Source organism: Staurois parvus, unplaced genomic scaffold (assembly GCF_062004578.1).
Source record: "Staurois parvus isolate SC_StPar_1 unplaced genomic scaffold, SC_StPar_1.0 ptg000204l, whole genome shotgun sequence".
Classification (NCBI taxonomy): Eukaryota; Metazoa; Chordata; class Amphibia; order Anura; family Ranidae; genus Staurois; species Staurois parvus.
This window is the reverse complement of record NW_028318000.1, coordinates 4077135-4149223: the sequence shown is the minus strand read 5'-3', so window position 1 is coordinate 4149223 and position 72089 is coordinate 4077135.

The window sequence follows — 72089 nt, the reverse complement described above, 5'->3', positions numbered from 1 at the left end:
TAGCTTAAGTGAAAATAAATGATTAATAAAAAACTCCATCACTAATATAAGTAGCGTGAGAATCTGACTGATGACTAGATTTGAAGATGTATTGGTTACATGCCTCCCACAGGTGCTTCTCTACACTTTCCCCTTGCTATCTGTTACTGTTCGTCATTCATTGCCTCCATCCAGCTTCGCCCCATTTCCATCTGGTGTATAAACTATTGCTATTTTTTAGGGTGTGCCCATTTGCCTTTTTTTGGAACATACTTCTATGATCCATGGCCAGCTTCTGTGTTTGACATTTCTGCTTTGTCTCCTATTCTCAGAGTATGCAGTGCCATCTTTGTCTAGTTCAATTGTGTTGGAGTAAGCTGTCAGATTGCTTCTATCTTTGCATTGTTGCTCACATCAACCTTTTCAATCTGCTTTCTGTTAACTTCCTCCAATTCAAAAGCAGAACTAGACCCTTCAACTACTTTTGTAGCTGAAGACAGTATCATCTTAGACTAGCTTAGATCTGCAGTTTCCATAGTGCTGCATATGTGATTAGCTATGATACCAGCCATTTGAAGGTTTGAAGTTTTTTTTTTCAGCAGAGGAGGTTTTGAAAGTTCAGTTGAAAGCTGACATAAGCACACAGACAACTGGAACAGTTATCACCAGAGACATGCCTTAAATGCATATGTGCTAGTAGGCAGAATGTAAATGAAAACAAAAGAAAAAAAACATCGCAAAAAATATATTGCTATGTTTGATTAGATATTTATTAACATTTAAAACATTTTTAGCCTAAAGGGTAACAAAAGTCTTAAATAAAAAAGTGAGACTCTTTATTGCAGAATAGACAGACAATAAAATAAACATGATTGCCTGCTCACAGTCTTCTGTAGAATGTAGACTGAGCTGCGCATACATGGGCTTTAAAGGGTGTTGAAGCAGAGGTGAGTATTGCGAGCTGTAGTTCTGCTCAAAGCTTTCTTTTGGGAAATAGCGAAATTCTGCTTTAGGAATCTGTTAAATTTTCTGTTCTAGAATTTGGGTTGCATCTGTGTATCTGTGATTGCTCCCACCATCCTTTCCATCTATTGCCTGTTTGTTCACCTTGAGTCTGTCTCTGTTGGTAGGTTTCTGTCTGTGTCTATTTTGTCATCAGCAAGGACCACAGATTGGGAGCCTCAGACATATAATTCCATTTGCATCCTTAGGAGGTTTGGTTAAAAATAATTATTGCAATGAGTCTTGCAGTGAAGGAAATCTACACAGGTATATCTTAAGTCTATGTATGGCTTACTGAGCAAAAGCAATGTACAATGGATTACAAAGTGTCAATGGCAAAGTGACAAATTCCAAAAACACCTGGTTTTTATATAGTACCTGTTACATTATACTATTCTTTATTTTTGGCACATATCCAGTGGAAAGGAGAAATTCTGATTATTTGAGAATACACTGAAGAAGTCACAAAAATGGTAAGTGATGATAAATCGCATTTACATGTTAATTAAGGTCTCCTGTATCAGCCAAAAAGTCATTAAAATAACATGAAAGAAACCCATATTATAAAAGAAAAAACATAACCAAAAAATACAAGGCTGAATGTCCTTTCCTATCCATCTGCATGTAACCACTATCCCACATATCTAGAGCAATGGTTACAATCATGAGCCTAAATTTACAGACATCCTTAATGTTCTTTCATTCCTACATTGTCTAGATAGAACTAAAAGAAGAACAAACTCAGAACACAACAAGGTGTAGGACATAGTTCACTTGTAGTTCACATTTAATTCATGCTGAGATAGCTTTCTTGGGACTCCATCTTGTTACATGTTAATAACTCCACTCCATGTTATACAGTATCTCCATGTTGTATCTCCTCTTAATAATATCGTGTTGTTATACCTGCTCTTGGCTGACTTCCCTTCTCTGGCATTTGTCCCTCAGCATGTACATGAGAGATGTGTGAAATCTGCTTAACTAATGGTTCACCTAATTTATTTTTGACATGCGTTTTGTGGTCTGAAAACCTGCTGTAATTCATACATTTCCCATTAGAGTCATTTCTTCTCTTTCTGGTTAAAAAGCAGAGAAAAAAGTGTCCTATTGAGTTCCTACACACATTCCCCTCTTTTTGTTGAGAGGTGTCCACAGGGCAATATAGGAGAAAAAAAAGTTTATTTTGCTACAAAAAAATTTGTAGGACTTTTGTGGCTTGACAGCAGGCCTGAACTTGGACAAAAAATAGGCCCGGACATTTTAGACTGAGCAGCCCATTTTATTTTCAAACCAAATTACAAATAATGACAACTACCAGTTTCATGAAATACGTACCTGTTCTATTCAGTGGTTTTGCACAGAGCAGCCCAGATACTTCACTTCTTGGGTTCTCTGCCGGCGCTTCTGGCTTTTCTCCCCTGGCCGGTGCCCCCAATAGCAAGCCGTTTCTATGGGGGCATTTGCATGTGCTTACTTCCGAGCCCCACTCAATGCGTCCGTAAGACATACAAAGCCATAGCTTGGCCCCGCTCCTTGCATCACTGACTGTGTATGACAGCAGTGGGAGCCAATGGCTGCTGCTGTAACTGAGCCAATTAGGAGAGAGAGAGATCCAGGACAAATGAGGCCCCAGTGCAAAGCCCTGGATCGAGTTTGGGCTCAATGTAAGTATTGGGGGCTGTGGAGGGAGCAATACATATACTTATTTTGCCTTCATTCATAGAATGCATGACAGTAAAAAACCTTCAGACTTTACAACCACTTTAACTCTTTTTTTTGGAGGTGGGGGTTGGATGCAGAGGTTATTTAAGTTACAGTATAATGTGTAATATGCAACCTGGAGGGGGTTAATGTACTCATTGGTGCATTAGTGATCAGTGGCAATTAATTAACCCCTTTTTGCAGCTTTAGTGGCACTAGTGTCAGTGTTTATAAACTCCTTCATGCTGCAGAATATAGTGGTAATTAACACTGAAACTGGTGGTGCTACTGCCACTAATGAAGCGCAAAGGGGTAATTAATTGCCACCGGTTACTAATGCATCAGCGAGTACATTACCCCCTCCATGCTGCAAATTACAAATGGCATTGTAAATGAATAACCCCCTCCCCCAAAGAGTTAACCACTTCAACCAGTTCACACAGCTAAAACACTGTGACATAACAGTGCCTTAGGTAAGGTTATTAGTCAGCCTGCTCACTCACTTGAAGTGCACATGGGTTCTGGCTACTTGACGGTCACATTGGCAGCACTTTCTTCTTCTCTTCAGTTTCGCCTCCTGGCTTCTGAATCATGATGTCATGCCAGCCGGGACTAGGAAGCTCCTGTTGGGTCTGACAGAGAAGTAACTGCTTTGAAAGACTTGTGCTGGCTGGGTGCAGGAATGCGGTAGTCACACTTGCACTGCTCCTCTGCAGCTTGGCAAGTAATAAATACGAGAGTACAATAGCAGCCAGTGGCTGTATATAGAGTCAGTGTACTAGGCCTATATTAACGTAGGGGCCTGGATCTGAAGCTCCAATAGCCCCACATTAATCTGGCCCAGGTCCGTCATGTGGCTCGGCACCCCCGGCTTACCGGACAAATGCCTGGTGTGTCCTATGGCCAGTCTGGGCCTGCTTGAAAAGCAGGTACCTGGATTACAATTAGGTCAGTTTAGACCACTGAGAATCTAGAAATGATCTGACCATCTTTTTATGGCACTAGTTATGGCTTTGGTTGCGTGCCCAGGTAAAAGCGTTTGGGGAAAAAACACACAACAAATTTGGTATTTATGAGCCTGCAGCAACAGAAAAATAACATAGGCAGTATCTGTCAGCCAACAGAAACAGTAAATAAAAGGACTTTATTTTTTTCTTGGCACAGCGTGTACAAGTAAAATTGCACAGTGTGGTGCTGATTGTCTGATTGACCAAGGAACTAAAGCTTGCAGCACTATTAAGACAAGAAATGAAAATTTACCTCGAAGTTTTAAACCACATATGTTGAATAAAATATATACAGTACATATAGTTTATATGCTAATAATATGAATTATACTTTTTTGACTGCATCCACAATATATAATTACATCATCACTCCTTTCCCAATTGACTGTAAATATTTTTGTTTTTCTATTGGCTGACAACTCGGCACAATCTGTACCATGGCAGGCTTCATGGATACCAGACTTCTGAAGGTAAAACTAACTTTTGCATAGAGGTGTTATAGCTACCACCCAGGGATGGATTGAGTGCTATAGTGTAAGCAAAGTAACCTAACCCCCAAAAACACTATTGTCTCTCTTTCTGCTACATACTAACCTCATATTCCTTGACATCTGGCATCTAAAATTTTGGCATCAAGATAACATGCTTCAGCAAGACATGTCCTTAAATTTCTTTGTCTTTTTAATTTAGACTTTAACCACTTGCCTACAGGGCACTTATAGCCCCTTCCTGCCCAGGCCAGTTTTCAGCTTTTAGTGCTGTCGCACTTTGAATGACAATTGCGCGGTCATGCAACACTGTACCCATATGACATTTTTATCATTTTTTTTAGACAGATAGAGCTTTATTTTTGTGGTATTTAATCACCTCTGGGTTTTTTATTTTTTGCTAAACAAACCAAAAACAACAGAAAATTTTGAAAAAAAAAAGTTTTTTCTTATTTTTTGTTATAACATCTTATAAATAAATGATTTTTCTCCTTCACTGATGTGTGCTAATGAGACTGCAGTGATGAGCACTGATAGGTGGCACTGATGGGCACTGATGAGGAGGCACTAATAGGTGACACTGATGGGCATTGACAGGCATTACTAATGGGCACTGAATGGCAGCACTCATATATGGCACTGATAGACGGCACTGATAGGTGGCACTGATAGGTGGTACTGACTGGCACTGATAGGCGGTACTGACTGACACTGTTAGGTGGCACTGACAGGCAGCACTGACGGGCACTGATAGGCAGCACTGATGTGCACTGATAGGCGACACTGACTGGCACTGATAGGTGGCACTGATTGACAGTACTGATAGTTGGCACTGACTGGCATTGATAGGTGGCACTGACTGACACTGATAGGTGACAATGAAAGGCAGCTCAGATGGGCACTGATATGTGGCATTGATGAGGCACTGATGGGCACTGGCAGGTGGCATTGATGAGCACTGACAGCTGGCACTGATGGGCACTGACAGGTGGCACTGCTGGGACTACACTGATCATCAGTGCCCTGATGATCAGTGTACATGTCCCCTCTGAGGAATGCTGTTTACCGGCTCTCCTCTCCTCTCGAGCTGACAGCTCATGAGGCGAGAAATGCTGATAACCAGCATTTCCCTATTTACATGCGATCAGCTGTGATTGGACACAGCTGATCACATGACCGAGCCAGCATCTTCAACTCTTTCTGTTGATCGGTGATCTGCTGTGTCCGAGGGACACAGCACACAACCGATCGCCGCGCTGTGTGCTCCCGGAGCCGCGCACACACAGTTACAGTTGGAGAAAGTCATATGACGTCCTCCCAGAATGAGAAAATCACCTTGTGCCCATCATTACCTTATATGGCGGGTGGGAGGAGGTTAAGGAGCGGGTACCTGTCAATTTTGGGTACCCACTCCTCAAAAGGTGCCAATCCATAATGGGGAGTGGAGGACCAGTCTTTAAAGCAGTATTCCCCTTTTGGGTGGAGCTCTGCTTTAAGGGTGAATCCCATTGATCTCTGTGGGAATGGGTACATATCTTGAGAAAAAAGTCATAGGAAGCTGGGCACTGCCAAGAGGGACATGTACCAGTGCATACAAAAAAACTCAAAAAAAATATTATAAAGTGGTAAGAATGTCTTTTCATGCGGCTTTGAGGGCAACATTGATAATACAAAAATAATTTAAATAATGTATTTGGGGGATACCTTGAAGCTACACATAGTGATACAGAACTATACAATTTTAACAGACAGTGACAGCATACACTGGCAGCACATATTTGACTGTTGAATTAATTATTTTTCTTTTATAATTAGTTAAGCTTACATACAGCAATAGCAACACCCAGTCTTATTACTTTCAGTTTGCTTTGAAAAAAAAGGTTTTTTTTTCAGTGGCTTATGGTTTTTCTTAAACAGAAGTTTCCAATGGCTTGCATTAAAAATTAGTAGACGGCAAATGATAAAGCAGTGTAAAATTGGCTTGCAAAAAGGACATTTTAATGAAGGAGATACTAGATGAAAAGATCACAGACTGTTATTTTACAACAAAATAATTAAGAAACAGCAGATGACAAAGCAATGTAAAATTGTCCAGCAGCGGGACAATTTTAAATTGCAAGGCTTGGGCTAAATTCACTAGTGACAAATAGCACAAGCTGTAATTTTACTACAAGATTTAGGATACTGAAGAGGATACAGCAGTGTAAAATTAGCAAGCAGCAGGGCAGATTTAATAATGGGAAATAATAGGCCCAACTGGTGTATGCCGAACTCCAATACTATCTATGGAGATATGAAGGCAAAAAAAAACAAAAATAACATCCCCACAAAATAAATAAAAACCCAAAATGCCACCCTTGAAATAATTTTGTTTTTTTTTTTTAAAGGGAAGCACTGCAGTGAAATTCTATAGACAGTGCAACAGCTGAGCTGAGCTCAAATAAATCACAGAAACCCAGAGAAAAGCCCCAACCATGGTAGGTGAACTTCATCCCTAGCTATCAATTAGCAGCATTGTCAGCCCTTCATAGTTTACCTCCCTTTGTTATGGAGATAAAGGAGGTGATATACAGTCAATATCAGAAGGGAGCAGCCCAGGGCGACAATGCTGCTCCTCCATAGACATAGTATCATGAGTAAGCACTGTCGCTCTAGGACAGAAAATGTGTTACCGGTAGGATCATATGGTGAAAAAAGCCAGAAAATAAATCTAATACAGACTTCACATCTAAGGAATGGTAAGCTGAAATATATAACATTTTCTTCCTGGGTTTAGATAGATATTGCATAGGGAGCCAAGAAAAAAGAATTAAAGCCCAACTTCTGACTCCATGCCTCCTCTTTTAATAAACTGCCCTCCCCTTTGAGGTTCCTTCCCTTCTTTAACCCTCAAAATGCCAAACCAGAATGCTGCAACAGTCGCAGCACAGCCCCATTCACTCAAATGGGTCATGTTCAGCTGTGACATGTCATTTAAAGCAGGAACTACACTGTATCTGAACACCACAAACCAAAAGCACTATATAATTAATATATATTCAAAGCAATATTTGATTAATATTTAATATGCAAAGCAAACTCACCCATCCATTTATGTCTCCATGCTTTCTTTTGCCACGAAATCACTTAGAAAAACACCCCCTATCATTCTAGCCATGGCCATCTTGAGTAAGAGAAAATGATTCATGTAGCAATTACTTCCTGAAATCCATCTGTTCTTAGCTTAGGCATACAGGCAGGATGGTGTGCTTAGCTGAGAAAACCCCTCTTCCCCTCCTGAAGACTCCTGGGATGTGACATAATTTGCTTAGACATGGAAACTAGAAAGTAACCAAAGAAAGGTAAAACACGGTTTAAAACAAGTAAATATAATATACTTTCCTATCTTTTTACTAATGTTTGCAGCATGAGGATTCAAAATAGTGCATGTTGTTTGAAAAAGTGAAGTTCCACGTTAACTTTTGTCAATGCTGTGAAGCAAAGCCAGGCATGGATACAGACTGGAGTGGTTGCATTGCTTTGTTTAGGAGGTTGGTTGAGAAGAGGTCAAACCAGGGCTCAACTGTCTGCTTTTACTGCTCCCCAGCTGCTCTTGTGAGGGATCATTTTTCTGTGGCTTGGCTGACAGGTGGTTGCAGCCTGCAGCTCAGCCTCTACGAAGCGCTGACAGGAGTCGCTACTGTCTGTTGATCCTCACTTGTCTCTACACATGTAGCAGTTTGGGACAGATTAATTATAAAAATAAAACTAATTCATACATAAATATCCATAACACTAAACCGTATACTAAGGAATTTCTGTGTACAAATATCACACTAATAAAGTGCAATTTAAATCTCAATACAATAAAGTGCAAGAACTCATGCAAGAAATATAATAAAATCACTATGCAATAAAGTGCTGTAAAGTAATCAAGAAACACTATCTACTAAAGTGCTATATATATACAGTATATAAATAAAGTCTCTGTACAACAAAACAGTCTCTGTACAAATTAGAAAGTGCTTCAATGAAGTACAGCTTAAAACTCTATGACTTCTCTTGCTTTTTGTGAAAGTGCTTAAATAAAGTGCAGCTTTGATCTCTGTTCTGTTCACTTTCTTTTTTTATGTGATCACCCATGCCCCTCACACACAAGATCCTTGACCACATATTTGTGATAAATGGTTCAAAAGTGCTTTATGATGTCTCTCTCCTCCATCCGCCTTTTTGGCTTGTTCTCTAAGACTATTATCTCCACCAGTTCCAAAGTTCTTCTCCAATGCTCATGTATAGGGAAAAAATCCAGGCGGCAGCCTTCAATAGTGTGAAACCATTTTTATTATAGCTAAGAACAATAAAAATGCACTTTCGCATACGTATGGCTTGCCTGTACACAAGCTAAAACACATAGACACTTCCTGGTTTGCTCCTGCACTCCAAGGACTGGAAATATGAAAGTAGAAGTGACGTAAGAAGCCTTTCCATTTGTTGGAATGATGTCATCAGTGTCTATGTGTTTTAGCTGGTGTATAGGCAAGCCATACTTATATGTAAGTGCATTTTTATTGTTATTAGCTATAACATAATTGGTTTTACGCTATCTGAGGCTGCCCCCTGTTTTTCTTCCCTATTCATGTGTATTGGGGAGAACTTTGGAGTTGGTGTAGATAAAAGTCCTGGACAACAAGCCATGAAATGTGGCTAGAGCAGGGAGATATCCTAAAACGCTTTTTGGCCGACTTACTACAAATAAGGGGTCAAGGAGCTCTGGTGAGTGCGGTGTTTAGGAGGGGAGCATGTGTGGTCACATAAAAAAAGAAAGTTAAGACACAGAGATCTAAGTTGGACTTTATTGAAGCACTTTCACAAAAAGCAAGTGAAGACACAGAGATTTAAGTTGCACTTTATTGAAGCACTTTCTAATTTACTCAGAGACTGTTTATTTCTTCAGAGACTTTTATTTATATACCTATAGCACTTTAGTAAATAGCATTTTCTTGGTTACTTTACAGCCCCTTATTGCATAGTAATTTCATGATATTTTTGAGTTATTGCACTTTATTGTATGGAGATTTAAATTGAACTTTATCATCGCGACGCTTGTACACAAAAATTCCTTAGGATAAGGTTTAATGTTGTGTATATTTATGTATGAATTGGTTTTATTTTTATAATTAATTTGTACACATAATGTTTATTGTGCTGTATATAGAGCCACACCAACATTGTATTGGTTTTTGCTCATTGTACCCTATAATAGTAGGGTATAAAATGGTGTTTTGTTTGCTATCACTTAGCAGTAGGAGTCCATTGTGCAGAGCATCCTGTTAACAGTTAGGGACAGATGACGGACCCTGGATGCAGAAAATTGTGTCCAGTGACAGCCACTTGTCCTTTCCCACAGGTAGCCTCTGGATATGTGAATACATGCTGACAGTAGCAGCTCCTATCAGCATGTTATTGCTTTGTATAGGCTGAGTGACCACACCTGTCCACAATCACCTGTCATTCCAGCCCCAGTAAAACAATGTCTATTGCTGTTGTCCATGCCTGTTCGTCCATGTGAATGAGACCTAAGGCTTTTTTTTTTATTCACCTTGAATGTATCTTTCTGATTTAAACTGAAAGTTTAACTATAACTCAGCAGATATTTGTTTTTTCCTGCTTTATTTATTTATTTATTTCTTGACACTTGTTGTTCAATATGCCCACACAATGAAATGTACCCATGTAAAGTAGCTGCAACGCCAAGGTGCTGTTGTTTACATTTGTCATTAAGTGAGAGCACAAAGCACGGAAATCTCAGAATCAAAGCACCTCGTCTCTATATCCATAGCAACAGTGTAACTCCTCATACTAAGTCATATTGATTAGCTTTCATGATTCTTGAAACATGAAGCTCCCAAATCTCACTAACTTCTTTCCTATGGCTTGGGAATTATTTGTTTATACATTTTCAGTACAAGATATAACCACAAGCATGCCACACACGACAAGCAAATAAAGTCAGTGTGGAGGAATTGTTGCAGGGTCTGATCTACCAGTGAAGCTGGATGAAAGTATTGAATATGACCCACAATTATAAAATGAAATACTGTAGTTTATATAACTTATTCACTCAAGTATATGAGAAAATGTAAATGTGTTAAATCTCCACATCTGCTACATATTTAATAAGAGAAATGAATAAAAGTAGTGGGAAATCATGTTATGTAGTGAAATACAGTATATATCAAATCACATCACTGTTTGTACCATTCCAAGTCCACATCATAAAGGAGACAGTTTATGGTTATGTGACACTGTTAGAAAATCATATACTGTATAATAAATAAAAAGAACAGAAGACTACTGTATTTCTCTCTTTTATTTGCATAAAAATAAATTTTTTAATTAGTGAATATTGTGCAGAAAAAAAGAAAAAATAAATAATGCAGATGCTTACTTAGATTTAAAGGTTCTCCCTATTCACATGTAAAAGGAGTTTGGTTATGAACATTGTAAACTTTCCCACTCTGCAATCTGTCAGTCATTGCTGCAAATACTTCTAAATGTGTGCTCATCTTTATTATTATTACTATTATTATCATCATCATTATACAGGATTTATATAGTGCCAACAGTCTGCATAATACTTATAAATCTGTAGTGTTTACGGTTAATTGGGCATTCACTTTGCATCTTGAACATACTGTTAGTGTAGCTCTCTTTTGGGGGTTAATGATAAATGGCCCTCCCCAAACAGGATATAGTGCTAAATCTATAGGTAAATAAGAGAACTAGGACTTTAGTTTAATAATAAGCTTGGCAGTGCCTGCACCCAGAATTGGGCTTCTGTGAACTGAGGGAATTCCCTTTCAGAAAAAATAATCACTAATCTAATCAAGGTAATTGGGAGAAGAGGAACTACTGGAACCAGTGTATAACATTAACCAGAACCCTAACAATATGGAAATAATACAAGTTTTATATAAGTAAGGATTATTATTATTATTAATAATAATATATACATACAATGTATTAACAGACACATCCAAACAGGTATTAGTAGCAAAGGGGCCCAATAAGAGTCCTGATGGAATCGTGCATACCTACCTGGGCATATATAGCTATTTATAAAGATACCTCCAGATGAATGTTGTAGCAAAATTCAGTTACAGGGGCACCTGAGGATGATTATGATACAGTGTCTATCTTCGTGTCAGAGAGCTGAAGACAAAATCAGTAGTGATGGGGACTTCTTCTAGCTATTTCCCAACAAGCCTGGAACACAGCTTCTCAAAAGCAGAAACTGTGTGGCACTGAAATTTAGAGTAGACTATCTACTCTGCCTCTTAATTCCTGGTAGTTTCTAATCTAATCATGCAGCAGGACCTTTACCTAGCAGAAGTGGCCATTGGATGCCTAACCTGGCTCTAGCCTAAACTAGCTATAGAATCCCAGACCAGCAGAGAAAGGGTTAAATAAAATAACAGGAGCTGCATATAAACTGTATTGCGATAAACAGATTCACTTACTAATATATTGGAAGGAGAGCACTACATACATACAGACCTAGCTATCTGGTACTGTGCATGTGAGATAATAATAATAGAACAGAGTTGCTTCTGTCACCATCCATTCTATAGATATGTACAATATATATATATATATATTGCTCAGCATTAATGAGTACACCCCAGCAGATTTGTCAGAAAACCTTTACTTTCTTTTCAGAAGCAACATTTCCTATGTGACAATATACTACAAAATACTCCCACAAATACGGGTCATTGATTGCAAACAAGATTTGTTAATTTGCACACACAAAAAAGCATTTTTCCTAACAAATTAATTCAAGACCATGTTGCAAAAATGAATATACCCCAATGAAAGTCTTAGGAGCAAAGCTAAATTTTAGACAACAAAATCCTAATTAACAAGAATTCAACTACAGGTGAATCTAATTATTCACAGGTGTCCAGCAGACAGTTGATTATAAAAGGGTGTTACGTAACGAAGAATACCCCTTCCCATTTGATGCTGTCAGCAATGGTACCACATGGAAGAGAAATGTCACAGGGCCTGAGAAAGAAAATTATTTCTTTACACAAGAAAGATTAAGATCAGTAAAGGTTAACTTATCAGTCAGAATACTGTAGTAAAAGCGATACAAAAATTTAACAAAGATGGAACTGCAAACATTTCAGAGAGACATCCAGGCTGTCCATGGCAGTTAACACCTTGACAGGAGCGTCTTCTGAAGAGAAGGGCTAAAGAAAATCGCCATGCAAGTTCACTGCAGTTAACTAAAGAAGTAGAAAGCTAAACTGGGGTGATTTTTTCCCATGACACAATACGGCGTACACTGCAAAGGAAGGTCATGCATGGGTGTCGTCCACGAAGGAAGCCTCTCCTAAAGACCATGCACAAAAAATCCCATCTAGAATTTGCAAGGGCCCATGCTGAAAAAGAATGAGACTACTGGAACTCTGTACTCCTGAGTGATGGAACCAAGATAGAAATTTTTAGAACCGATGGCTTCAAAACTGTATAGCGTTGCAAAGGTGAGGAGTACAAAGAAAAATGTATGGTGCCTACAGTGAAACATGGTGGTGGCAGTGTTCTGCTGTTGGGCTTCATGAGTGCCGCTGGTGTCGGGGAGCTGCATTTCATTGATGGTATCATGAATTCACAGATGTACTGCTCTATATTGAAAGAGAAGATGCTACCATAACTCCGTTCCCTTGGTCATCATACACGTTTCCAACATTACAATGATCCAAAACACACATCTAAGGTCACTGTTGCATTTCTGAAGAACAGGGTGAAAGTGATTCATTCTATTAGAGGACCCCCATATGAAAGACATAATTCTCTATAAACCCACCATCACCTATAGTAAAGCCCCCAGCCTGAAAAATAAAATAGCCCCCAGTATTATTATTATTAGAGATGAGCGAATCGAAGTAGCTGAAGTGGAATTCGAGTCGAATATCTGAAAAATTTTGATTCGCGCCGAATCCGAAAAATAGCCTAATTCGGACGCGCGAATCGAAATTTTTCCGAAAATGGCGGCTGACATGTGCGGCGACGGAGCGGGGATGTCTGGGAAGGCGCGCAGACAAGGCGCGCTGACCCATAATGCATTCCTCAACGACATGTGATCGCATCAGCCAATCAGCAGCCAGCCAGCTAGCACTGTGTAATGGTCGAGCTATAAATAGCGGTCATTTTGGAATTCTTCATTTGCCTGCAGTCATTGAACAGAGGCAGACCGCTCTGCATTAGGGACAGGGACAGAGTTAGGGCCACAGAAACGATACTTGGGGACAGAGAAACGATACTTAGGGACAGAGAACTATTACTCAGGGACACAGAATTGTTAATTAGGGCCACAGAATCGTTACTTAGGGACAAAGAAACGCTAGTTAGGGCCACAGAATTCATACTCAGGGACAGACAGAATTGTTACTGAGTGCCAGAGAATTGTTACTTAGGGCCACAGAAACGTTATTAGGGCCACAGAATTGTTACTCAGGGACAGACAGAATTGTTACTGAGTGCCAGAGAATTGTTACTTAGGGCCACAGAAACGTTATTAGGGCCACAGAATTGTTACTCAGGGACAGACAGAATTGTTACTGAGTGCCAGAGAATTGTTACTTAGGGCCACAGAAACGTTATTAGGGCCACAGAATTGTTACTCAGGGACAGACAGAATTGTTACTGAGTGCCAGAGAATTGTTACTTAGGGCCACAGAAACTTTAGTTAGGGCCACAGAATTGTTACTCAGGGACAGACACAGAATTGTTACTGAGGGCCACAGAACTGTTACTTAGGGCCACAGAATTGTTACTCGCACAGACACAGAATTGTTACTGAGGGCCACAGAACTGTTACTTAGGGCCACAGAATTGTTACTCGCACAGACACAGAATTGTTACACAGAGACACAGAACTGTTACTTAGGGCCACAGAATTGTTACTCGCACAGACACAGAATTGTTACTCGCACAGACACAGAATTGTTACTGAGGGCCACAGAACTGTTACTTAGGGCCACAGAATTGTTACTCGCACAGACACAGAATTGTTACACAGGGACACAGAACTGTTACTTAGGGCCACAGAATTGTTACTCGCACAGACACATAATTGTTACTCAGGGACACAGAATTGTTACTGAGGGCCACAGAACTGTTACTTAGGGCCACAGAATTGTTACTCGCACAGACACAGAATTGTTACTCGCACAGACACAGAATTGTTACTGAGGGCCACAGAACTGTTACTTAGGGCCACAGAATTGTTACTCGAACAGACACAGAATTGTTACACAGGGACACAGAATTGTTACTGAGGGCCACAGAACCGTTACTTAGGGCCACAGAATTGTTACTCGCACAGACACAGAATTGTTACTCGCACAGACACAGAATTGTTACTGAGGGCCACAGAACTGTTACTTAGGGCCACAGAATTGTTACTCGCACAGACACAGAATTGTTACTCGCACAGACACAGAATTGTTACTGAGGGCCACAGAACTGTTACTTAGGGCCACAGAATTGTTACTCGCACAGACACAGAATTGTTACTCAGGGACACAGAATTGTTACTGAGGGCCACAGAACTGTTACTTAGGGCCACAGAATTGTTACTCGCACAGACACAGAATTGTTACTCAGGGACACAGAATTGTTACTGAGGGCCACAGAACTGTTACTTAGGGCCACAGAATTGTTACTCGCACAGACACAGAATTGTTACTCGCACAGACACAGAATTGTTACTGAGGGCCACAGAACTGTTACTTAGGGCCACAGAATTGTTACTCGCACAGACACAGAATTGTTACACAGGGTTACAGAATTGTTACTGAGGGCCACAGAACCGTTACTTAGGGCCACAGAATTGTTACTCGCACAGACACAGAATTGTTACTGAGGGCCACAGAACTGTTACTTAGGGCCACAGAATTGTTACTCGCACAGACACAGAATTGTTACTCAGGGACACAGAATTGTTACTGAGGGCCACAGAACCGTTACTTAGGGCCACATAAACATTAATCAGGGACACATAATTGTTACTGAGGGCCACAGAACCGTTACTTGGGGCCACAGAAACGTTAATCAGGGACACAGAATTGTTACTGAGGGCCACAGAACTGTTACTTAGGGCCACAGAATTGTTACTCGCACAGACACAGAATTGTTACTCAGGGACACAGAACTGTTACTGAGGGCCACAGAACTGTTACTTAGGGCCACAGAATTGTTACTCGCACAGACACAGAATTGTTACTCGCACAGACACAGAATTGTTACTGAGGGCCACAGAACTGTTACTTAGGGCCACAGAATTGTTACTCGCACAGACACAGAATTGTTACTCGCACAGACACAGAATTGTTACTGAGGGCCACAGAACTGTTACTTAGGGCCACAGAATTGTTACTCGCACAGACACAGAATTGTTACACAGGGACACAGAATTGTTACTGAGGGCCACAGAACCGTTACTTAGGGCCACAGAATTGTTACTGAGGGCCACAGAACTGTTACTTAGGGCCACAGAATTGTTACTCGCACAGACACAGAATTGTTACTCAGGGACACAGAACTGTTACTGAGGGCCACAGAACTGTTACTTAGGGCCACAGAATTGTTACTCGCACAGACACAGAATTGTTACTGAGGGACACAGAATTTTTACTGAGGGACACAGAATTGTTACTGAGGGACACAGAATTGTTACTCAGGGACAGACACAGAATTGTTACTCAGGGACAGACAGAATTGTTACTGAGGGCCACAGAAATGTTACTTAGGGCCACAGAAACGTTACTCAGGGACACAGAATTGTTACTCAGGGACACAGAATCGTTTAATTAAAGAGTATGTCAGACAACATGCAGAGGAGTGGCAGAGGAGGCAATGTTTTAGAAGCGAGCAGACATGGCAGCAGAGGAAGGGGTCGAGGCAGCACTATTCGCAGCCAGAGGCTAGTGCTCCTGGTGTCATCCAGTACAGTGAGGAAGAGCTAACAGAGGGCGGTCAGGAACGGGGGGAGACATCCGCCTCTTCAGCAGCCAGGCGAAGAAGTAGTGGCGAGGAGAGTGGCTCGGTAGCCGGTCTAGAGACAGGTCTGTCTCCTGACCCACACGCAGCCGAGGGGGCTAGTAGTGAGGCGGAGACCCTAATTGATGATGATGAGGCTGATCGCACTTGGCAGCCTCGTCGTCATCAGGCTATTGCTTCCGCATCATCAGGAGAAGAGGGTGGCAGCTTGGCAGCAAGCAAAACAGTCGGTGGGTTGTCTCCATCGCCACACTCTGCCATGTGCCACTTTCAGGTCTCCTCACACACTGCTGGTGTGTTGAATTTTTTGACATAGGGTGCTGGCAGATTACGGGCCTCCCATAGCTGCTGCCAGGCCCCTAATCTGCCATGGGCCCCTATATACCGCCTCCTCATGCTGCTGCCAGGTCCAGAGTCTGTCATGGGTCCCTGTACGGCCTCCCATTGCTGCTGTCTCCATCGCCACACTCTGCCATGTGCCACTTTCAGGTCTCCTCACACACTGCTGGTGTGTTGAATTTTTTGACATAGGGTGCTGGCAGATTACGGGCCTCCCATAGATGCTGCCAGGCCCCTAATCTGCCATGGGCCCCTATATACCGCCTCCTCATGCTGCTGCCAGGTCCACAGTGTCTCATGCCATGTGCCACTTTCAGGTCTCCTCACACTGCTGGTGTGTTGAATTTTTTGACATAGGGTGCTGGCAGATTATGGGCCTCCTATAGCTGCTGCCAGGCCCCTAATCTGCCATGGGCCCCTATACCGCCTCCTCATGCTGCTGCCAGGTCCAGGCGAACGTAGTCACACAGGGGAGGAACTTATCAGTGTAATGAACAGAGAAATCGACAGATGGCTGTCTCCGCGCAAACTGAAAATCAGAACCATGTTGACCGACAACGGAAAGAACATGGTGTCTGCTCTGCGTCAAGTAAGGTTGTGCCATGCGCCATGCATGGCTCACGTGTTCAATCTGGTTGTCAAGCGGTTCCTAAAATCCACCATCCCACTGCAAGACATCCTTAAAATGTCACGTAAACTTTGCATGCATTTCAGCCATTCCTACACCGCAAAGCACACCCTCCTTGAGCTGCAGCGGCAGAACGGAATTCCACAGCATCGCCTGATCTGCGACGTTGCAACAAGGTGGAATTCAACCCTACACATGGTAGACCGCCTTTACGAACAGCGAAAGGCCATCACCGATTTCCTGATGTTACAAGCGGATAAAGGTACTCCCCTGTGTAACTTCGATGTCAGCCATTGGCAGCTCATGCGTGACACCTGCCGCTTGCTCAGGCCCTTTGAGGAGGCCACGCTATTCGTGAGTCGGCAGGACTATGGGATGAACGACATCATTCCTCTGTTGCACGTCCTGGAACAAATGCTGTTAACAATGGCTGGTCAGGGTGCGGTAGACGTGGCGCACAGATCTCAACGCCACATGACCCCTGTGGGGGCAGGACAGGAAGAAGAGGAGGAGGTAGAGGAGGACATTTGTGCTCAGGAATTATTGAGTGAAATGGGTGGTTTTTCCACTCAGCGGACAGGAGTGGAGGAGCAGGAGCATCTGGTAGAGGAGGAGCAGGAGGAGACAGAGGACCCAGACGCACCGTGGCAGTATGCTGTGGAGATGGAGGCAGGGAGTCCCTCGCATTCCTTGGCACAAATGGCCCATAGCATGCTCGCTTGCTTGCGTAGCGACAGCCGAATAATAACCATCAGACAGAGGGATGACTTTTGGCTGTCCACCTTGTTGGACCCTCGCTACCGTTCAAAAATGGTGGCCTTTTTCACACCTGCTGAGAGGGAGGCCAAAATAACGTACTATAAAAACCACCTATGTAGTCAGCTGGTCTCTGCCTTTCTGCGCCAACGTCCATCCTCAGACACTGTGGGCCCTGTGCGCTCGCGTTCCGCTGCCATGGCAGCAGGGGAGGGGTGGGGTGGTAGGAGCAGTGGCAGCTCCACCAGCAGCGGCTGCCTCAGTCTGCAGTCGATGATGAGTAGCTTTCTTCACCAGCGCAGTGAGGAAACTACTAACCAGCCGCAGCAGCAGCAGCATCAGGTGGACCTGGAGCAGGACCTCAAACAACAGGCTTAGGCCTACTTGGACAGCACCCTGCCAACCGAGGTAAACAATCCCCTTGACTACTGGGCAACGAAACTTGACCTTTGGCCCCAACTAGCTGAATTTGCCCTTGAAAGGCTGTCATGCCCGGCCAGTAGCGTGGCATCGGAGCGCGTGTTTAGTGCGGCAGGAGGTATTGTAACTCCGCGGAGGACACGACTGTCCACCCAAAGTGTGGAGAGACTCACGTTTGTGAAAATGAATCAGGCGTGGATTAGTCTGGATTTCAAACCACCAGTTCCTGACACAACTGACTAAATCCGCCATGAATCATGCCCCAAACATGTGCCACTTTCAGGTCTCCTCACACTGCTGGTGTGTTACATTTTTTGTCATAGGGTGCTGGCAGATTACAGGCCTCCCATAGCTGCTGCCAGGCCCCTAATCTGCCATGGGCCCCTATACCGCCTCCTCATGCTGCTGCCAGGTCCACAGTCTCTCATGCCATGTGCCACTTTCAGGTCTCCTCACACTGCTGGTGTGTTCAATTTTTTGACATAGGGTGCTGGCAGATTACGGGCCTCCAATAGCTGCTGCCAGGCCCCTAATCTGCCATGGGCCCCTATATACCGCCTCTTCATGCTGCTGCCAGGTCCAGAGTCTCTCATGGGTCCCTGTACGGCCTCCCATTGCTGCTGTCTCCATCGCCACACTCTGCCATGTGCCACTTTCAGGTCTCCTCACACTGCTGGTGTGTAGAATTTTTTGACATAGGGTACTGGCAGATTACGGGCCTCCTATAGCTGCTGCCAGGCCCCTAATCTGCCATAGGCCCCTATATACCGCCTCCTCATGCTGCTGCCAGGTCCAGAGTCTCTCATGGGTCCCTGTACGGCCTCCCATTGCTGCTGTCTCCATCGCCACACTCTGCCATGTGCCACATTCAGGTCTCTTCACACTGCTTGTGTTTTCAATTTTTTGACATAGGGTGCTGGCAGATTACGGGCCTCCCATAGCTGCTGCCAGGCCCCTAATCTGCCATGGGCCCCTATATACCGCCTCCTCATGCTGCTGCCAGGTCCAGAGTCTGTCATGGGTCCCTGTACGGCCTCCCATTGCTGCTGTCTCCATCGCCACACTCTGCCATGTGCCACTTTCAGGTCTCCTCACACTGCTGGTGTGTTACATTTTTTGTCATAGGGTGCTGGCAGATTACGGGCCTCACTTAGCTGCTGCCAGGCCCCTAATCTGCCATGGGCCCCTATACCGCCTCCTCATGCTGCTGCCAAGTCCAGAGTATGTCATGGGTCCCTGTACGGCCTCCCATTGCTGCTGTCTCCATCGCCACACTCTGCCATGTGCCACTTTCAGGTCTCCTCACACTGCTGGTGTGTAGAATTTTTTGACATAGGGTGCTGGCAGATTACGGGCCTCCTATAGCTGCTGCCAGGCCCCTAATCTGCCATAGGCCCCTATATACCGCCTCCTCATGCTGCTGCCAGGTACAGAGTCTCTCATGGGTCCCTGTACGGCCTCCCATTGCTGCTGTCTCCATCGCCACACTCTGCCATGTGCTACTTTCAGGTCTCCTCACACACTGCTGGTGTGTTGAATTTTTTGACATAGGGTGCTGGCAGATTACGGGCCTCCCATAGCTGCTGCCAGACCCCTAATCTGCCATGGGCCCCTATACCGCCTCCTCATGCTGCTGCCAGGTCCACAGTCTCTCATGCCATGTGCCACTTTCAGGTCTCCTCACACTGCTGGTGTGTTCAATTTTTTGACATAGGGTGCTGGCAGATTACGGGCCTCCCATAGCTGCTGCCAGGCCCCTAATCTGCCATGGGCCCCTATACCGCCTCCTCATGCTGCTGCCAAGTCCAGAGTGTGTCATGGGTCCCTGTACGGCCTCCCATTGCTGCTGTCTCCATCGCCACACTCTGCCATGTGCCACTTTCAGGTCTCCTCACACTGCTGGTGTGTTCAATTTTTTGACATAGGGTGCTGGCAGATTACGGGCCTCCCATTGCTGCTGCCAGGCACGTAATCTGCCATGGGCCCCCGTACCGACTCCTCATGCTGTGACGTTGCAACAAGGTGGAATTCAACCCTACATATGTTAGACCGCCTTTACGAATAGCGAAAGGCCATCACAGATTTCCTGATGTTAAAAGCGGATAAAGGTACTCCCTGTGTAACTTAGATGTCAGCCATTGGCAGCTCATGCGTGACACCTGCGCTTGCTCAGGCCCTTTGAGGAGGCCACGCTATTCGTGAGTCGGCAGGACTATGGGATGAACGACGTCATTCCTCTGTTGCACGTCCTGGAACAAATGCTGTTAACAATGGCTGGTCAGGGTGCGGTAGACGTGGCGCACAGATCTCAACGCCACATGACCCCTGTGGGGGCAGGACAGGAAGAAGAGGAGGAGGTAGAGAAGGACATTGGTGCTCAGGAATTATTGAGTGAAATGGGTGGTTTTTCCACTCAGCGGACAGGAGTGGAGGAGCAGGAGCATCTGGTAGAGGAGGAGCAGGAGGAGACAGAGGACCCAGACGCACCGTGGCAGTATGCTGTGGAGATGGAGGCAGGGAGTCCCTCGCATTCCTTGGCACAAATGGCCCATAGCATGCTCGGTTGCTTGCGTAGCGACAGCCGAATAATAACCATCAGACAGAGGGATGACTTTTGGCTGTCCACCTTGTTGGACCCTCGCTACCGTTCAAAAATGGTGGCCTTTTTCACACCTGCTGAGAGGGAGGCCAAAATAACGTACTATAAAAACCACCTATGTAGTCAGCTGGTCTCTGCCTGTCTGCGCCAACGTCCATCCTCAGACACTGTGGGTCCTGTGCGCTCGCGTTCCGCTGCCATGGCAGCAGGGGAGGGGTGGGGTGGTAGGAGCAGTGGCAGCTCCACCAGCAGCGGCTGCCTCAGTCTGCAGTCGATGATGAGTAGCTTTCTTCACCAGCGCAGTGAGGAAACTACTAACCAGCCGCAGCAGCAGCAGCATCAGGTGGACCTGGAGCAGGACCTCAAACAACAGGCTTAGGCCTACTTGGACAGCACCCTGCCAACCGAGGTAGACAATCCCCTTGACTACTGGGCAACGAAACTTGACCTTTGGCCCCAACTAGCTGAATTTGCCCTTGAAAGGCTGTCATGCCCGGCCAGTAGCGTGGCATCGGAGCGCGTGTTTAGTGCGGCAGGAGGTATTGTAACTCCGCGGAGGACACGACTGTCCACCCAAAGTGTGGAGAGACTCACGTTTGTGAAAATGAATCAGGCGTGGATTAGTCTGGATTTCAAACCACCAGTTCCTGACACAACTGACTAAATCCGCCATGAATCATGCCCCAAACATGTGCCACTTTCAGGTCTCCTCACACTGCTGGTGTGTTACATTTTTTGTCATAGGGTGCTGGCAGATTACGGGCCTCCCATAGCTGCTGCCAGGCCCCTAATCTGCCATGGGCCCCTATACCGCCTCCTCATGCTGCTGCCAGGTCCACAGTCTCTCATGCCATGTGCCACTTTCAGGTCTCCTCACACTGCTGGTGTGTTCAATTTTTTGACATAGGGTGCTGGCAGATTACGGGCCTCCCATAGCTGCTGCCAGGCCCCTAATCTGCCATGGGCCCCTATACCGCCTCCTCATGCTGCTGCCAGGTCCAGAGTCTGTCATGGGTCCCTGTACGGCCTCCCATTGCTGCTGTCTCCATCGCCACACTCTGCCATGTGCCACTTTCAGGTCTCCTCACACTGCTGGTGTGTTACATTTTTTGTCATAGGGTGCTGGCAGATTACGGGCCTCCCATAGCTGCTGCCAGGCCCCTAATCTGCCATGGGCCCCTATACCGCCTCCTCATGCTGCTGCCAAGTCCAGAGTGTGTCATGGGTCCCTGTACGGCCTCCCATTGCTGCTGTCTCCATCGCCACACTCTGCCATGTGCCACATTCAGGTCTCTTCACACTGCTTGTGTGTTGAATTTTTTGACATAGGGTGCTGGCAGATTACGGGCCTCCCATAGCTGCTGCCAGGCCCCTAATCTGCCATGGGCCCCTATATACCGCCTCCTCATGCTGCTGCCAGGTCCAGAGTCTCTCATGCCATGTGCCACTTTCAGGTCTCCTCACACACTGCTGGTGTGTTCAATTTTTTGTCATAGGGTGCTGGCAGATTACGGGCCTCCTATAGCTGCTGCCAGGCCCCTAATCTGCCATGGGCCCCTATACCGCCTCCTCATGCTGCTGCCAGGTCCAGAGTCTCTCATGGGTCCCTGTACGGCCTCCCATTGCTGCTGTCTCCATCACCACACTCTGTCATGTGTCACTTTCAGGTCTCCTCACACACTGCTGGTGTGTTCAATTTTTTGTCATAGGGTGCTGGCAGATTACGGGCCTCCTATAGCTGCTGCCAGGCCCCTAATCTGCCATGGGCCCCTATACCGCCTCCTCATGCTGCTGCCAGGTCCAGAGTCTGTCATGGGTCCCTGTACGGCCTCCCATTGCTGCTGTCTCCATCGCCACACTCTGCCATGTGCCACTTTCAGGTCTCCTCACACACTGCTGGTGTGTTACATTTTTTGTCATAGGGTGCTGGCAGATAACGGGCCTCCCATTGCTGCTGCCAGGCCTGTAATCTGCCATGGGCCCCCGTACCGCCTGGTCACGCTGCTGCTGGGTCCACAGTGTGACATGGGTCCTTGTACCGCCTCCCATTGCTCCCACTCTGCCATGTGCCACTTTCAGGTCTCCTCACACTCCTGCTGGTTTCCATTTTGTCATAGGTTGCTGTATGGCCTCCCATTGCTGCTGCCTCCACCGCCACACTGTGGCTCCAAACACTGGTTTTGGCCCCGTGACTGGCCAAATTAGTGAAGTGTGCGGTGATTCTAAGATCGACGGCACTCATCTGCATGTCATACTGAGTGACAGTATTATTTCTCTTCCCCAGCAGACTCCAAGGGCATTTAAATTAAAGGTACAGTGTTCTGCACTAATATTAAGTCTCTCTGAAGCCTAGAAACACCCTTTTTTAAGTTAAATTCACAGCAAATTTATTCGACTCGAATCGAATATTGTCCACGAATTCGCCGAATCAGTCGAATCGAATTTTTCATTTCTTCGCTCATCTCTAATTATTATACAGGATTTATATAGTGCCAACAGTTTGCTCAGTGCTTTATAATATAACGGGAGACAATACAGCAACAATACAGTTCAATACAAGAGGGATAGGAGGGCCCTGCTCCTTGGAGCTTACAATCTAGGAGGGAGGGGCTAGTGGTACAAAAGATAGTAACTGTGGGGGATGGACTGGTTGGAAGAGTAGAAGATTCCATTATTAGCTGAGGGCAGGATAGGCTTCCCTGAAGAGATAGGTTTTCAGAGATCGCCTAAAAGTGAGCAGAGCAGGCGATAGTCTGATAAATTGAGGTAGAGAATTCCAGAGGATGGGGGAAGCTCTGGAGGAGTCCTGGAGATGAGCATGGGAGGAGGAGACAAGGGAGCTAGAGAGTAGGAGGTCTTGCGAGGAGAGGAGAATACGGTTTGGGTGATCTTTAGAGACACGATCTGTGATGTAATTTGGGGCAGAGTTATAAATGGCTTTATACGTTAATGTTTTGAATTTTATCCGTTGGGCAATGGGAAGCCAGTGGAGGGATTGGCAGAGAGAGGTGGCAGATATGGACCGGTTAGTAAGGTGGATGAATCTGGCAGCAGCATTCATGATAGACTGAAGAGGGGATAGCCTGCGATTAGGTAGGCCAATGAGGAGGGAGTTGCAATAGTCAAGGCGAGATATAACAAGGGAGTGAATAAGTTGCTTAGTGGTTTCCGAGGTTAGGAACGGCCGTATCTTGGAGATATTGCGGAGGTGAAGTCTACAAGATTTGGAAAATGATTGGATTTGGGACTGAAAGGACAGATGGGAGTCTAGGATTACTCCTAGTACCCTGGCATGAGGGGTGGGACTGATGATTGTGTTATTGATCTTGATGGAGAAGTCAGGGGCAGGGGCAGGGGCTGGGGGGAATACTAAGAGCTCAGTTTTGGAAAGATTGAGTTTGAGGAAGTGGAGTGACATCCATGCCAATATGTCACTTAGTAGATTAGTAATGCGCGAGGAGACTGAATGGGTGAGGTGAGGGGTAGAAAGATAGAATTGTGTGTCATCAGCATAGAGATGGTACTTAAAGCCATGGGAGTTTATCAAGTGACCAAGGGAGGAGGTGTAGATGGAGAAGAGAAGTGGCCAGGTCAGGGCAGGACAGGGGAGAGATTCTGTCATAGAGTTGGTCAGTTGCAGAGTGGAAAGGAGCAGGGTTCAAGTTGTGAAGGTTTCTGCGGGTAATTGTTTGCTGCTTGGAGGGATAGGTGTTTGAAGACGAGGAGACTGTGATGGTGATGAGATTGTGATCAGAAAGAGGAAAGGGGGTGTTTGTGAGGTTGTAGGGAGTGCAAAGATGGGAGAAAACAAGGTCTAATGTATTGGAGTGAGTGAGTGGAGGACTGTATACATTGTGCTAATGCAAAAGATGAGGTTAGGTTGAAAAGTTGGGATGCAGCTGGGTTGTTGACATTAATAGGGATGTTAAAATCTCCGAGAATGATAGTGGGTAGTTCAGAGGAGAGAAAGTAGGGTAGCCAGGTGGAGAAATCATCAAGAAAGCGGGACACGGGTCCAGGAGGCCCATAGATCACTGCAATCCTCAGAGAAATGGGAGAAAACAGCCGGATGCAGTGAGTCTCGAAAGAAGAGAACGATAGAGAGGGAGGGTTAGGGAGGACTTGAAAGGTGCTCAGTAGAGATAGAAGCAAACCAACTCCACCACCTTTCCGACCACTGGGTCTGGGTAAGCTAAAATCTGCGATCTGCTCCAGCACCTTCTTTGTTTTCTAAACCTATCATTGGTATGTACCAGTGTCGTAAATCTCTATGTAAAACTTGTACTTTTGTCCAGCATGGTCAAAAAGAATTTCGTACCAAAGGCAGAAACTTCAAGCTGGATGACATTTTCAACTGTTCATCCAGTTTTGTGGTTTACTGCCTTATGTGCCCATGTGGTCTTCTTTATGTGGGCGGCACTATCCAGACCCTCCGCTCTAGATTTGGTAAACATCGTCACCTAATGAAGGGCGAAAAAGATGAACATAGTGTTCCCAGACACTTTCTAGAGATCCATAATAAGTGCACAACTGGACTTTGGGTCTGTGTGATCGAGTCCATGCCCACTGATCTTCCAGAGGCAGAGCGCTTCCACAAGCTCTGCCATAGAGAAACGTTTTGAATTCATACTCTCGATACACTGTCCCCTGCTATCCTCAATGAGGAACTAGAGATAGCTACCATTTTATAATATAATATATACAGCCTTCCTCTGTTAATGACTAATATCATTGTTTAGTACTACTCTACGTCATAAACATTATTCTTTTTATATATATTTTTTTTGCTCTCTACATGAAAGCAAAAACATGACCATCTACATGAAATTAATTTTTTCATGTAGATGGTCCACCCTCATGGGTGGTCTCTCTTCTTTTTCCTGAAGTTATTGTTGGTTTATAATTCATATACAAAGAATTAATTCATTTTTACTTATTATAATACAATACACAGAGTTTCGATATGAGTGAGCTGAAATGAAAGTTTTTTACTTATCAGTATTTGCTGGGCTATATATGGACATACTATACATCTTTTTTGCAAATGCTTTTACATACCTGTCTCCAGTATTCACTCCTCAGACAGAAAGGTTTTCATTTGTCATAACTTTTCACAACTCTTATACCACTCAAATGTTCATTTATATATTTTATTATATAATATATATTTATATATATTATTTGGATAGCGTTATATCATGTATCCATGGTCCATATAGTATTAACTATTTTATCCATATCTCTACTATAGAAAGATGGTACATCATTCATTTCATGGTCATATTTTTGTAACCATTATTCCTTTACTTTTTATCCATTTTGTGTATGTTATGATTTCTCATATTGTACCATTCTCTCGCCCTCCCCTTTTTTAAGGTTTTTTTTTTTTTTGTATTATTATTTTTTATGTATCTTTCCTTCCCTTTTTTTTATTAGCTTAGTTTTCTTGGTCCATTCATTGTTTCCTCTCCTTTGCATTCCCATTTTTATTCATGTATTATAGACTCCTTTTGGTCTCTCCTTTTTCCTTTAAGTTTTTTACTATGTGTTTCCCGTTCTGTTCTGTGTGTCAGTGTTTCCCCTATGCTTGAGAAAGAAGCGCACCGGTCCTCAGATCCTGTGTATGCTCAGAAACGCATTGCATGCTTAAGACGTCACACACCATCGCAGCTGCTCCGGAGTTCACAGAGACTTGCCAGGCTTCTACATCAGACTTTCCATCTACACCTCTCCAGCGCTTCCTGCAGTCCAGCCAGCACCCTTGCACACTGTCTCCTGAACCCAACCAGGAGTGCTGTGCACTTTTAACCCTTTATGAGCCTACTTATTACCATTCACATGTGAGTTGTTAAACTTATGTTTTACCATTAAAACATCTTACTGTCTACACTTTCTCTTCTTGTTTCACTTCAGAGCCATTGCTTCCTCTATCACAGCTCGCCGGGTGTTTTTAGACTGCATACTCCCCCGTCAGTTTCTGACTCCACATTCATCCAACAGATTATGTGGACTGCTCATTCCATGCGCCTGTTACCCCTTTGTTGAAAGTAATTCAGTGGCCAAGTATGTCTTCTGATCTGAACCCAATCGAACACTTATGGAGATTTCTGAAGAGACAAGTTGAACATCACTGTCCAGCATGAAGGCTCTGAAAGAAGTCATTCTTGAAGAATGGAAAAAGAAAGATGTTGCAATATGTCGCCAGCTTGTTTATTCCATGCCTAGAAGACTTGGTGCTGTCCTTACAAATCATGAAGGTCATACAAAATACTAGATGTAGTAGTTTTTGTTGTGGGGTGTATTCATTTTTGCATCAACTAATTTGAGTAAAATTGAAGATTTTGTAATCTAAGCTATATTATTAACCTTAATTTCATGTAATAAGCTAAACAAATGTTCTATGAAACTAAATTTTATCAAAATTTTGGAAATTGCTATTGTGTTCATTGAGATGATTAAAATCTTACTTTTCAAATGGGGTGTACTCATTTATGCTGAGCACTGTATATACAGTGCTCAAGAAAATTAAAGGAACACTTTGAAAGCACATCAGATCTCAGTGGGGAAAAATATCATGCTGGATATCTATACTGATATGGAGTGGGTAATGCTTTAGGAATGTAAGGATGCCCCATTGTTTCATGGATAATGAAATTTATCAACATACAGAAGACTGAATTCAAAGACACCACGAAAATCAAAGTGAAAAAATTATGCAGCAGACTAGTCCATTTTGCTGAAATTTCATTGCAGCAACTCAAAATGGTACTCAGTAGTTTGTTTGCCCCCACATGCTTGTATGCATGCCTGACAACATCAGGGAATGCTCCTAATGAGACAACAGATTGTGTCCTGGGGTATTCTCTTCCAGATCTGGACCAGGGCATCACTAAGCTCCTGGACAGTCTGAGGTGCAATCGTGCGGGGTCAGATGGACCTAAACATGATCTCAGAGGTGTTCCATTGGATTTAGGTCAGGCGTACGTGGGGGCCATTCAATGGTATCAATTTCTTCATCCTCCAGGAACTGCCTGCATACTCTTGCCACATGAGGCTGGGCATTGTTGTGCACCAGGAGGAACCCAGGACCCGCTGCACCAGTGTAGGGACTGACAATGGGTCCAAGGACTTCATCCTGATACCCAATGACAGTCAGGGAGCTATTGTCTAGCCTGTAGAGGTCTGTGCGTCCCTCCATGGATTATGCCTCCCCAGACCATCACTAACCCACCACCAAAACAGTCAAGCTGAAAGATGTTGCAGGCAGCATAATGTTCTCCACGGCTTCTCCAGACCCTTTCATGTATGTCACATGTGCTCAGTGTGAACCTCCTCTCATCTGTGAAAAGTACAGAGTGTCAGTGCCAGACCTGCCAATTCTGGTTTTCAATGGCAAATGCCAATTGAGCTCTATGGTGCCAGGCAGTGAGCACAGGGCCCACTAGAGGATGTTGAGCCCTCAGGCCACCCTCATGAAGTCTGTTTCTGATTGTTTGGTCAGAGACATTCACACCAGTGGCCTATTGGAGGTCATTTTGTAGGGTTCTGGCAGTTCTCATCTTGTTCCTCCTTGCACAAAGGAGCAGATACCAGTCATGCTGATGGGTTAAGGGCCTTCTATGGTCCTGTCCAGCTCTCCTAGAGTAACTGCCTGTCTTCTGGAATCTCCTGCATGCTCTTGAGACTGTGCTGGGAGACACAGCAAACTTTCTGGCAATGGCACGTATCGATGTGCCATCCTGGAGGAGTTGGACTGCCTATGCAACCTCAGTAGATAAATATCCCAGGAGTTTAATTGACTTGATGCTATACTCTGATTAAAAAGTGTCCCTTTAATTTTTTGAGCAGTATATATATATATATATATATATATATATATATATATATATCCAGAAGCTACAAGCAACAATAGTAAGCTGTTACAATAGTAAGCTGTTACATAGGAGCACTCACCTAGTGATTTCTGTATTCTGGTCTGGGTTTGTAACAACTCCTCCATAGCAAGACATGTGGTATTAGACTCTCTATGTCGCTCCACTTCCTCCTTCAAGGGTTCCAATGCCAGCCTCCCAGGGACAAGAAGTGCTAGTACATAATTATACATAACATTTTGATATTAGCAGCGAACAGAAGAGAGCAACAGATGCCTACATTAGTAACTCTAATTTACAGTAGATAGTTGGATATACAATGGACCACCATTCAGTGATTAGGTATTGTCACTGATGAATGGAGAGGGGGAGAGGGAATGATTTAGTGCTGCCAGATGCTGCTCAAGCCATTTACTGTATCTCAATGTAGAACAATACCAGTCATACCAGGTTTGCTATTGTGACTGTACAGAAGGGTTGAGGCCTCCTTTTGACAAGAAATGTTACTCTATGCAACATATTGTGTGACTGTAATTTTGGCTTGGTAATGGCTTGGTAATTTTAATCAATTGATTGGAGAAACCTGACCATCACACTATATGGCCAATGTATGTTAAAATCTACCCAAATTATTCAGTTGGAATGCTTGCAGTTAAGAGAACTGTTTATGCTACACATTTTCCAGCATGACTGTCCATTAAGCTATGTTTCAGTCAGTTTGTTGTGAAGAAACTAGGGCAGCCTTTTTCAACCAGGGTGCCCAGGCACCCTGGGGTGCCTTCAAGTTTCTTTAGGGGTGCCTTGGCAAAATGTCTAAAAATTGCAGGTGGATCAAGCCTGCCTTTTATTTGCACAAAGCCACAGTTATTCATTGTGCACCATTACAGCTTTCTAGCTGATGACAACATAAAAAAAATGATGTCATCAGTTGATAAGAAGGACATCAGACACCTGCTCAGCATCCTTGCGTGGCCCTCCCCTGCCCCTCTCTGTTAGCACTGGGGTCACATTAACTGAGTGAGAGAGAGAAACTGAAGGAGAAGAGAAACAATGGAATACTATTTATTACGAATGGGCAAAGGTGTATTTGTTTTGGAAGAATAAATCACCTTTTGACGTTGGGTGTCCCACATGTGCAGATGTTGCTGCATTCTGTAAAACTATTAGTTCAGTTTTTTACATTATGTAATAAGTGCCTCAAGATTGTGCAGAATTTTAAAGGGTGCCTGAGATTGTGCAGAATTTTAAAGGGTGCCTTGACTGAAAAAAGGTTGAAAGACATTGAACTAGAGTGACCTTCACAAAGCCCTAACCTCACCCCTATTGAATGTCTTTGAGATTAAATGGAACCCCAATTGCAATCCAGATTTTCTCATCCAGTCTCATTACCTGACTGCATAAAAACATTTTTGGCTGATGTGGCACAAATTCCCACAGACACACTCCACAATTTTGAGGAACGTTTTCCCCATAGATTATGTTATAGCTGCAAAGGTGGATGAAGGAGACAACTACATATTAACGCCCATGGTTTTTGAACGAGCATACAGTATGGAACATATAGGAGTGACTATCTGGTGTCCACAGACTGTATAACTGTACAATATGGGATGATCATGCAAAGAACTCAAAGTTGGAAAGAGTTCATGAAGCTGTCTGTTTTCATTGTAATATCAATACAGTTAAAAAGGAAGTTCAAAGCCAGATGCCTCATTACCATTTACACAATTCTCAAGCCTGGAAAACTTTGATCAAAGGCACTGTTATTAATTAAATGGTTCATGCACACCTGTTTATTTTAAAGTCTTTTAGTGCATTTGATAAACTTTAGCATGGCAGTTCATTGTTTTTATTTTAATGAACTACTCATTATTTTTTTTTGCATACTCAAACAATCACTGTGCTTAAAATATATTTTCCCCTAAACCTCCCTCATCCTCTGTATAGAAGTCCCCATTAAGAATGTTACATTTTAATTGCTCCTGTTTTGAGAAATCTTTTTTTCCCTGTGATGTCATTATCTACCTCAGTGAAAATCTATTATTTGTTGAAACTTGGGAGGAGGGGTCTTCAGGGTACCCCTAAGTCACATACTAATGAGGTGTGACACCCCACAGAACAACATATTCCTAGATCCTCCAGACTACACATGTGGGAAGGTGCTTTGAAATGTAGGCAGCCAACTTATACATGTATAAAGTAATCAAAATGGCACCTGCACTATACCACACTGCAGTGCACTGATGTAATAACTGTGTAGGGCCTATTTATCAGTGGTTTTACCCAAGATTCACACAACTTTTGCCAAGACTTACATGTTTTTCTAAATTAATTTTCTGTGAAAAAAATGTGTAAATCTTGGGTGAAAGTTGTGTGGATCTTGAATGAAAACATAAGTGGACCCCTGTGTATTGTGGTACTCTGTGTTTCCAAAAATAGTGTGGGTGAGGTTTTTATGTGTTGAAGCATGTTAATAGGCTTCCTTAATGTGCATGAGTCTCGATGCTTGAAAACACACGTGTATTATCGCAATCTATATGTGTGAATAGGAATCCATGCAGATCAGAGGGCTGCTCTAACACATTATGCTTTAATGTTTCTGCAGCACATGTGTAAATGGGCCCAAAAGACAAAACCAACATTTTTCCCTTAATTACTGTCAGTTTTATAGCAGTGTAGATAAAAAAAATGCATTCATTTTGAATTATGCATAGAATATATCTTCTTAAATTGGCACACCTCAGGAGGGATTTCATAAAAAAGGAAAATAACTTGTGATAATAAACACACAGATCAGGAAAGCAACTAACATTCCCAGAACCAGTCTTTTACATTATAAACATTCAGAAAAAGAAAATTGGGTCCTTCTGGTTGCCATCTACAACCTATGCCCAGTGGTTTTAAGAAAGAGTGCAAAATAGTTCCAGCCTCTACTGCACAAAGATGAGAGACTTTGAGAAATATTGTTATGCCTCCACTACTGGCATATTGCAATATGTGTGAACTAAATATCCCTATTTATTGCATAGTCTGCTTGAAAGGGTATATACCAGTGTGCAAGGGGTCCTTCAGAATTTCTAGTGTTAATATGTGGTTACACCCCTTTAGCACCTGATGGATAAATGCATGCACTAGCTGTTGGGATTTGAGCACAGGTATCTCTTGTTGTATTATTGGGTCAGTAGCCAGACCTGAACCTTGTAGCTCTCCCCCATTGTGTCTTTTCCTCTATGTTAGCATTGTGTCCACAGTAGCATTTGCGTAGGCAGAGCAAAGTAGGACTGGCCATAGAGGGATTACTTTGAGGCAGTTGGCCAGCTTAAGCATGTATTGCAATATGTGTGAACTAAATATCCCTATTTATTGCATAGTCTGCTTGAAAGGGTATATACCAGTGTGCAGAGGGTCCTTCAGAATTTCTAGTGTTAATTTGTGGTTACACCCCTTTAGCACCTGATGGATAAATGCATGCACTAACTTTTGGGATTTGAGCACAGGTATCTCTTGTTTGTTTTTTGCACTACTGGCATATTGACACCTAACCACCCAATCTAAGGCAACTTACCATGAGAAGTTCACTAAACAGACCAATACCAAATGGAACATCTCCCTGCATGAAGAAGACTTGGGAGGCTTTCACACATATCCACAACACTGATAGAGCACCAATACCAGGATCACAGCAGGATTAAAGAATACTGGGTAACTTCTGCTGCAGATCGCCAAATGTGGTATACCTGATATTGTGAGCAAAATGGCCTACATTACCATATGTATGAGGGATGGGTTAAAGACTTCACTGACCAGTGAACTTGTAAGGATTCACAATTAACAACAACAAAACTCATGTTCCTGTAGCAGCCCATTTATGGAGCAGAGGCCGAAGCATAAATAATCTAAAAATTAAGGTACTGATGGGGAACTTCAAATCATGAAGAGACTAGAATGAGAATGCAAATTCGTACATAAATTCACTTTATGAAACACTGGACAATTGGCTAAACTAAATTTTATGTGCCACCATGATTATATTTAATCTGATTTCTAATAAAAAAAACATTTTTTTTCCTCAAGGCTTTGACCAAAAGGATGGACAATTCAACAAGACTGAATGAGGTGACAAGACTGAGGTGACAATAGTTTGAGGTAAGACTTGTGCCTTATATTTGAGTTAATTACCTCAGTAACACTTATAAACTCTGACACTAACACTTCATATGGAATTGCAAAACTGCATTAAAAATTGTGAATACTAAGTGCAATCTTGAATATATTCACATGTATTTGCTGGTGAAAGTGCCTGTCACAGCTTGTTGAGTCACTCTAGCAGCCATTTGTAGCCAGCAGTCCAGCTGCTCAATCTATTCTGTCTTCCTTCCCCAGTGTTGCAGGATGATTCTGCCAGAAGGTGTCACATACTTGACAGTGGAGCCTGAGATGGTGAGAGTGGCCGCTTGCACAATTCCCATCCAAGCACCCCTGGTAGTGGAGACAGGGACTGCTAGTGCAGTGGAAGGGCACAGGTGCCAGAAAGCTGTTGTAGTGGAACAAAGCTTGGCAGCACAGGAATCCTTCCAATAGTAGTATGGAGGCTGGTCACAAGCCTTGTTCAGCAACAGCCAGACAGACAGGTGCAGGGTCTGGATCAAGTTCAAGGTCAGGAACAGGCAGAAGTTCATAACGTGCTGGCAGTGAAGTACAAAGTCAGGATGTAGAGACGTAGTCAGGAATACAAACTGAAGTCCTAAACACAAGGACTGCTAGGCAATGCATTTTGGGCCACAGTCCTCAAGCCTCTACCTATCCTTAAAGTGTTACTAAACCCAGGACCCTACATTCACTATGGCTGGTCTCCCACAGTGCACAAAACATGGATGTGCAATTATTTTAGCAAATATAAACAGCTAAATACCTTTTCTCATCAGCAGTATATAGCTGTTTTGTGGCTTCTATCAGTGTCCAGCGGAGCACATGTTAAAGCTTGTAGGATGAGTTTTCATTTTACTCTAGGAGGATGCAGGACCCCTAACCTTTGACTGGACAGTGCTGATTGGTCCTGTGCTGATCACATACACTTTCCCAAGAAAAAAAAAAACCTTTAGTAATACACACCAAACTGAGCATGTGCAGAGTGACTCCACAAAATAGAATATGTTTTAGCAGGAGATAAGAGGGAGACACTGGAAGAAAGGGAGGATCAGAGAAGTCAGAATCAAACAGCGTTTATACACAATGTAGAAGATTAACCCCCCAGGTTCCACAGTGAGTACAACAAGCATGCTTTAGTAACACTTTATGTTCCTTGTGTGCATACATAAACATAAACAAAAACTAAACAAGTTGCATCCATTCTCTACTCTATCTCTTTTGCCTTTAGATAATTTGATAAAATAACTAGCTGTGTCTGGAAACCTATTTAGAAGGAAAATGATTCAGAGTTATCTAGTGCTATGGACAAAAAATATCTTGAAAAACTGAGCCAGCAGATAAAAATCAGGGACCTATTCTTTGGAAGATCACATGCATATTGCACGATGGAAAGGCCTTTGCACTGCAAAACCACATGTTGTAAACCATCGTTAAATCTGCTTTTCTATGTACATTTAGAGCAGCTGCCCTCAATTGACCAAAACCTGCTACAAGATAGAAATTGGAGTTTGGTTATTATTATAGGTTAAAGAACAAGTAGAACATTTGACAAAAAAGTGATGGAAGTATAGAAGCAGCAGCTTTCTGTTGTTGTATATTTTATTTTGTAGAAAAAGATGTGTGATACTGTGAAGGGAAAGAGCTGCCACAGGTCAGTTCTAATCAAGAAAAGGTAAAACTCGTGTGTGCAGTACAAAATGACACTGACTCATTTTTAAACGATATTACGTGAAAAAAATACAATGAGCAATTTTTTTCTAGTTTTGATTTGCAGGTCGGAAAGATCTTTTTTAATGAACAGAGACAATTCTATCAAATTTTTCATTTTTATAATATGTCATAGAGCTAGAAAAAAGACAAAGTTAGCTAAATTATTTGAAACCAAATGCTGGGCTCATTATTATCCTTTTACCCAGTGAAGACCCCCTGCAACTCTAAAAAAAAAAAAAAAAAACCTTTGCGCATACATTTTTTCCATGTGTTGTTATCCTCTTCGCCCTCTTCTGTACAAGTGCTGCAGACAGATGCAGTGATAGAGCATTAATATTATAATTCTGTATTATAATTCAATTTTTTTCTATTAGTATAAACACCCTTCAGCAACTACTGAGATTTTTTTGCAGTATACCAGTGGGTGATGATATACTATGACTCAAGAATTTTAGTTTGTGTTACTGTATCCATCTGTTTTCTCCAGTTCCTTTAAGAATTGCAGTGATCTACTGACCCCCTGGACTGGTATCAACCCTACTTGATGACTTCTCTGCCTGGCTACCCTATTTTCTCCTGAAATCTCCACAATCATTCACTGTGACTTCAACAGTCCTGTTAATACTAACACTCCTGCTACGTCTAAACTCCTAAGTCTAACGTCATCTTTTGACCTGAAGCAATGGATACATGCTTCTACTCTCCCTGACGGCAACACCCTTGACCCTTTTTTCTCCTGCCTATGCACTCCATGAAACCTCTTTAAAAATCCTTTTCCTCTCTCTGATCTATACCTTATTAGTTTCACACTCTCCCCTGTCTTCCAATCACCTAACAGTTGCCTGTGCAAACATTTGCCACCTTAACCCTTCTCTTATCTACTCTGCTACCGACCACAAAATTTCATCCCTGTCCTACCACAACCTAGGCATTTCTATCTACAACAGTTCACTCTCATCTTCCCCAGACACATTCGCCCCCCTCACTACACATAGAGTCAGGACCCAACCCCTATAACCTTGGCAAACAGATGACCCCAGAAGTCGCAAAAAATGTAGCCACACTCTTGAGCATCTGGGGCTTAAGGCTAAGTCTCAGAAAGATTTCAGCCAATATTAATCTATCCTCCAAAAATTAAAATTTTTGCCTCCACACTGTCAAACAGACCTATTTTATCACTCTTATTAACAACTTCTCATCCGGGCCCTATTAACTCTTCTCTACCTTCAACTCTCTACTTCATTCTCCACTGCCTCCACCCACTAACTCAGTCACTGCCCTGTAGATTGCTAATCACTTAAAAAATAAGACTGAATTAATTTGAGGTGAGATCTCCTCTGTACAGATACTATCCCCACTTAACACTTCATGACCACAGGTACAATTATTACTTTCCTCATTCAACTCCACTACTATAGATGAGATTGCAAAACCTTTTTCTAAAGCTCACCTGACCACCTGCCCCCTGGATCCTGTTTCCTTCCAAATACTATGGTAACCCTCTGGCTCTGTTCTACAATCTCTAACTCACATCCTCACTCTTTTCCTCTCTTCTGGCATCTTCCCTAATCCTAAAACATGCATTATTCACCCCCATACTTAAAGCCCTCATTGGACCCCTACCAGTCTTAACAACCTACACTCCATTTCCTTGTTCCACTTTTCCTCCAAACTCCTTGAACAACTGGTCTAAAATTGACTGAGCGACCATCTCACTGAGAATAACCTTCTTGATCCCCTTCAGTCTGGAGTTTGCCCTCAACACTCCACAGAAACTGATCTCCTAAAACGTATAAGTGACCTGCAAATGGCTAAAACTAATGGACACTATTCTGTACTTTTACTCCTGGACCTCTCCACTGCCTTGGACACAATGGACAACCCCCGTTCTCCTAAAAAAAATCCACTCCTTTGGTCTCCATGACTTTACTCTGTATGGGTTCTCATTCTATCTATTCTACAGCATCTTCAGGCTCACTTACAATTTTACTTCCTCCTCTCCTCTTCCTTTCTCTGTCTGGGTCCCCCAAGGTTCTGTTCTTGGATCTCTTCTATTCTTGATCTACACATCCTCCCTAGGAATCATACAGCAAATTGTCAGGAATGGGCTAGCCAGCAATGGTGGGACTCACCTGCCTTTTGATCTGCAGTACCAGGGCTGGCCAGCGGATGCTCCCAGCAATCAGAGACTCAACTTTGCAGCCAGCTAACACCTGGAACTGATTATGCTGGGGTATTTAAGGGATGGCCAGACTTGCAGACTCTGCCTTGGTGTTGTGTTTCTCTTGGGCCCTGTATCCTGTTCCTGCTCTCTGTTCCTGTCTGATTCTCTGCTACCTGTTCTGATCCCTGGCTTGTCTGACCATCCCTCTGCCTGACCCTCTGTACTACGCTGCTAGCTACCTGCTGAACCTGGCCTGTGACCCCGACCAATCTCCGCTTGCTCCCCCTGTACCTACCTGCCCTATTGATATTGACCCGGCCTGCCTGATGACGCTTGCTTGTATGTACTGTTATCTGTGGGTGGTTGGTTTGGTTTGTTTGCACTGTATTATGTTTAGTATTGCACTGCGTTTATGTTTGTATTGTTAGTGTTAATAAATTATATTGTTTATAACATATCTGAGGTCTGCGTTTCCCTGCGTCAGCCACACACCTCTGGTCACACCTGGGAGCCCTGACATTACACCAAGGCCAATCCTGACCAGAAGTGGCTGCACAGGGAAGCCATCTTGGCTTGTTGCTGGGAAGGATGGATCTGGATGAGGTTGTGTATTTATATCTGCTAGTGTTTGATGACAGGGAGTATGCTTATCAAACTCTGAAGGAGTATCCCAGGGATCAACTACTAGAATGTATACGGCTCGCTCATGTTCTAGTAGATCAGGGCACAGAGTTCTCTGAGGTGCAGCCATTGATTGAGGTTTGTGCTGAGTTGGTTTCATCTGGTTCCCCCGAATGCAGGGATGAATTTTTGCCACCATTTAGTGCAGACCAGGTAGAGTCCCTGGTGTGGTTATTAGAGGATGATGTGGGTTACTTTCTGGAGCGTTATTCCACATGTTCACCACAGACACTAAGAGATTGTATAAACGCAGTGCAGTCATTGACCAGACAGGCTTTGTGTAAGCTCAGCTTTGTTCAACCCATACTGCAGACATGGACAGACTTGTTGCACCCAGCCTCAGTCAGCTTACAAAAACCCAGTCCTGCTTCTAACTCTACTCCTGTATTCCCACCAGCTCCTCCAGTTACAGCCCAGTATACTTGGCTATCTACCACATGTCAGTACCCTGTTCCCACTCGCTGCACCTATCCTGCCTTTAACCCTGTAAAAAAGCCCTCTGTAGCAACTGCTCCCCCTCCTGTTCCATCCTCCAGTTTTTCTCTGTCTCCAGCTGCTCCATTCGTTTGCAGACCTGCGTTTACTTGCAGTGCTCCAGTAGTTAAAACCAGAAAAAAGCGAAAATTCTTTCCAACCAATACCATCCTGCCAGTATCCAAACTGGTGAACCTGCCTTCCGTGACTCAGCCTGAAGCCTCTACTCAGCCTGAAGCCTCTACTCAGCCTGAAGCCTCTACTCAGCCTGAAGCCTCTACTCAGCCTGAAGCCTCTACTCAGCCTGAAGCCTCTACTCAGCCGGATGCCTCTACTCAGCCTGAAGCCTCTCTTCAGCCGGATGCCTCTCTTCAGCCGGATGCCTCTCTTCAGCCGGATGCCTCTCTTCAGCCGGATGCCTCTCTTCAGCCGGATGCCTCTCTTCAGCCGGATGCCTCTCTTCAGCCGGATGCCTCTCTTCAGCCGGATGCCTCTCTTCAGCCGGATGCCTCTCTTCAGCCGGATGCCTCTCTTCAGCCGGATGCCTCTCTTCAGCCGGATGCCTCTCTTCAGCCGGATGCCTCTCTTCAGCCGGATGCCTCTCTTCAGCCGGATGCCTCTACTCGGCCTGATGCCTGCATTCAGCCTGATGCCACTACTCAGCATGATGAACTGATCCAGCCCGACGATCCTATTAGGCCAGTTGACTCGATGCCCGCTGTTGATCCAGATGATCCGGTACCTGATCCAGTGCCCGCTGTCGTGCCAATTGACTCAGAGCCCGCTGTCATACCTGGTGACCCAGTGCCCACTGCCTTGCCAGATGACGCGGTGCCCGCTGGCAAGCCAAATGACCTGATGCCTGGTGACCCAGTGCCCGCTGTCATACCTGGTGACCCGATGCCCGCTGTCGAGCCAGACAATCCGATACCTGATGACCCGGTGCCCACTGTCGTGCCTGTTGACTCAGAGCCCACTGTCTTGCCAGACGACTCGGTGCCCGCTGTTCCGCCAGACGACTCGGTGCCCGCTGTTCCGCCAGACGACTCGGTGCCCGCAGTCTTGCCAGACGACTCGGTGCCCGCAGTCTTGCCAGACGACTCGGTGCCCGCAGTCTTGCCAGACGACTCGGTGCCCGCAGTCTTGCCAGACGACTCGGTGCCCGCAGTCTTGCCAGACGACTCGGTGCCCGCCGCTCCGCCTGAGGGCCCGAGACCTGTCGCTCCACCTGGGGGTCCGGCGCCCGCCGCTTTGCCTGAGGGCCCGAGACCTGTCGCTCCATCTGGGGGTCCGGCGCCCGCCGCTCCGCCTGAGGGCCCGAGACCTGTCGCTCCACTTGGGGGTCCGGCGCCCGCCGCTCCGCCTGGGGGCCCGAGACCTGTCGCTCCATCTGGGGGTCCGGCACCCGCCGCTCCGCCTGAGGGCCCGAGACCCGTCGCTCCGCCTGGGGGCCCGAGACCTGTCACTCCATCTGGGGGTCCGGCGCCCGCCGCTCCGCCTGAGGGCCCGATGCCCGTCGCCCCTCCTGGGGGCCCGACGCCCGTCGCCCCGCCCGGGGGCCCGACGCCCGTCGCCCCGCCCGGGGGCCCGACGCCCGTCGCCCCGCCCGGGGGCCCGACGCCCGTCGCCCCGCCCGGGGGCCCGACGCCCGTCGCCCCGCCCGGGGGCCCGACGCCCGTCGCCCCGCCCGGGGGCCCGACGCCCGTCGCCCCGCCCGGGGGCCCGACGCCCGCCGCTCCGCCCGGGGGCCCGACGCCCGCCGCTCCGCCCGGGGGCCCGGCGCCCGCCGCCCCGCCCGGGGGCCCGGCGCCTGCCGCTCCGCCTGGTGGCCCGCTGCCTGCTGCTTCGCCTGGTAATCCGATGTGCCTCTGCCCGGAGTCCAGCCCGGTGTGCCTCTGCCCGGAGTCCAGCCCGGTGTGCCTCTGCCCGGAGTCCAGCCCGGTGTGCCTCTGCCCGGAGTCCAGCCCGGTGTGCCTCTGCCCGGAGTCCAGCCCGGTGTGCCTCTGCCCGGAGTCCTGCCCGGTGTGCCCCTGCCCGGTGTGCCGCTGCCCGGAGTCCTGCCCGGTGTGCCAGTCTTTGATATCCCGCCAGTTACCAGACCCGGGCGGTGGAACATTTTGCCCAGCTAGGACTGTTTGGAGCGTCCTAAGGCCGCTCCTTGAGGGGGGGGTACTGTCAGGAATGGGCTAGCCAGCAATGGTGGGACTCACCTGCCTTTTGATCTGCAGTACCAGGGCTGGCCAGCGGATGCTCCCAGCAATCAGAGACTCAACTTTGCAGCCAGCTAACACCTGGAACTGATTATGCTGGGGTATTTAAGGGATGGCCAGACTTGCAGACTCTGCCTTGGTGTTGTGTTTCTCTTGGGCCCTGTATCCTGTTCTTGCTCTCTGTTCCTGTCTGATTCTCTGCTACCTGTTCTGATCCCTGGCTTGTCTGACCATCCCTCTGCCTGACCCTCTGTACTACGCTGCCTGCTACCTGTTCTGATCCCTGGCTTGTGACCCTGACCATCCCTCTGCCTGACCCTCTGTACTACGCTGCTAGCTACCTGCTGAACCTGGCCTGTGACCCCGACCAATCTCCGCTTGCTCCCCCTGTACCTACCTGCCCTATTGATATTGACCCGGCCTGCCTGATGACGCTTGCTTGTATGTACTGTTATCTGTGGGTGGTTGGTTTGGTTTGTTTGCACTGTATTATGTTTAGTATTGCACTGCGTTTATGTTTGTATTGTTAGTGTTAATAAATTATATAGTTTATAACATATCTGAAGTCTGCGTTTCCCTGCGTCAGTCACACACCTCTGGTCACACCTGGGAGCCCTGACACAAATAGTGAGGAGGTTAAACGGTAATCACATGCTGGAAATCCAAGATGAGAATCATCCACTTAAAAAAGAGAAGGTGAACTTCCACAAAAACAATTCAAGATTGGGCTGGCTGCCCAAGTCCACCACCATAAGCTGAAACACTAGTTGGTGTACTTGTTCCCAAAACTTACAAATTTTTCATCAGTTCAAAAAGATAAGCAAGTAAGACCTTTCCTCTTGGCCACAATGGTAACAGAAGAGAGATACTTGTGGAAAGATTTTATAGAGAGTTATCAGGACATGATACCAGTGGCATAGAATCTTGCAGCGTTGCTTCTAATATTTGTTCGCAATGGAAGACGTGTGGGTGAACCATATGGCCATTCCACTTGGGCTGGAGAAAAAGTCAGCTGCAGATTTTGTTCTCCCTTTTTTATATCGGAAAAGATGAATCCTGCTGGAGATGAAAGACTCGCCTAAACATACATTTTTCAAACGCAGTAGGATCCCACAATGTTTGGTGGCGGCAAATTTCAGAAAGTGGTAAATCTGGTATTCCGGCCAGTTATCCATAGATGAGTCTAATGAAAAACGAATATCCTCTAGGAAGGGCCAGCTGGAAGATGAAAGAAAATGTAGAAGACAAATTAAATTTGCCCTCAAACTGAAGATTATCCAGATGCTTATTGGTGAAACCTGAGATGAACTCTAGATCTCTCAATACAGGGATAATGGGGATGGATGAGAGGAGGTGTCTGGAAGGTGAAACTTAGAGGAGATCACTTTAATTGTAGCCCCAGTTCTTGGTTGTGCCCAGAGGAACTGCAAATGTAATGGCAGAAAATGTGCCCTGAAAATGTGATAGATCCAGGTTATGGTTAGATTAAATCCCTAAATATTTGAGATTATGAAAGGCCCAGAAAATAGCAAAAAATTGTTTCAGCCTGGTGACCCTGTCTTTGGCTAGAGGGATGTTGAGAGCTTCCAATTTGAAGTCATTATTCTGGTAGTTGTATAGAGCCCTAAACTGCTGGAATACATACATTTAATTGAGAAGAGTTACTTCTGGATTAGAATTGATAAAGAGAAGGTCATTCACATACCTCATGACCTTAAGATAGCCTAATTTACTGGATAGCCTCTGAATATTGTAATTGACCTGAATAGTACACAGTAAATGTCAACACAAACATTAGGGGTAACAATGGACACCCCTGCCTGGCGCCCTTCAACAATTGGAAGTAATCCGAATGTGTCTCATTAACCCACACCATGGCCTGTGGAGAGGAGTAGAGGGCTGACACTTAGGAGAGCATATGAGATCTAAGGCCAATATATGAAAGGATCAATATGAAAGAATTGCCAGTTGACATGACTGAAAACCTTCTCCTCATTAATGGACAAGAGAATAAGTATAGAATCTTAATCTAACCAAATGCATATGAAAATAATCCTTTTAGTATCGTCCCGTGCTTCCCATTGGGGAATGAACTCAACTTGATCGGGATGGACGATCGAAGCCAAATCAGGGAGCAGTCTATTGACAAGAATTTTGTAAAACAGTTTAAGGTCCACGTTGAGAAGGAAGAATGGTCTGTAACTGCCACACTGGGAAAAGTCCTTACCTTGTTTAGGTAGCTCCATGATATGGGCCTTAAGGGACTCTGTGGGAAGAGAATAGAATTAACAGTTTGAAGAAAATAATGTTTGAGGCTATCACAGAAGGTTTTATAATATGAATATCAGGCCCAGGGGATTTACCAGGTTTGGTCGACAAAATAGCTGCAGGAAATTCTGAAGTGGGATCCTCTAAAGATACCCTATCCTCCAGCAACAAATGTGGAAGACCTGAGGCCTGCAAGAACGCATCTATAGCTAACTGTTTAGACCCTGTATCAAGAGTAGAGAAGGAGGGTCTTTTGCATGAAGCCCAATAGGATTGAAATTATGGATCTAGACCAGGGCTTAAAATTTCAAGTCTTGAGCTACTAGCTAGGCCTTAGAGTTACTCCCCACCAACAAACACACACAAACAGAGACACAAGTACACACACACAGACATGTACATACACACACACACAGAAACATGTACACACACGCACAGAGATACATGTACACACACGCACATACAGACACATGTATAAACACGCAGGCACGTACAGACACGCATACACACAGACACATGTACATACACAGAAATACACACAGACAGACACATGTACATACATACACAGACACATGTACATACATACACACAAACACAAACACATGTACACACACACATACATGTACATACATGCAGACACAGGTACAGATACACACATGTACATACACACAGACACCTGTACAATTGTACATACATGCATACACACACATGTACACGTACACACACACACCACCCCCCCCCCCATAAAAAGTTGCAGTACTTCATTGTTCACTCACAGATCCGGGTACTGCACTCTTGGGGGAGGAAGAGAGCACAGCATTCACTCCTTGCTTTGCTTTCACTGCGCTCAGCTATTGAGCAGTCTTACAGCTCCCAGTGCCAATGACAGATCCAGCCTGAGCTCTGAGCCTGCTCAGCAAGATGGCCCCCGGGGACACACTCGCCCCCACCATAATTTCCACTCACCATTGGCGAGCAGGCGATTGGAAATTTCAAGCCCTGTTCTAGACGTTATACAGTCAGGTCCATAAATATTGGGACATTGACACAATTCTAACTTTTTTGGCTCTATACACCACCACAATGGATTTGAAATGAAACGAACAAGATGTGCTTTAACTGCAGACTGTCAGCTTTAGTTTGAGGGTATTTACATCCAAATCAGGTGAATGGTGTAGGAATTACAACAGTTTGCATATGTGCCTCCCACTTGTTAAGGGACCAAAAGTAATGGGACAATTGGCTTCTCAGCTGTTCCATGTCCAGGTGTGTGTTATTCCCTCATTATCCCAATTACGATGAGCAGATATAAGGTCCAGAGTTCATTTCAAGTGTGCTATTTGCATTTGGAATCTGTTGCTGTCAACTCTCAAGATGAGATCCAAAGAGCTGTCACTATCAGTAAAGCAAGCCATCATTAGGCTAAAAAACACAAAACAAACCTATCAGAGAGCAAAAATATTAGGCGTGGCCAAAACAACTGTTTGGAACATTCTTAAAAAGAAGGAACGCACCGGTGAGCTCAGCAACACCAAAAGACCCGGAAGACCACGGAAAACAACTATGGATGATGACCGAAGAATTCTTTCCTGGTGAAGAAAACACCCTTCACAACAGTTGGCCAGATCAAGAACACTCTCCAGGAGGTAGGTTCACCACAAGATGTAAACCATTGGTGAGCCTCAAAAACAGGAAGGCCAGATTAGAGTTTGCCAAACGACATCTAAAAAAGCCTTCACAGTTCTGGAACAATATCCTATGGACAGATGAGCCCAAGATCAACTTGTAACAGAGTGATGGGTAGAGAAGAGTATGGAGAAGGAAAGGAACTGCTCATGATTGTAAGCATACCACCTCATCAGTGAAGCATGGTGGTGGTAGTGTCATGGCGTGGGCATGTATGGCTGCCGATGGAACTGGTTCTCTTGTATTTATTGATGATGTGACTGCTGACAAAAGCAGCAGGATGAATTGTGAAGTGTTTCGGGCAATATTATCTGCTCATATTCAGCCAAATGCTTCAGAACTCATTGGACGCCGCTTCACAGTGCAGATGGACAATGACCCAAAGCATACTGCAAAAGCAACCAAAGAGTTTTTTAAGGGAAAGAAGTGGAATGTTATGCAATGGCCAAGTCAATCACCTGGCCTGAATCCGATTGAGCATGCATTTCACTTGCTGAAGACAAAACTGAAGGGAAAATGCCCCAAGAACAAGCAGGAACTGAAGACAGTTGCAGTAGAGGCCTGGCAGAGCATCACCAGGGATGAAACCCAGCGTCTGGTGATGTCTATGTTTTCCAGACTTCAGGCTGTAATTGACTACAAAGGATTTGCAACCAAGTATTAAAAAGTGAAAGTTTGATTTATGATTATTATTCTGTCCCATTACTTTTGATCCCTTAACAAGTGGGAGGCACATATGCAAACTGTTGTAATTAATACACCGTTTACCTGATTTGGATGTAAATACCCTCAAATTAAAGCTGACAGTCTGCAGTTAAAGCACATCTTGTTCGTTGCATTTCAAATCCATTGTGGTGGTGTATAGAGCCAAAAATGTTAGCATTGTGTCGATGTCCCAATATTTATGGACCTGACTGTATGTTTGGCCCCTGATGGGGTCAAGATAGATGGGATACAGGTCTTTTGTTGTGGGCCCTGGAGAGCTCTCCCCAACATATGGCTGGACTTGTCCACAAATTTATAAAAAGACTGCTGTAACTTTACTAACTTCTGTTTGAGATCATCAAATAGGAGCAAATTTAAATTTCCCAGAAGGGCTAACAGTTCACGGTGCATCACAGAGGCAAGAATTTTTTTTCTTCAAATTCCAAATTTGGGTGTTGAGAGTCTGATGTTGGAGATATTGGGCTCCATTCACAAAAGTATCGTGCATGTGGTATTTAGGTGTCCAGACACATTTTGCCAAAATATAGTATGCAATCATAAAACTGTCTATTCACTATACGGTTTGGCGGTATTTACCACAAAACACTGAAAATGTTCAGTAAATATCGCATGCGTGGCAGTCCAAAATGGAGGAGACTGAGCTCCGCTGACCCTCAGCCTTCATGGCCCTCCTGCTCTGCTTCTACAGCATCCAGGAGAGCCCTCTCCTAGGTCAAGAAATAGGAGTTCATATCCTTGGGAGCAGACATTATATTTATTCAGGAAACTCATTTCAAACAGGATGGCTCTTTTCGCTTTGCCTCTAAGAACTTTCCACAATCCTATTCAGCTTTTGACCCCTCCGTGAAAGCCGGAGTGGCTATTTTTATTCAAAACCATTGCTCCCTGTGGGTCTCCTCCTCCCGTGTTGACCCACTTGGTCTTATGTTTTACTGGAATGTATGTACAAGAGTTCCCGATTTGTACTTTTGAACTTGTATGCACCTAACTCTGGTCAGCTGCTATTTCTCTCTCAGACTTTAGATAAATTATGTTCCCTATCTACTTCATGCATGATTATTGAGGGGGATTTTAACCTGGTTATGTCTCCTCACAAGGATAGGAAGGTCCTCTTTGCATCTACTCCATCAAAAAGGCTATGCTCCTCCTCGACAGCCTTCCGTAAACTGATCCGGGAGCATCGCCTATTTGATGCCTGGTGGGTCAAACATTCTCTCCATAGGCAATTCACATTTTACTCTACACCACATCATGTATTTTCTCGATTAGATCATATTTTAGTCACCGCCCCCCTGCTCCCCTTTTGGTCTCCTCTGAGATCAACCCGATGACTTGGTCAAATCATGCCTCTCTGTCGCTTAATCTCCTTCTCCATAACTCCTCCCCTAGGGTCTGTTACTGGTGTCTCAATGAGAATTTCATGTGGGCAGACCACCTTTAGGAGGAAATCTCTCGGGGCCTGGACGCCTATTTTCTATACAACATTGGCTCAGTAGCTTCATATTCAACCCTCCGGGAGGCTCACAAAGCTGTCCTCAGAGGCCTTTGTATTTTCATGGGCACTCGTTTAAAGAAGGCCTCTGTTTGTACCAAACAATCTCTTTTAAGCCAACTATCCTTAGACGAAAGACGATTCGTCTATACCTCGGCTTTAGAAAGTGTCAAAATACGTGACCAAATTAGGAGCTGCACAGGTCTGCCCAGTCCCTTGCTTGGGCTAGGCAAAAATTCTATGAGTTTTCTAACAAACCGCATCTCATGTTTGGAAATAGACTCAAATCTCTAATATCCCCCTTGCTGCCGAGTCACCTATTTCAGTCAGATGGCAATCCCACATATAATGGCTACTGTATTTGGAGAATATTTATGAGAAACTTTATAATTGCCTATCTCCTGATACCCACCCTCCACTTCAGATGGCTGCTTTTGATGCTTTTTTTGACTCCTTGGGGTTTATTTACTACAGCTGGAGAGTCCAAAATCAGACTCCCTTCTGCATAGAAACCAATCAGCTTCTAACCTCAGCTTGTTCAATGAAGCTTTGGCAATGAAACCTGGAATAATAAATCTCACCGGATTGCCCGTACTGTCCTTCTCTCTCCTCGATCTAGGGGGGGTCTGGGGGCCCCAGACATTGTCATACTATTTAGCTACTCACCTTCATGCTCTTGTCTCATGGTCCTCCCAGCGCCCTGCTAATACATGGGCCAAGATGGAATAGCTACAATTAAGTCCAATGCACCCTTGTTCTCTCCTCTGGTCTATGACCAACATTGAAACCTCGTCTCACAAACATCTCTTGCTTCTACTCATGCAGTTCACATTATCTATATGGAGGCGGTGTAGGGTTAAATTCTCCCTGTCTTCTCTGTGTTCCCCCTTGACCAATGTCATATTTAATCCCTGTCTACCAGATGGCCCGGCCTTGACCTGCGTGCACCCCTGAACTGAGGCCAATCTACTTCAGTTGCAACAATTGGTTCATCCAGCGACTCATTAGCTTAAATCCTTCTCTGAGATTCAAAAAGCCACCCCACCAATATAATGTTTATCTACTGATACGTCATTTCTTTTCCTCCAAAGCCCCTTCTTTGACTCTTGAGAAGCCTACCCCCTTTGAACGTATCTGCATCCAAGGCCCATACCAACGAGGCATAATTTCCTCTACATATAAGCTGCTTCTAGATGCCTGCCCCCTTTCTATTGATAACCGCCTTTATATGTGTAAATGGCCCCGAATCCTCCAGTGTTACATTGCCTTGGATCAATGGAGCAGGATTTGGGAGGCTGCCTCCACATCTTCTATATGTGTAGTATATAAAGAAAATGCTTATAAAATTCTGATGTTTTGGTTTAGGACTCCTGAGGTTCTCCATGCTCGTAATCCAAATGTTTCTTCTGTCTGCTGGTGCTGTGGCGAGGAAACTGGCACTCTTCCACATTTTTTGGACATGCCAGTACATTTTACCCTTTTGGAGAGAGGTCTTTAACCTTCCACAGCTACTTTTGCAGACTCCTATTTCATTTGATCCCTTCCACTTTTTGTTGGGCCTACCCTTTTCAGGCCTCTCCAAATTTGCAAAGAAACGTTCTTTCCATGTTTTAACGGTGGCCAGGAGAACCATTCCCATGCATTGGCTTTCTACTGCGCCTCCTACGCTATCGGAATTGGTGAAGGTTATAGCAGAGATTAGAAAAATGGAGTACCTCACTGCTTTGAATGCTAACTTAGTTCCCACTTTTGAAGCAGTTTGAGAACCATGGGATACTTCCAATTCCGATTTGTCTACACAGTTGTCTGAAAATGATAGCTAATTCACTGTTATGTATTGACATTGTATGTATCTATGTAGCTCTCATCGATGAGCTTATTTCTCTGTTCTTTTGCTGCTCTGTGTTTTTTATATCGTGTTTCTATGCAACTCAGTTTGTTGGAAACATTTGAGAATCAATAAAAAGAAAATTATAAAAAAAATACAGCATGAACAAGTGTTAAACTCAATTCACAGAAGGAAATAAATAATTAAATGCATGCAGTAGTTAAGTAGTGGTCCAGGCATTAAATAACATGAAAAAAACAGCATGGGGTCCCCACTTTCCAATCTATACCAGGCTCCATCAGAGTATGCAGTAAGATACCGTACACTTTTTTTTTTTTCATTTCACAAAAAAATGCTATTAAAATGCCTCATGAGTTGTTTTATAAAGTAATGTGGTATTTTAGTAGTGAAAACATGCAGTAATTTACAGTCAGTTGTAGCCGCAGTATTTAACAACAACAATAAATACTGGGTTGTTAAGGAGAGGATGGTTGCCAGTGTCCTTAGCAACCAGTAACTTTCATGGTTGTTAAGGAGCGGGAGGCCGTTGCATCCTTAACAACTGTTGAGTCATCAGCTGTCAGCGGGGTTCCCCACTGACAGCAGAATGTTAGCAAAACAATTGCTGGCATTTAAAAACTGCTGAAAAAAATGTCGTCACGTCCCCCCCAATCCCTATCAGGCCCTTCAGCCCCCATGAGAAAATTTTAAAAATATACAACGTGGGGTCCCCCTAAATTCCATACCAAACACATATCTGATCATGCAGTCCGGCAGGTCAGGAAAGGGTGGGAGGAAGCAAGAGCCCCCCTAAACTATACCAGGCCGCATGCCCTCAATATGCGGGGTGGCTCAGGAGGGCTCCCCCCAAAGCACCTTGTCCCCATGTTGATAAGGACAAGGGCCTCTTCCCCACAACCACCAGCCAAGGTTGTGGGAAAGAGTTGTCCTCATCAAAACAGGGACAAAGTGCTTTTGGGCAGGGGGAGCCCCTGCCCCAAAGTACCCTCCCCCCATGTTGAGGGCATGTGGCCTGGTATGGTACATTGGGGGGTGTAGGGGCAGAAGGGTCTGGTATGGATTGGGGGAGAACCCCATGCCATTTTTTTTCAGTGCTTTTTAAATGCGGCTGTGGTAGACCAAAGAGGCACAGGGTCTTTTGGAGGAAACTGCAGGCTAGCCTCTTGCCTACTGACTATGGGCACTGGCATCTGAGGAGGCTGTATTCATTGGGAGGTGTTTGTCTGGGGGACCATTTGAAGCAGTGACTTTGGATTCAAGTCCATGTCCTCCTAAAATACACAAACTCTAAGAACTGAAGGACCAGGATACAGATGTGGGGTCACTGTGCCCAAACCAGCATTGACTGCTTCAACCTCCCTCCTAGACTCAGAGCAGATGTTAATATAATCAGCTCAAAACAACCTGATGCTGAGGTCTCTTGCTGTAATCTGTTTAGTAAGGTGTGATGTGTTTACCATTGTGTATTTGTACCATTGTTAACTGAGTCAAAAAGTCACCTATTGTTTCCATCTGGTGGCTTGTTCTCCTTAAGGTTCCCACATGATGGGATTAGTCTTGTGTCAACTTGACCTCGTTACCTAATCAGTGTGCGATGTTTATCCCAATGTGTAATATTTGTTCATGTGGGGACTGCTCCTATTTCTGAAGAATATAAAAACTTGTATTTCTGTTAAATAAACAGTTCCAGTTTTGCACCTAAGCTAGTGTCGCCTAGTCTTGGGTGCAATGCCTGGCTATAATACCTTGGACCCGTGTCCCAGTAGCGAGGAAGAAGCTCTCTTGTTAAGGACTTGCCACCACCTGCTCCTTAACAAAAATTACACTTACTGGTTGTTAAGGATACCGTTGGCTGCCCTCTGCTTAACAATGCAGTGTTTATTATTGTTGTTAAATACACCAGCTACCACCGACGTTAAATTACCGCATGTTTTCACTACTAAAATACTGCATCACTTCATAAAATAACTCGTTCTGTATTTTAGTAGTGTTTTTTTGTGAATTGAAAAAAAAGATTGAAAAACAGAGTGTGGAATCTTATGGTAAGATACCGTTTTGAGAATGGAGCCCATTGCAGTATCTTTAGGCAAACACCATGTTTAATGAAAAGGCCCCTGATCTTACATTTATGGGCCTCCCATAAAATCAGTAGGAAGATATCAGAGGTAAGAGAGCATTTTATATATATATGTTTGGATAAAGTAGGTGTTGTAAAAATTTCAGTCAGGTTTCATTGTGTCTGTAACCCTCCTTCCCCCCACTCCCTATCGGAGAGATTTTTTTACACACTTCCAGTGATATATATACAAGAATTGGGTGGTACAGTTGTCATTGGAATAAGAAGGTACAGACAGCAATAAAATATTATCAAGTTCTAATGCTTCCCTCTTCCTCACTCTTTTTGTTTCTTTTTGGGTTACTTTGTCTGTGCCCTCATTGGAGAGATTTGCCTTGGTGGTCAGTAGAAATAATATATGATGGGCTGGTAAAGATACTCTCCCGTTCAGTCTTCAATCAGAACAGGTATTGCCTTCTCCCTGTTTGGAATTCAGCAAGCTTCCTTGGCAGCTCTGAGAAGTTATAGGGCCAAATTTGAGAGATGCAATGAACGTCGATGCTGGAACACCTGTGAAATGTGTTTTGCTCATTTGTTAAGCACTTGCTAAAGGGTTATTGTTATGGTTTTTTATTTGGTATTTTATTTACAAAAGTTAATATCATTTTCACAGAGCAACTGTCATATAATTCAGTTTGTGCAGAACTTAATTGTTTACAATTCAGCCCTTACAATTTTTTGCATAAATGCTGTATGTAAAGAGGTGTGTCACTATAAATTAGACATTTGCAGGCCAGAAATTTTCACTTAGTTTTGGATGCTTAGGTTCATTGAAGAATTTTTTGTCACGTTTGTTATGTTTAACTGATTTTTTTTCCAAATTCAATTTGTATTTTCAGCATTCGTTTCGTATATTCCTTGGTTCGAGCGGATTAGAAAAATGTTGCCGTTTTTTCAGATGACTTCTAAATATTAGTTTTCAGTTTCAATATTTCAGGTGGATTTTTATTTCATATTGAAACAATATTTTCAGAAGTGGCAGAATAAATATAATGCAAAATTTGGTGGCCCCACATTTTTCAAACCTAAAAATTGCATTAGACTGTGGACATGAACTGACAATTACAAATTCAATATAATTAACAAATTTTCTCAAATTCAAATGATCTGATTCATTTGAAATTTGAACTCATTTCCACATGGGTCCAAACTACTATTGCATCATGTGACGTCAACTGAATTAAACAAATTCATTCATTATTTCATTGTAACTTTTTTTTATAATTGTTGACATTTGTTACTATGTTCATTTCAAGCTTCGTATACTTTTCATCTGGAAAAATCAAATGTGTGTTCAAAAATCATTTTGTAATAAAACGCACATGTCTACTATAAATCCTATTCTTTATTAACCACCCTTTTATCATGCCCAACAGTCCCTGGAGGCACCATGGCACACTATTCATAGAGCACTTTGGAAACTGTCCTTATCCTGAAATGGCCAATTGGTTGTGATTGTTTCCAAAGTCAGATGTCTATTTTAACCACTTCAAGTCTGGACACTTTCACCACCTTCCTGTCCAGGTCAATTTTCAGCTTTCAGCACTATCACACTTTGAATGACAATTGCGCGGTCATGCAACACTGTACCCATATGAATTTTTTAGCATTTTTTTGAGACAGATAAAACTTTATTTTGGTGGTATTTATTCACCACTGGGGTTTTTTTTTTTTTTTTTTTTGCTATATAAATGAAAAAGTCCAAAAATTTAGAAAAAAGTGTTTATCTTATAAAATTTTGCAAATAAATAATCTTTCTTCGTAAATCTTGGCCAAATTTTATTAAGTTATCTTTTTAATAAAAATAATAACCCAAATTAGTTTATAACCAAAAATTATAATTAAAAAAAAAAAGTTTTTACATTTTTTTTTTTTTTATATTATTTGTTTTTTTTTTACATACTGTCACCCTAGCAGTACAGTGTCACCATAGTGACACTGTACTACTTGTGGTGGGTTATGAAGATTTTTTTTTCTTTTTTACACTGATTGCTTTTACACTCATAAAGGCTGTAAAAACAATAATTCTCCTTCTCTCTAGCTGCATTCTTGCAGCCATTAAGAATTACTGTGTGAGCTGTGATTGGTCACAGCTTGTCACATGGTACAAGACTGTTGTGAATAGCCTAGTACCATGTGACCTCTGTGATCATTCGCAGATTTCAAATGTAGTAAGCAATGATGTCAGAAGTGACATCTTGCTTACTACTCTTCATGTGATCACTGATTGGCCAATCAGTGATCACATGATCGGGACCTCACACAGAGGTCCTGTACAACGATCGGTGTTCCACTGTGTCTGGAGGACACAGCAGGCACTGGACTGCGGTGCTGAGTGCTCCCAGGGAGAACGCACAAGCAGGGGGCGGGGAGGCCATTTATAAACAGCCACCCGCCCTTGCACTGCTCCCGTCCAGCCATTTATATACATGGGCCGGACAGGAAGTGGTTAAGTATACACAATTTCAAAATAAAATATTAAAAATATACATTTTTTAATTTAACACATATAAATTAATTTAAAACCACAATAATGCTTAATAACTACAATAATATATAACCAGGGTCTAATAAAATTCATCTGTGCTCTCTTTCTCTAAAAGGTTACATTTTCCAAATTATATTGTTAAATAGTTTGGTATCATTCTTAAGGAAATGAGGAACTAGGGGAACCATGAAAATACTCTGCATATTATTTAAATATACGCAGGGTAAATACCTAACTTTGACCTGGTATCAATTTCCTACCACAAGGCTGAAGTGTGAGAGGAGGAAGTCAAACAGTTCATGTTCTGACAACAAGCATGCTGAAAGAAATCAATAGCAGAGTGACAGACAGATGAGCTTGTGACTGTGCTTGTTCTACTTTGACTGTCCTGAAACAGGCAGGGGCAGGTCCAGAACAGCTGGGGCTCAGAGGAAATTGATTGAATGATGCTGGCCATTAGACTGAATTTATTTATTTATTTCAGGTATTTTTCCAGTTGGACAAAAAAGTAATGTCATGGAAATCTGTAGATTGAAGGTAAATATTGTAGCAAAAGGTGCTTTGTTTAACTTTTAGGTTGTTTTAAAATTTTTTATCTTTTTATTTTTGGCTGAAGTTCTGCTTTAAAGATCGCAAAATATCTCTAATTCTGTATTTCTTAATCTGATGTTTTTCAATGTTTTATGAAGTAACACTCTGTTTTATTATGAAGTAACACAGCTGATAGCTTTAATAAAATTCTTTGCATCATTGCGAAGCATCAGTTCTGACTTTAGCATGGAAAATGGATAATTTGGCTTTCTATAAAATTGTTAGCCTTATGCTGTTTTACCCGAGGATACCAGAAGACACTCAACCTTGTAATTAAGTATTTTACCATTACACATTTACACCCTAAGGAAACTTGGAGGTTGGCAAAACAAATAAATAATAACCATCTCTTCAAATAAAATAAAACAGATATATGCTATATGGAAAACACACACTTTTCCAATTTTTATTTGTCAATATAGCCAACGCAAGATGTGTCACTACTGTTTTCAAAAGAATGTCATTATTTATTGATGAATGGTAGCAGTTTCATGAGTAAAATCAGCTGGAGATGTGAAGGAGACAAGAGTGGTCTACAACACAGAAGGAAGGTATTCTGCATTCTCTGAGATTGCTTTACAGGCAGGCTTACCTCTTCGATCTTGTGTTATAATGATTAAAGTCACCCATCAAAACATCACAGTGAAGCAAATATGAAAATTGTAAAACATACCAACAGACTTTAAATCAGAATGTTAAAGGATAAGTTCACATTTGGAAACATGTTACATGTTCCACCTGTTTTTAGGGTGGAACATGTAACGCATTCCCAATACTGCCGTCCGATCCCCCTCCCTGTGACAGCAGTACAGGGAGAAGTTCCCCATGCTGCTGTCTAAAATTTTCGACAGTCTTAGCGGCTGTTGGCTTGTAGTTCTCGATGAAATACCAAGGCGCTTTGGAGCTCCATGGTAGTTCATTGATTTTTGCGGTCTGTATATCTGCTTGCATGTACATCATGTAGGGACAACAGATATACTGACAGATCTGCAGGAGACCAGCATGGCACCAGTGATCTGCTGACTGGTGCATCGGTTTACAGGCTCCTGCAACCAAAAATATTAAATGCACATTTTTTTACCTGCAAAAAAATGTGCATTTATTATTTTTGTTTAGAAGGTGAACTTATCCTTTAAGACATCATCCACATAATGTTTCAACAAATAATGCATGTAGCCCAAATCTTGGCTTTAAAAACACTTAAAGGAACAGGTTTACATAAGGAGTCAATTTTATTTTGTCTATTGAGGGAAAAGTAACAGTGTGTGTGTAAACCCCAACCTGATACTTATGTCTCTAGTGCTCCCCTGCTACTTCATCTTCTATGGTCAGCATTGAACAATGCCCAGCTTTTTTAGGTATGGGGGATCATGTGGCCTCCTCTATGATGCAGCACTTGATACTAGCTGCCAACTGCTGGGTCCAAGTACTGTTGTGTGATAGAGAGGTTAATGTAATTGATCCTTCTAGGTTCTAGCCAATACTGGATATTTTAATATTGGCTCTGATAATGGAAGGAGCAGCAGGGGAAAGCTGGAGAGGTTAGTATTAGTTATGAAAAAAGATGAGCCAGAACTCCTTGCTTGCTCTTAAAAATCTTCAAAATGTATTGACTCTCCATAAAAGACACAATATCCAGACAGCAGATGTTGACGCGTTTCAGCCTTGTGGGCCTTGTTCCGAAGGCTAAAACATGTTAACATCTGCTGTCTGGATATTGTGTCTTTTATGGAGAATCAATACATTTTTAAGTTTTTTAGGAGCAAGCAAGGAGTTGTGGATCATCTTTCTTCATTGTTTTTTTGCAGCTGTGTGACTGCCATTCAGTACTTGAAAGCTCTGGAAGATTTGCTCATCCTATTGGATAGTAGCACTTTTACTTTTACTTTTTTTCTATAGTATTAACTGATCAAGGAGGGAGGAGAGGCTTTACACACTGTCACTTTTTTCTCTGAAAGACAGATTAACATTTGACATACCCCCCTTCCCCCCATTTTTACCAGCCAAACCCATTTATGTAATCCACCAAACCTCCAAGACGCTGTGAATTTCCAAGACTCAAGATCTTGTTTAGCTATAACAAGCATACTGGGCACTTTCACCCCCTTCCTGCCCAGGTCAATTTTCAGCTTTCAGCGCTCTCAAACTTTGAATGACAATTGCGCGGTCGTGCAACGCTGTACCCAAACAAAATTTTTATCTTTTTTTCACACAATTAGAGCTTTATTTTGGTGTTATTTAATCACCACTGGGGTTTTTATTTTTTAATAAATGAATGAAAAAAGACTGACAATTTGGAAAAAAACACCACAATTTTCTTTGTTTCTGTTATAGAAATGTATTTGGTAAAAATAACCCAAATCAGTATTTATTTTTTCTGTAGAAAAATTATTGAGTTCACAAACTGTGGTATATACTTTATATCTGAAAATTGATCAATCCTGATGTACTGATGGCCAATCTAATTTCTTGAAACCCAAAAATGTCAGAACAGTAAGATATCCTCCAAGTGACCCCTTTTTGCAAAGTAGACAGTCTGAAGTATTTAGTAAGAGGCATGGTGAGTTTTTTTGAAGTTGTAATTTTTTGTCACAATTTTTTGAAAATTAATTTTAAAAAAATCACAATTTTTTTTAAAATATTTCTTTTTTTAAGATTTTTTTTCATAATATACTGTGACCAGAGTAATATAATGTTACCTTTATACCATATGATGCGCACCCGGATTGACGAGTCCTGATAAGCCATCGTTCTGCGGAAACGGGAACAGGTTAAAGTAAGACAACCCTAGTTTCTCTTGCTTGTTCTCACATAACAAACTATAGCTGGCCATAAGTGAGTCGAAAACCAAATGTTCTGTTGATTGAAAAAGAAGAATATATGATTGTGCCATTATTTGTTTTGTTTTTCTAAAAAAAGATCCAGTATGTTGGATGAGGCACTTTTGATTGCAGCACAGCACACTAATGATGCAAAAAACAAATGATTCAACAACCGACAAGAATTTTTGTTCAGTTTTCAACTCATCTATGGCTAGCTTATACCTTTCAAATGTCCACATATTTTTGTTACCACTCTACAAGGTTAAAGGAGCTAAAGTAAATAAGACCATAACCCTCACGTCTGTAGCCTGACTGAAACCATATTCAGAATTTCCCAACAGGAAAAAAAAACTAAAAAGAAAATGTTTGCAGCCACCTCATCTGAGATTTCATAAATTGCAATATTGTACATTTTATTTTGTGGTTTTAATGCTTTAACCTATCCATATGTGTTAGGACCAATGAAATGAATTGATGCTAAGATTTTACTTAGTATCAATGATGGAACTCTTGCACAAAATAATTTGTAAAAAGTAAGAAGATATAATCCAGAGCTGACATGGGCTGTTGGGAGTGCAGAGGCTCTGATAATGAATTCCAATTCTGAAGACATGGTGGAAGCATATTCAATGCAACTAAGAAGCCAAAAGAGCACTGGGCTAATTTAATAGGACCAATTGCATGTATAAACTGCATTGACCTATAGCAACCAATAGCCAGTACCTTTTCATTATTCTAACTGCTCTAGATTGATAAAAGGTACAATTTCTTTGTCTGTTACCAGCAATTGTGTGTGTGCTGTAATTGCTTATAAAATGTGAGCTGGTGTTTGGCTTCAATTTGTTAGTGTATTTAAATATGCTACTATATCTAACACCCCAGACTGACAATGCTGCTGTATGCTGTGCCCCTGTGCTCTTTCATCCAGAGTGGGGGCACTCTAATACAGAAGGTGTCTTACTGGCCAGATCACCAGGTGAAAATGAAGGGAAAAAGCCTAAAAAAAAAAACGCTAATGCATCCACATTTGGTTTGTGGTTTAATGCTGCTTTAATGTTCACAGGTGGCTTAGGGGTTAGTACTTCTGCCTGTCAGCAATGGAGTCGTCAATTCAATTCCCAACCCCAACACTACCTGCATGGAGTGTGCATGTTATCTCTGTGCCTGCAAGGTTTTCTTCCAGGTACTTTTGTTTCCTCCCACACTCCAAAAACATGCTAGTAGGTTAATTGGTCCCTGTATAAATTTATTTCAGGCACTTATTGGCCTTAATATGCATATGTATAAATATCATTCATTATATAATGTGAGTTAGGGAGCTTAGATTGTAAGTTTCCTGAGGGCAGTGGATCTACAATATACACTGCTCAAAAAAATTTCTAAAATACATCAGATCTCAAAAAGGAAAAATATGATGCTGAATATCTATACTGATAAGGAATGGGTAATGTGTTAAGAACATAAGGATGCCCCATTGTTTGATGGAAATAAAAATTATAAAAATACAGAGGATTAAATTCAAGGACATTTGGTACTCAGTAGTTTGTATGGACCCCATGCTTGTATACATGCCTGACAATGTTGGGGCATGCTCCTAATGAGACTACAGATGATGCCATTTCCTCCCAGATCTGGACCAGGGTATCACTGAGCTCCTGGATAATCTGAGGTGCAACCTGGCAGCATCGGCACCGAAACATGATATCTCAGAGGTGTTCTATTGGATTTAGGTCAGGCAAGCATGGGTGCCATTCAATGGTATGAATTCCTTCATCCTCCAGGAACTGCCTGCATACTCTCACCAAATGAGGCCAGGCATTGTCGTGCACCAGGAGGAACCCAGGACACACTGCACCAACATAGGGTCTGACAATGGGACCAAGTATTTCATCCTGATACTTAATGGCAGTCAGGGTGCCATTGTCTAGCCTGTAGAGGTCTGTCCGTCCCTCCATGAATATGCCTCCCCAGACCATCACTGACCCACCACCAAAATGATCTTGCTGAACGATGTTACAGGCAGCATAACATTCTCAACGGCTTCTCCAGACCCTTTCACGTCTGTCACATGTGCTCAGGGTGAACCGTCAGTGGCAGACCTGTCAATTCTGGTGTCCAATGGCAAATGCCAATTGAGCTCTATGGTGCCAGGCAGTGAGCACAGGTCCCACTAGAGGACATTGGGCCCTCAGGCCACCCTCATGAAGTCTGTTTCTGATTGTTTGGTCAGAGACATTCACACCAGTGGCCTGCTGGAGGTCATTTTGTAGCAGATACCGGTCCTGCTGATGGGTTAAGGATCTTCTACTGCCCTGTCCAGCTCTCCTAGAGTAACTGCCTGTCTCCTGGAAACTCCTTCATGCTCTTGAGACTGTGCTGGGAGACACAGTAAATTGGATACAAATGGAGAAACAGAAAAAGGGCGCACCGACCTAGTGCATTATCGTTTAAAATAATTTATTGAAGAAACAAAATAGGTATCATACTCACAATGGACATATTAACACAGGCATGTCAAACTGAACAAGATGTATGATCCAAACAACATCTGAGTCCATACAATGGAACCCTGGATGACCAACTGTCTAACGCGTTTTGAGGACATAACCTCTTCCTCAGGTTGGCTCTGAGGAAAAGGTTGTGTCCTCGAAACGCGTTAGCCAGTTGGTCATCCAGGGTTCCATCGTATGGACTCAGATGTTGTTTGGATCATACATCTTGTTCAGTTTGATATGCCTGTGTTAATATGTCCATTGTGAGTATGATACCTATTTTGTTTCTTCAATAAATTATTTTAAACGATAATGCACTAGGTCGGTGCGCCCTTTTTCTGTTTCTCCATTTGTATCCAGTGTATTTGGACCACCCTGGTCTGTTGAGGGCAGCAAGCAGTGCATATTCCAGAAAATTCCAGAACATTCCTATTGGGTCTACTGAGTCCTTTCCTAGCGCAGGAGTAAAGTGTTTGTTGTGTTGGAGACACAGTAAACCTCTGGCAATGGCACGTATTCATGTGCCATCCTGGAGGAATTAGACTGCCTGTGCAACCTCTGTAGAGTCCAGGTATCGCCTCATGCTACCAGTAGTGACACTGACCCTAACCACATTCAAAACTAGTGAGTAGGGAAAAAATGGCATCCACTTGTAAAACCATTCCTGTTTTGGGGGGTTGTCTCATTGTTGGCCATAGAGTGCACATGTTGGTAATTGCATTAACACCAAAGCAGCTGAAACTTATTAACAACCCCCTCTGCTACTTAACTGAACAGATCAATATCCCAGGAGTTTAATTGACTTGATGCTATACTCTGATTAAAAAGTGTTCCTTTAATTTTTTTGAGCAGTGTATACTGTATATATGTAAAGCATTGTGTAAATTGTTGGTGTTATATAAGTACCTCAAATAACTAAAATATTAATTTAAAAAAAAAAATAATGTCATACCCAAACTACTGAATGTCCAACAGTATCATATCGGGGATAGATCGATGTTTAGGTCTACAACCATTATAGAACAATTTTCAAAGTAATGATGCTGTCAAGAAAGATGGTGGCACCCCATAGTTGTGCTTTTGAGAGTGAGATGGCCTAATAGGTCACCAAGACGATGAAAAATAAACATTGGAGAACCACAAACATAACCTGTCTCTTGGGCTGATAAACTACTTAAATCAATCAAATGACTTTTCTGCCATCTCTGTATAAATTCTGTCAAAGGTTTCAGAGTTCCAGCTGTAATCCATCTCCCTTCAGATCTGCTTGGTTAGTGTCCAGGTAGGTAGTAGAACTCATAAGTGTTTCAGTTTATTTAGCACTGCAGGAGCAGTCACTTCAGATCAATACTTTAATTTGTCTGGTGAAACGCCTGAACATAAAATTTGAGATGGAATATTATATTTGTTTGTGTAACAAAATACAAAAACATCATATATGATGTGAACCTACTACATTCACATTATACTTATTTTTTATGTTTATACATCAAATGCATTTTACATTTATATTGGGATTTGTTTGTGTATTAATGATTTTTTTTCTTTACACTTTTATCTATTGATGCATAATGATCATTTTCAACTAACAATTTTGCAGCTGTGACTATATAAAAAGTTGTGGTTTGCAAAAGAAATAGAGAAATAAAAATATGATAGTGTAGACATGCAATGGCCTTGAATTACTGAGTCAACAGGGAATCTTCATTTAAAATGGTTGTAAAGCCTTAAGCCTTAAAACCTTCTGTGTGCAACGGCTCCCCCAAGCTCTCCAATACTGAGCCTGATTGCAATCCAGCAATGTGCACAAAAGCAGATGCTCTCACGGGACTCTCCCTCCTCATTGGCTGAGACTGCAGTGGGAGCCATTGGCTCCCGCTACTGTCAATCACAGCCAGTGAGCCATTGAGGAGACAGCGGGGCATAGCTGAACCATGCTCTGACATGCAGAGCAGTAGCTCAGGAGTAAGCCTGCTTCAGTGCCCGTACAGCAAGCTGCTTGCTATGTGGCAACTTGGCAGGAAGGAGGGTCCAGGACTGTCAGCGGGGGACCCGAGAAGAGGAGGATCAGGGCTGCTACCAATGCACAGAGCAAGTAACTATGGTATGTTTTTTTTTCTCTTTAAATAGCCTTTAATATTACTTTAACAAAGTTAAGGTCAATTTTACAAAGCAAATATTTACTTAGCATAAAGAAAAATCTTGTGGGTTTTTTTTTCCCTTTACACAAAATTGGGTATTCAGTGAATGTATCCTTGTCTTAAGCTAATTTCCCATAATCCTTTATTAAATCAACTTCAATAACCACATGGTATATGAGTAGTTGATACATAGTTAATACATACTACCTGAACCTACATCTAACTATTTAAAGTGGATATGAAGGCTTAAGTTTTTTTACTATCATGAAGGTAAAAAAACTCACAAAGCCCCCTTTTAAACTTACCTGAACCAATCTGGATCCAGTGCTGTGCATGGGTACTTCACCTCTCCTCATTGACTGAGACACAGCAGTGGGAGCCAAAGGCTCCCGCTGCTGTCAATCACAGCCAGTAAGGGGGGAGCAGAGGGTGGGGCTGAGTCCTGCTTTCTGTGACTATGGACGCAGCTTCCTATGGAGGCACTCACTAAAGAGGAGGAGCCAGAAGCACTGGCAGGGGAACTGAGAAGAGGAGGATCATCAAAACCATTGCACAGAGCAGGTAAGTATAATATGTTTGTTATTTAAAAAAAACTTTAGAATCACTTTAAATTGATTTCTAAAGCATGAAGGTTTTTTTTACCTTTATGCATTCACCTTTAGTGTGCAGACTCCCCCTCAACCCTCCCCCTATACTCACCTGAGCCAAATCCCAATTCAGCAATGTGCACAAGAGCAGAAGCTCTCCTGGGTCTCTGCCTCCTCATTGGCTGAAACACAGCAGTGGGAGCCATTGTCAATCACAGCCAGTGAGGAGGGAGCGGGGATGGGCCTGAGCCCACGTGAGTTCTCCCAGATCAAGCAGCTTGCACTCAGGGCACTCAGCAAGCGGGGGGGGGGGGGGTCTGGAGCTTTTGTGGGGGACCCAAGAAGAGGAAGATCAGAGCAGGTAAGTATAACATGTTTGTTATATAAAAAAAACAAACTGTGCAATCACTTTATTTAAGAATTTTTGTGGAAGTGGAGTAGGCTATAGTCTTGCTTTACTATAGAATAGACTGTTAGTTTAGGAAATGTTATGCTCATTTATCTTGCTGAATAGGGTGAATCTATGTTCACATTGAATACTCAATCATGCAGAAGATACACTTAAAAAAAAAAAACAGGATTGGATGATTGACGTTAACACAACTTTACCTCATTCACTAAATGAACATTCAGTGTGCAAAGTGAGCAGTCTTTATTCCTTTTGTAAATCATCCAAATCATCCCCTTCAAAAAGCATTTGCTCTTATTAAAGGGCCCTTTACTATAATGTCAATGTTAAATATACTGTATATTTTTTGACTTATCTCTGCAGGTTTACAGAGGAAAGAAACATGAAAATAATTTCTTTACTAAAACTATTTCTGAAGCTACCCTGTGTAATTCAACTTGGTGACCTTCACTGTGTGCTTCAGATTTACTGAAGATTATGCCAGAAAAGGAATTTACAAATATATTATTTGATAATATTTTTGATCAAAACTCGTTTTTGAAAATTAAGACGACATAAGAGTGCTGAGAAGGAGAGCTGTGTTTTAGTAGCTGTGCATTCCATTTTGGCAATGTTATTTTTTTATAAAGATGCATCAGAGGTGGTAGCACTCAAGTCACATTAGTTTTTGTTGGCCTTGTCCTACAGATTAGAGTTATTATTATTGAATTTTCAAGCAGAAATTTAAGTAAGTGTATTTTCTGTTTTCTGGTTATTTCACTTTGAATGTATTCTGTAGTGTAAAGTCAGAATGAATGTCTTTACAAATGTTATTTTTTATTTTATCAGTTATATAGACCCTCAGAAAACAAACTGTCATGTGAATAAAATTGGTGATATGAAAGCTGCACACAAACACATAGCAATTGCCATGCATAGAAGATACACGTTAGCAATTACTAAATTGCAGTTCCAGCCAACAACCAGTCAGTGAACTGCTAAAGCTATCCATCTTAAAATTCAATTGTGCTAAAATCAGAAATACATATAATGCTGGTGAAAGCCAGAAATAATATGTTCAAGTCTTCCTAGGCTTTAGGAAGCTATGTGGGAGCATAAGAACTGCAGTCTTTTAAGTGTGGCACATTTATACTCAAAATGAAAAAGGTGATTTTTTTTTATTAAGGGTTTTTCTAAAAAAAAAAACAAAAAAAAAAAACCAGAAAAGCCCTTATTCTTTACATGATAAAACAACAACTGCAAATCAATATGTGCACTTATATAGGAACATCATCTTTTGAATGTAATGCATCAGATTTTATCTCCCTGTAGTCCTAAAGGTGAATTTGTGATATCAAGGTTTCCTTATTTCTTTTACAGGCTGTGTGGTCCTAGAGAAATTCAACCAATTCAATCTGGGGGTGTTTAAACCTCTAAACCGCATTGCAGCTTGTATTTAAAAATATGAAAGAAATAGTGGTATGTATAATGTAATATACAGTATACACACAACAAATATTTTTGTTCACAATAAATTTATTATAACCTAATTTTATGTCAAATAACAGGCACAAGAGTAATCATGCACCTATCCTGAAACTTCCATAATTAGAACCAATTCCACTAATACCAAATAATACACTAAAATGTACATATTATATTAAAATACTCCACTTCATTGTAAACATTATAATTAGTGGGAATGTAACCAATACTGTTTGGAGCATTGTAATCCTTTTTACTAGTTAGATAGTTTGACTAATTTAAAACCATGTTACTCCACTGATCAACAAATCACCTTTCTTTTAATTCTTTCTAATGATTTATGATCAAGATACTGTACACAGCGACCATCCCCACAACCCATGAAAGCATGTGAGGGTCTCCCAGTTGCAGGGTGGGCTGACATTTACTCCAGCTCTGAATCCATAACTAGGAGTGGGGGATTGAGAAACTTTGGCCACCATTCACTTTAATTGTATTTTTAAAGATTTTATTGTTCAACATACAGAGAGAAAGGGATAAGGGGTGCAGATACCCAAAAACAGCACTTACAGAATCCAGATCTGCATCCAGATTGCACAGTGTAAAGGACCTACAAGCTGAGCAGGCTTCTTCAGAGGAATGAGGGGTTTTTTTTTGCTCTATGGGATGAGAATAAATACAATATAAATTATACCAGAACAAAAAAACAAAACAAAGGGGAAAACACAAATCATAAAAATACGAAAATCTGCAATACAACATTAAAATGTGAAAATAATAAGATGTGCATACATAGCACTTCCCCCTTTAGGGTTGCTTAGTAATTTTCGGGTTCCCTGTCAATCTGGACCTCTTTTTGAAAGCCCAATCTCTGCTGACGCCACTGCACTCTTGTTACCCGAATAAGTCACCACTGTAAAAGGGACTCACACACAAGTTAGTGTAAATCGTTATGAAGTTTAGACTGAGTTTGAACGTAGCTTAATCACAAAAAATACAAAATAACATTGACATATGCAACAATATAATCACTCTTGTCAACTTTAAGTAAAAGTAACAGCATCCACAGAAAAGTACCAGTAACTGTTAGCAGGCCTGCTTTCAGAAATAATCCACTGCCTCCAATCTGATATGACTGTTGAATCCCCAGCGAGGGAGAACAATTATCAATAAACAGGTAAGTTCACTGCAGGTCCTCAGAACCTGATGGCAAGGATTATATTTGAAAATGGAGAGATCTCTCATCAATAATGTCCCTTTAAGAACAATCTGGAGTCTTCTGCATGCTAGTTGGGGCCCAATTAGTATGAAGATGATCTAAGGTGTAGATGATAGGTGCTTCTTCTTTTAATGGTAGTGAACTGATGTAAGGTCCCTTTACGGCACTAAACAAGGACAAGATTTGAAGTAGCAAAGTGTAACAGTTGGCATAAGTGTCTGTAAGCAAGAACAACTCTCTCTCTGGGTGACAAGGGCCACAGGCAACAGTAGTAGAAATCCCATTCAAATGGGAAAGGTAAATTGCTGTTTCAGTTGGCACTGCTGTATTCTGGCCTGCAGCTGTGAGTCCTGCAGTCAGCATGGATGATGAGACTGTAATGCACAAGTGTTCCAAAGGTGGCGGCTGGGAGGATAGGCTGCAAACTAGGGTAGCTAAGTGTAATGTCCACAACTATGTGCAGGTAGATAGCAGATGTGATGAATTGTCAATGTTCTCTAAATTAGTGGGTGTATAGGACGCTCTCACCCTATTAATGGTGTCAAGTAGGTTTTAGCGGTCCATCTTTCCCTGCAGATGGGAGCCCCCCACAGACTCTCTGATCCTGATTTGGCATCCCAGTACTAGAAATGCATTACAGAGTACAGAGTTCCAGGGTGCTCTATATGCATAAATCGGGGGTGTGCTATGTACATAGTGCACAGATCATGGGTGTGATACACACAGAATGCAGAGTTTAGGGGTGTGCTACACACAGAGCGCAGAGTTCAGGGATGCGTTACACACAGAGCACAGATTTCAGTGCTCTTCCACAGCTGATTACCTCTACATCCTCCATCCACATGTCCCTTTCATCCCTCTTCAGCTCTGACCTCTGCATACAACACTCACTCCACTGATGCATCTTTTCCTCCCCCCCCTTTACCACTTCCCGCCCGGTCTTGTCAATCTGGGAGGGCACCATATGACGTCCTTCCCGGATCACGGCTTGCGAGATTTGTCACTGGCTGTGTACCTCGGACACGGCCAATGACAGATCGTGTACCGGCCCTGCTGTCAGTACCATGTGACCTGTTGTGACCAATCACAGCAGGTCACATCACAGTTGTAAACAATGGATGGCTTCCTTTCATGCCATCCATTGTATACAAGTGTGTCTAGCTGTGAATGGTCACAGCGATCACACGCATAGGCTGGGCTATTCACAGCCCATCTGTGTCATGTGATTAGCTGTGGCCAATCACAGCTAATCACAACAAAAAAAACCCTGAATGAATAGATTTCATTCAGTTAAATGCTTGCTTATAGCAAAGAAATTATTTGCTATAAGCAATCAAATTGTGTAAAAAAAAAAATAATGATCACTTCACCAAAGTAGTACAATGTTACTATGGTAACATTATACTACTTTGGTCATAGTGTAATATGCAAAGAAAATCTTAAAAAAGGAGAAAAAAATTAATAAAAAATAATAATAACATAATAAAAAAAAGTATATATATATTTTTTTCGTACTATCACCAGTCAGTGTCCCTGATTACTGCCACACCAGTTATATGATGACGCTGTACTGCACTGGTGACAGTGTGCAAAAAAAAAAATTGTGAAAATGTTTTTAATTTCTTAATTTTCAAAAAAATATGACAAAAAAATTACAACTTCAAAAAACTCACTATGCCTCTTATGAAAGACGCTAGACTGTCTACTTTGCAAAAAGGGGTCATTTGGGGGATATCAGTACTGTATTTGGGCCGCTAGAAATTATATTGGCTGTCAGTACTTCAGGACTGATCAATTTTCAGATATATCCCATAGTTTGTGAACTCTATAACTTTCCTAAAAACTAAATAATAAATACTGATTTGGGTTATTTTCACCAAAGAAATGTAGCAGAATACCTCTTGGCCTAAATTTATGAAGAACAATTATTTATTTGCAAACTTTTATAACAGAAACAAAGAAAAACTTTTTTTTTTCAAAATTTTCGGTCGTTTTTTTGTTTATTTAGCAAAAAAAAACCCCAGTGGTGATTAATACCACCAATATAAAGCTCTATTTGTGCGAAAAAAATGATAAAAATTTAGTTTGGGTACAGTGTTGCATGACCGCGCAATTGTCATTCAAAGTTTGAGAGCTCTGAAACCTGAAAATTGACCTGGGCAGGAAGGGTGTAAAAGTGCTCGGTATTGAAGTGGTTATAGCTCCACCATCATCCACATATCTTACATTTGCCTCCCCACACATTGTAGGTGGCCCCGCCTCTCTTATTTGCAGGGAGATCATCCAGTGGGGTGTTGGCATCCACGATGCACCTGAATCTCCCTTGCCCCCATCCTTCACTCAGTGGGAGCGGCTCAGGAGATCAGATCTGTGGTAGCCGTTGGGAGACAAGCCAGACTTCTGTGTTTAGTAATAGTGGTGAGCAAAGAAGGTCTCAGCCAGAGGTGGTGGAACTGGGTTACACCAGTTCCAGCTGAAAAAAATCCCTGGTATATACTATATACAGTTGTGCTCAAAGGTTTACATACCCTGGCATTGGTGCAATAAAAGCTTCTTTCTGGCACCTCAACCAAACCTCATTTTTGTTCAAATATCACCATATTGTACTCCTAAAAAACAACCACACCATCTTTTTCCAGAGCAGCCTGTTTTTCTTTTGAGGTTGCCTGTGGGTTTTTCTTTGAATCCCAGACAATTATTCTGTCAGTTATGGCTGCAATCTTTCTTGGTCTATCTAACCTTGGCTTGGTATCAAGAGATCCCCGAACATTCCACTTCTTAATAGGTGATTTAACAGTACTGATTGGCATATTCAAGGCTTTGGACATCTTTATATGTTCTTTTCCATCTTTATAAAGTCCCATTACCTTGTTACGCAGGACTTTTGACAGTTTTTTTCTGATCCCCATGGCTCAGTATCTAGCCCAGTCAGTGCTTCCATGTAAGCGCTAACAAACTCATTGACTATTTATACACTGACGCACTTATACACAATTTAAAAAAACCGCAGATGTGGGACATTAACCTCTAATTGGCATTTTAACCCATGAGTGTCACCTTGTGTGTCTGTACCAAGGCCAAACATTCCAGGTTATGTAAACTTTTGATCATGGCCATTTGGGTGATTTCTGTTATCATTATGAATTAAAAAGAAGCCAAACAACTATTTGATAATAAATGGCTTCATATGATCATCATCCTTCAATAAAAGAGCATTTTTTGGCATGATCAGTCATATTTTCAATATCAATGCCAAAATTTCACAATTTCTGCCTGGGTATGTAAACTTTTGAGCACAACTGTATATACATACATGCACATGCATATTTATATATATATATATATATATATATATATATATATATATATATATATACATATATATATATATACATATATATATATATATATACAGTGAGGAACAGAAGTATTTGAACACCCTGCGATTTTGCAAGTTCTCCCACTTAGAAATCATGGAGGGGTCTAAAATTCACATTGTAGGTGCACTCCCACTCTGAGAGACAGAATTAAAAAAAAAATCAGGAAATCACATTGTATGATTTTTAAAGAATTTATTTGTCTTGCACTGCTGAACATAAGTATTTGAACACTTAAGAAACAGCAAGAATTCTGGCTCTCAAAGACCTGTTACTTTGCCTTTAAAAAGTCCACCTCTACTCCACTCATTAATCTAACTTAGTAGCACCTCTCTGAGCTCTTTAAAGACACCTGTCCACCCCACAGTCAGTCAGATGCCAACTACTACCATGGGCAAGACCAAAGAGCTGTCAAAAGACACCAGAGACAAAATTGTGGACCTCCACAAGGCTGGAAAGGGCTACGGGGCAATTGCCAAGCAGCTTGGTGAAAATAGATCAACTGTTGGAGCAATTGTTAGAAAATGGAAGAGGCTAAAGACGACTGTCAGTCTCCCTCAGACTGGGGCTCCATGCAAAATCTCACCTCGTGGGGTATCACTGATGATAAAAAAGGTGAGGAATCAGCCCAGAACTACAAGGGAGGAGCTGAATTGCAAGTGCAATGCAAAGCGTCGGATGCAGCGGTGTAAAGCATGTTGCCCCTGGACTCTAAAGCCGTGGAGACATGTCCTTTGGAGTGACCAATCGCGCTTCTCTGTCTGGCAATCCAATGGACATTTATGGGTGTGGCAGTTGCCAGGTGAATGGTACTTGCCTGACTGCATTTTGCCAAGTGTAAAGTTTCGTGGAGGGAGGATTATGGTGTGGGCTTGTTTTTCAGGGGTTGGGCTTGGCCCCTTAATTCCAGTGAAGGGAACTCTTAAGGCATGAGCATACCAAGTCATTTTGAACAAGTTCATGCTCCCAACTTTGTGGGAACAGTTTTGGGATGGCCCCTTCCTTTTCCATCATGACTGTGCACCAGTACACAAAGGAAGGTCCATAAAGACATGAATGAGCGAGTTTGGGGTGGAGGAACTTGACTGGCCTGCACAGAGTCCTGACCTCAACCCAACAGAACACCTTTCGGATGAACTAGGGCAGAGAATACCAGCCAGACCTTCTTGTCCGATAAGAGTGCCTGACCTCACAAATGCGCTGCTGGGAGAATGGTCAAACATTTCAATAGACACACTCCTAAACTTTGCGGACATGTGGACAGACTTCCCAAAAGAAATGAAGCTGTTATAGCTGCAAAGGGTGGGCCAGCTCATTATTGAACCCTACAGACTAAGACTGGGATGCCATTAAAGTTCATGTGCGATTAAAGGCAGGCATTCCAATACTTTTGGCAATATAGTGTGTGTGTATATATATATCTACACACACATACATACACATATTATTACTATGAATGAGATGGGATTACATTTAATTAATTGTCATGAATTATCATACCTCTTGTACAGCTGAACAAAGCCGGGATCAGCTTTGATCGACTCTCTCTTATAGTAAACCGAAAGCGATGATGTGATATCACTTCCAGTTTACTTGGAAGTAAACGGCTCCATTTTCAAAAAATAAAAGCAATCAAAAACAGAGATCTTGGTGTTTTGAATGCTTTTAAGTGCAGAGGAGGGATTTAGGCTCTAAAGAGCACCAGTCGCATGCCTATTGCTGTCACAAGGGATGTTTACTTTCCTTGTGACAGCAATAAATGTGATAAAATAAAATTAAAGCAACAGTGTAAAAAAAATAAAATAAAATAAATTAATAATTTTAAAAAATGTAAAGTGCCCCCCGTCCTCCCGTGCTCACGAACAAAGGCGAATGTGCATGGCAGTCCCGAAGGCACACAAACAGCGATTAACCCACACATGTGAGGTATTACTGTGAACATCAGATTATGGGCAGTAATTCTAGCACCACACCTTCTTTATAAAGCTACAATGGTAACCTGTAAAGGCTTTTAAAAGTGTTGCCTATAAATAGTAAAATGTATGTTGTTTGTCACCATAGCACGTGAGTGCATAATTTTAAAGCATGACATGTTTGATAGCTATTTACTCGTAACAGCGTAACGTTATGGTATAATGGTTACGGCGTAACATCATCTTTTATATTTTACAAAAATTGGGTTATATATTGTGTTTTTTTGTATTAAAATTTAAAAGTGTATTTTTTCTCAAAAATATTGCCTTTGAAAAATCACTGCACAAATATCGCGTGACATAAGAAATTGCAAAACATACCAGCTTATTCTTTAGGACCTCTGTTTTAAAAAATATATAATGTTTGGAGTTTCTAAGTAATTTTCTAGCAAAAAATATTGTTACATGTGAACAAAAAGTGCCGGAAATGGCCTGGACTGGAGGTGGTTGTACAGCCACATTTAGTATAACGATCTGCTTAACGAATTCATTCAAATTTAAAACTTCCTTAGTATAAGGTGTTTGAAAACATAAGCTCCTTACCAAAAAACTGACCTCTAGGTTATAGGAGGTGATTGGAATGCGGTAGGATAAAGTAGACATGTGTGATTCGGTACGTTTAGATTTGTTTCATCTCAATGTTGATGAAGACAAGGGCCTTTTCCCCCAACCCTGAGAGGTGTTTTTGAGGGTCTGTGGGGGTCCTATTGGAATTTGGAAGCCCCCATATCTGTCCCTCCCCATGTAAATGAGGATGGGTGCATAGTAAAAAAGAGTCAAAATTTAAAAAACCCCAGTTTTTGACAATTGCTTTATTGCACACCCCCAAAATAATTGTCCCCCGAAGTAGATCCAATGTCAATCACAAAAAATTCTGATCCTTACGAAAAACAAAAATGCTGACTGCCGAACATGATGTGGACCGTCCAGTGAAACATGCCGAATGACAGGTAAACACGGGGGTGGGGGTCACCTGGTGATGTCATCTGATGATCCAGCCCCTATGATAACCTGTCATTGGGTGAGTGTCTCTCCGTGGGAAACGCAATTTGCCAAATGTCGTGTAGATATGGAGGCTGGGTGACCCGGTGACATCACTGAGTGACTCTATGTGTACCTGTTTCTGGGGAATGGCATGTCCTGTGGAGAGACACTCATCCAATGACAGGTAGACATGGGTGCTGGGTCACCCAGTGACATCACTAGATGATGCCACCCTCATGTTTACCTGTCACTCTGCATATGCCCCTGGACTTGACACGTTGTGTTAGGCGGGCAGAGATTTATTTCCATGCTGGTTGGCATTCATAGTGATTGACTTTGAAGCTCCTTCAGGAGACATGTATTTTTTGGTGAGGTTTAATAAAGGACTCAAAAAACTCTCTGTGTTTTTCTTTTTTTTTTGACACATTTTTGCTGAATGAGTACTCATTCACATGGGGGACCGGGTTCTCAGGGACCTCTTGTTAAACAGTGCTTCCAGATTCTGATACGCTCCCCATCTGCAGACCCCCACATCCAACACCCATGGTTCAAAGCACCCCCCCATGTTAAGGGCATGTGGCCCAAAAGGGTCTGGTATGTATTGGCGGGATATATTTGCTTTTGCTTTGTTTACAATCTGCCGACAGTGGGAAATCCCGCTGACAGCAGATGAGTCATGGTTGTTAAGGACACACCGTCCACATTCTGTGCACTATTCTGAATTAAATGATTGCCGAATATACAAATTGAATTCTAAAAACAAATACAGAGCAACATTTTCCAGATTGCACATGTCTAGGATAAGGCCCACAAGCACAACAGACTCTATATCAGGGCTCAAAATTTCAAGTCCTTAGCTACTAGCCAGGCCTTAAGAGTTACTCACCTCCAGCTGCCACACCCAACCCCTATCCTGCCCCCCCCCGCTAATTACGCCCCTAAACACGCTCCCTCGTAAATTATTATATCATAAAATGACACTGTTAAATGATTTATGCAGAATAAAGTTGCAAAAATAAATATCAATAACAACAACTTTAACAATGTTAACATAAAGCAATGTAAACATAAACGTTAAACAAGTGCTTTATTCAGTTCAGCACAACCCCCCACAGCCATGTCCTCTACCCCATCTCACCCCCAAAGCCATGTTCTCTACCCCCCTTTACACCTCCTGCC